The sequence below is a fragment of the Triticum aestivum genome, chromosome 4D (genome assembly GCF_018294505.1).
Source record: "Triticum aestivum cultivar Chinese Spring chromosome 4D, IWGSC CS RefSeq v2.1, whole genome shotgun sequence".
NCBI classification, from domain to species: Eukaryota; Viridiplantae; Streptophyta; class Magnoliopsida; order Poales; family Poaceae; genus Triticum; species Triticum aestivum.
Window position 1 is genome coordinate 62915015 of NC_057805.1, and position 72089 is coordinate 62987103.

Sequence of the window (72089 nt, forward strand, 5' to 3'; positions counted from 1 at the left end):
GTGGTGAGCAACCCTCTCACTCGGGGGCTTAGCTGTAGTCCAGTACTCGCCTAAGTTTGAAAAATCCTACCGAGTGGTGAGCAAGCCTCTCACTCGGGGGCTTAGCTGCAGTCCAGCACTCGCCTAAGTTTGAAAAATCCTACCGAGTAGTGAGCAACCCTCTCACTCGGGGGCTTAGCTGTAGTCCAGTACTCGCCTAAGTTTGAAAAATCCTACCGAGTGGTGAGCAACCCTCTCACTCGGGGGCTTAGTTGTAGTCCAGTACTCACCTAAGTTTGAAAAATCCTACCGAGTGGTGAGCAACCCTCTCACTCGGGGGCTTAGCTGCAGTCCAGTACTCGCCTAAGTTTGAAAAATCCTACCGAGTGGTGAGCAACCCTCTCACTCGGAGGCTTAGCTGCAGTCCAGTACTCGCCTATGTTTGAAAAATCCTACCGAGTGGTGAGCAACCCTCTCACTCGGGGGCTTAGCTGCAGTCCGGTACTCACCTAAGTTTGAAAAATCCTACCGAGTGGTGAGCAACCCTCTCACTCGGAGGCTTAGCTGCAGTCCAGTACTCGCCAAAGTTTGAAAAATCCTACCGAGTGGTGAGCAACCCTCTCACTCGGGGGCTTAGCTGCAGTCCAGTACTCGCCTAAGTTTGAAAAATCCTACCGAGTGGTGAGCAACCCTCTCACTCGGAGGCTTAGCTGCAGTCCAGTACTCGCCTAAGTTTGAAAAATCCTACCGAGTGGTGAGCAACCCTCTCACTCGGAGGCTTAGCTGCAGCCCAGTACTCGCCTAAGTTTGAAAAATCCTACCGAGTGGTGAGCAACCCTCTCACTCAGGGGCTTAGCTGCAGTCCAGTACTCGCCTAAGTTTAAAAATCCTACTGAGTGGTGAGCAACCCTCTCACTCGGAGGCTTAGCTGCAGTCTAGTACTCGCCTAAGTTTCGAGTGGTGAGCAACCCTCTCACTCGGGGGCTTAGTTGCAGTCCAGTACTCGCCTAAGTTTAGAAAATCCTACCGAGTGGTGAGCAACCCTCTCACTCGGAGGCTTAGCTGCAGTCCAGTACTCGCCTAAGTTTAAAAAATCCTACCGAGTGGTGAGCAACCCTCTCACTCGGAGGCTTAGCTGCAGTCCAGTACTCGCCTAAGTTTAAAAAATCCTACTGAGTGGTGAGCAACCCTCTCACTCGGGGGCTTAACTGCAGTCCAGCACTCGCCTAAGTTTGAAAAAATCCTACCGAGTGGTGAGCAACCCTCTCACTCGGAGGCTTAGCTGCAGTCCAGTACTTGCCTAAGTTTAAAAAATCCTACCGAGTGGCGAGCAACACTCTCACTTGGGGGCTCTAGTACTCTCTTAAGTATAAAACACGTTCCGAGTGAGAACCAGTCTTCTCGCTCGGGGACTTGGCCACACGCTCCATCCTGATCAGCAAGGACGACGAGGTGCAGGTCGACTGCGACCTTCTCCTCAGGGCTGCGCCATAAATACAATGTACACTCCATCCCGATCCGCAAGGACGACGAGATGCAGGTCGATTGCGACCTTCTCCTTAGAGCTGCGCCATAAGTACAATGTGTACTCCATCCCGATCCACGAGGGCAACGAAGTGCAGGTCGACTGATTACCTTCTCCTCAGAGCTGCATCGCAAGTACAAAGACTATTCCGAGTGAAGAAACAAATTCGACTCGAAGGCAAACACAAACATATTCAGAGATAAACCAAGTTCAGATAAATCCTAAGGTTCCAGACCACGGATTAAAGTACTCGGGCATCAGGCCCGAAGGAGTTTAACGGTTACAAAATCACTCGGCATTCTGAGGCAAATTTAAGGCGAGGCATAAAGTTTGTTCACTCCACAGGAGGAGGGCTAGCAGGCTCGACGAACTCGTCCAGATCAATTCCGTCAGCAATCCGAGTGGCAGCAACAATGAAGGTTTCCATGAAGGATTGGAAGTCATGCCTTTTGGTATTGGCAACCTTGATCGCCGCCAGCTTCTCTTCTCAGGCTTCCTTGCAGTGGACACGAACCAGCGACAGAGCCACGTCAGCACCATATCCGGCAGAAGACTTCTTCCATTCCTGCACTCGACCAGGGACCTCATTGAGTCGAGCCATCAGACTCGAGGTCATTTTGAAGCGTTGCCCCTGGCCAGAGTGCTGTGTCGATGCGCGACACTGCAACTTTCAGCCGAGCGAGGTAGTCGACAACACCAGCGACACGGGATTCCAGTCGGAGCACGTTCATGGTAGCTTCGTCCTTAACAGGAGAGAGGATGGGGTCCAAACTTGTCTCGACTCGCCCAGTCTCTTCCTCAAAGTTCTGGCAAAATTCTGCACACACAATACAACGATGAGCCAAAGGCTATATATCGAGTCGACAGCAACAGTTCAGTCGGGCAAAGGAAAGCACCTTCAAGCATGACGAACAACTTCTTGGCAAGTCCTCCCAGATAATTCTCCAGGTCATCTCTCTTGCGGGCGATGCCTTCCACTTTGTTGGTCAGGACTCCCTTGTCCTTCTTCAAACGAGTCGCTTCCTTATTGGCTTCGTCAAGGGCAGTTTTCAGCTTGGCGTTCTCTTCCTCCAGTTTGCCGACTGAAGCCGGCTTCTGGTCGGTGAGTGCAGTTTTCTCCTCAGCTGCTTTCTGCATGGCTGCAAGGTCCAGATCCTTCTTTGCCAGAGCCTGGTTCATTGTTTCTGAAAGAAATAACGCTAGGATCAGAAAAAGCAAATAACACCTGGTTCAGGAACAAATCAGTCGGCAAAGTTTTTCGTACCAGCGGCTTCATCCTTGGCCTTCTGCAAGTTTGTCTTGGCTAGCTCCAGATTGAGATTGAGCTGAATCTGCTTCTGCTCCAGGTCAGCAAAACGAGCTCCAAGTTCACAAGATTTCTGTAATCAAACGACGGCCAGTCGACAGATGAAAAGATTGGTTACTTCAGAGCAATAGAGTGACAAATTCAACAAGTTCTAAGACTGCTGCCGAATCAAACACCCAACAGTAGTTTCGGGGACTACACCCAGTGGGTGCACTTAGCGTGCCCCCACTGGTTCAGTTTCCACTCGACAAAGTCTGTCTAGGCCGAGTGTAAAAAAAAGAGAGAAGAGGAAAGTTGTTCTCAGACCACACTCGACTGCCAGCAGTCGACTACGGTCTCGGGGACTACACCCAGTGGGTGCACTCAGCGTGCCCCCACTAGTTCAAGTTCCACTCGACATGATCTGTTCAGACCGAGTGAGAAAGTTCTGATTCTCAGACCATAGCCGACTGCCCGCAGCCAACTATGGTCTCGGGGACTACACCCAGTGGGTGCACTCAGCGTGCCCCCATTGGTTCAAAAACTCAGTCGACACAACCTAGTCGACCCAAGAAACAAAACTATTTAGCAATAAGTTATAACACCCAGTGGGTGTACAAATGCAAAATGCAGACTGATGAAAATATGCTCAAGGAAAGTATTCAGGTAGCATATCCTAACAGAACAAGCGATAAGTTAAGGGATCAGTCGGCAATCAACCAATCTGGACGTTGCTCCGGAGAGCTGAGCTGGCGTCGTAAGCAGCTTGACTGGCCTCTCGAACCACCTTCATCTGCTCCATGATGATGCTTGCCTGGCGTATAGCCTCCTTGGCAGCACCCACTTGGTCCTCTGGGACGTGATGCGCAGCGAAAAGTGAAGATGGATCGACTAGAATCTGTGCAGTCGACGCTGAAGGCTGGGCACTCGACAATGGTACGGCGAAAGTCACAGAAGCCTGGTTGGCATCGCCGTCCTCCTGGATCACTGGCTCCGTCACTGACGTCGACTGAGGCACCTTGCCAGTTGATGTCTTCCTGCTTCTTCTTCCCATGGGCCTCAGCGGCACATCCTCATCGTCGTCTGGTAGATCAATGACATTGGGAGGAGCTGCAAAAAGAATCAATCGCCAGAATTCAGTCGACCAGCAAAACAGCTGAGAGACTAAAGACAAGATTACAAGAGTCGTACCCGGATTAGAAGTGACTGCATCCTCCATTTTCTCATCTTCATCCCTGTAAACAGAAGTCCCAGAGGTAGCAGCACTGCAAATCTCAAGATTCAGTCGGTCAGACCTTCCGAAATGAGTCGACCAAAGTTCAATTCATGCCAAACCAAGAAATCAAGTCCAACTATTACCCGGAAGCAATGGGAACGACCACTTTGATCTTGGGCAAGGCCTTCCGCGGTTTTGACAGCGTAGCTTTAGATTGCTTCGGGGCCTTCTCAGTCGGCGCCGGAGAAGACGTCCGAGGGCGCTTTGAGGTCTGTCCAGTCTGCGCAGTCGCTTTGCCACAGATATTTGCTGAGTCGTGGGTTTGCTTGGATCGCCTTTCGGTACGAGGGGGTGAGTCGACTTCTTCGCCGTTGCCAGAGTCGTCGCTTTCGTCGTCTTCTCCCCCATCAGAGTGCGACTCGCCGCTCTCGCCTCCGCTCGCCTCCCCTTCCGGATCCTGCTCCTGCTCTCCGTTGGGCATCGAGTACATCTTAGTGAGGGCCTGAAAGACAACAAGTGGAACAAATGTCAGTCGGTTGGCAAAAAGCAATTACACGATAGATCAAGAAAACACTCGGAAATTTAGAGTTGGACCTTATCTGGTTCATACAAGTTGTCGAGTGGAGGTATCCTCCTGGACCCTCTGGGGTTATCCTTGTTACCGGTGATGCCCCTCAGCCACTGCGCCACCGTATCCTCGTTGACATCCTCTGGGTGGATCCGAGAGGTATCATCAATGCCTGAATACATCCACATCGGATGGTCACGAGCTTGAAGCAGCTGAATGAGTCGTCTGAGGAAGACCTCCAGCAGATCCATGCCAGTCACGCTGTCACGAACAAGCTCGGCCACTTGCTCGACCAACACCTTCACCTCTACTTTCTCTGCCGGAGTCACTTTCAAGGTAGAGGGCTTCTCGACTCGAGCCATGGAAAAGTGGGGAAGTCCAGTCGACTGGCCTGGAGTCGGCTGGTCTTTGCAGTAGAACCAGGTCGACTGCCACCCTCTGACTGACTCGTGAAGAATCATGGCTGGGAAAGTACTCTTGCCCCTCATTTGGATCCCAAGACCCCCACACATCTGGATCACGTGCGTCCTCTCATCACTCGGGTTGGCCTTTTTGACCGACTGAGAATGACAGGTGAAAATGTGTTTGAAGAGACCCCAGTGCGGTCGACAACCCAGAAAATTCTCGCACATGGACACGAACGCGGCGAGGTACGTGATGGTGTTGGGGGAGAAGTGATGAAGTTGTGCTCCAAAGAAGTTCAAGAAGCCTCGGAAGAAAGGATGGGGAGGCAAAGAAAAACCACGGTCAACATGAGTGGCGAGGAGGACGCACTCACCCTCCTGTGGCTGCGGCTCGGTCTCGCCCTCCGGGAGCCGCCAAGATCCGTGGGGAATCAGTCCCCCCTCAACCAAATCATCCATGTCATCCTCCTGGATCGTCGACCGAATCGAATCGCCCTGGATCCAGCCGGGCGGCAAACCAGATCTCGACGAGGACCCTCCCCGGCTCGTCTTCTTCCCTTTCGCCATCGTTGTCGCCTTCTTCCCTTTCGCCTTCGTTGTCGCCTTCTTCGCACGCTCCAGAGCCACCTTCTTCTCCTTCCCCATTGCAGAAGGTGGAGTTTAGGCAGAGCGGCGGCACCGAGGGAGGGGGTGGATGCGATGGAAAACAGAGGAGGAAGAGAGGAAATGGGGTGCACTGTGCAGAAAACCCCAGCCGCGACGCCTTATATAAGGTCTTCTCCCGAGTGGCTGACTTGTGGGCCCAAGCAATCCCGTCAAATCCCGCAACAGTCATGCACGCAGTACGTGGCGAAAAAGGTGGCGTAGAGATCGAGGCGTCCTTGCCTAATCAGTCCCGATTACTGCGGCCTCCTCCGTCCCGCGCGCTTCCCAAAATTTTCGAATCCCGCAAGATCCGGGAGCATCAGAGCAGTCCGTCAGACTGAAGATATTTTCTATACTAACACTTGAAGCTTTTCAGTAAAAGTTCACTCAACAAACTAAGAATGGATCAAGGCGACTGAAAAAGAAGTTGAAGTCATATTGTTGTTCATTGATCCCGGCAAGACGCTTCCGAAGCGCAAAAATTGAGTCGGAAGTATTTTCAACTCCTTCTCCACTCGAACCCTGAACCATTCGGGGGCTAATGATGAAGCTATGTACCTAGGGTAGGGTCATAGGCCTGACCTAGACACCCTCCCCTAGGACATCACCCTAAAGTCAGAAGCATTCAAGGGATACCATCATCCACTCGACCAGAAGCATTCCACTCGGAAGATTCAAGTTCATTCGACCAAGAGATAGTACTCACTCGACCGTAACAGGAATCACTCGACAACCAGAAGGTCTAAAGCCGCTCTGAACAGCAACGGTCGGGCATTTACTTTGTAGACTTAATGGTCATTCATGTATCTTTATTGTTGGCGTTACCAGTAACGCCCCCTCTTTATTGTTGGGGAACGTAGCAATAATTCAAAATTTTCCTACGTGTCACCAAGATCAATCTAGGAGATGCTAGCAACGAGAGAGAGGGAGTGCATCTTCATACCCTTGAAGATCGCTAAGCGGAAGCGTTCAAGAGAACGGGGTTGATCGAGTCGTACTCGTCGTGATCCAAATCACCGATGATCCTAGCGCCGAACGGACGGCACCTCCGCGTTCAACACACGTATGGAGCGGGGACGTCTCCTCCTTCTTGATCCAGCAAGGGGGGAGGAGAAGTTGATGGAGATCCAGCAGCACGACGGCGTGGTGGTGGAAGTAGCGGGATCCCGGCAGGGCTTCGCCAAGCGCAAGCGGGGAGGAAGAGGTGTCACGGGAGGGAGGGAGGCGCCAGGGCTTGGGGTTGATGCTCCCATGCGCCTCCCCACTATATATAGGGGTGGAGGGGGCTGGTTTCTTGCCCTCCAAGTCCATTGGGGCGTTGGCAAAGGTGGGGGAAAGAAATCCCATCATTTCCCTTCCCCACCGATTGTTATCCCCCTTTTTTAGGGATCTTGATCTTATCCCTTCGGGATATGATCTTATTCCTTCTAAGGTGGGATCTTGGTGCACCTTGACCAGGGGTGTGGGGCCTTGCCCCCACTACCCACGTTCATGTGGGTCCCCCCATGCAGGTGGGCCCCACTTCGGAACCTTCTAGAACCTTCCCGGTACAATACCGAAAAATCCCGAACATTTTCCGGTGGCCAAAATAGGACTTCCCATATATAAATCTTTACCTCCGGACCATTCCGGAACTCCTCGTGACGTCCCGGATCTCATCCGGGACTCCGAACAACTTTCGGTTAACCGCATACTAATATCTCTACAACCCTAGCGTCACCGAACCTTAAGTGTGTAGACCCTACGGGTTCGGGAGACATGCAGACATGACCGAGACGACTCTCCGGTCAATAACCAACAGAGGGATCTGGATACCCATGTTGGCTCCCACATGTTCCACGATGATCTCATTGGATGAACCACGATGTCGAGGATTCAATCAATCCCGTATACAATTCCCTTTGTCAATCAGTACGTTACTTGCCCGAGATTCGATCGTCGGTATCCCAATACCTTGTTCAATCTCGTTACCGGCAAGTCACTTTACTCGTACCGTAATGCATGATCCCGTGGCTAACTCCTTAGTCACATTGAGCTCATTATGATGATGCATTACCGAGTGGGCCCAGAGATACCTCTCCGTCATACGGAGTGACAAATCCCAGTCTCGATTCGTGCCATCCCAACAGACACTTTCGGAGATACATGTAGTGCACCTTTATAGCCACCCAGTTACGTTGTGACGTTTGGTACACCCAAAGCATTCCTACGGTATCCGGGAGTTGCACAATCTCATGGTCTAAGGAAATGATACTTGACATTAGAAAAGCTCTTAAACGAACTACACGAACTTGTGCTATGCTTAGGATTGGGTCTTGTCCATCACATCATTCTCCTAATGATGTGATCCCATTATCAATGACATCCAATGTCCATGGTCAGGAAACCATAACCATCTATTGATCAACGAGCTAGTCAACTAGAGGCTTACTAGGGACATGTTGTGGTCTATGTATTCACACATGTATTACGGTTTCCAGTTAATACAATTATAGCATGAACAATAGACAATTATCATGAACAAGGAAATATAATAATAACCATTTTATTATTGCCTCTAGGGCATATTTCCAACAGTCTCCCACTTGTACTAGAGTCAATAATCTAGTTCACATCACCATGTGATTAACACTCAAAGTTCACATCGCCATGTGACTAATACCCAAGAGTTTACTAGAGTCAATAATCTAGTCCACATCACCATGTGATTAACACTCAATGAGTTCTAGGGTTTGATCATGTTATGCTTACGAGAGAGGTTTGAGTCAACGGGTCTGCAACATTCAGATCCGTGTGTGCTTTACAAATCTCTATGTCATCTTGTAGATGTAGCTACCACGCGCCACTTGGAACTATTCCAAATAACTGCTCTACTATACGAATCCGGTTTACTACTCAGAGTCATCCGGATTAGTGTCAAAGTTTGCATCGACTTAACCCCTTACGACGAACTCTTTTACCACCTCCATAATCGAGAAAATTTCTTAGTCCACTAGATACTAAGGATAAGTTCGACCGCTGTCATGTGATCCATTCCTGGATCACTCTTGTACCCCTTGACTGACTCATGGCAAGGTACACTTCAGGTGCGGTACACCGCATAGCATACTGTAGAGCCTACGTCTAAAGCATAGGGGACGACCTTCGTCCTTTCTCTCTCTTCTGCCGTGGTCAGGTCTTGAGTCTTACTCAATACTCACACCTTGTAACACAGCCAAGAACTCCTTCTTTGCTGATCTATTTTGAACTCGTTCAAAATCCTGTCACGGTATGCATTCATTTGAAAGTACTATTAAGCGTTTTGATCTATCCTTATAGATCTTGATGCTCAATGTTCAAGTAGCTTAATCCAGGTTTTCCATTGAAAAACACTTTTCAAATAACCCTGGATGCTTTCCAGAAGTTCTACATCATTTCCGATCAACAATATGTCAACAACATATACTCATCAGAAATTCTATAGTGCTCCCACTCACTTCTTTGGAAATACAAGTTTCTCGTAAACTTTGTAAAAACCCAAAATCTTTGATCATCTCATCAAAGCGTACATTCCAACTCTGAGATGCTTACTCCAATCCTTAGAAGGATTGCTGGAGCTTTGCATACTTGTTAGCATCTTTCAGGATTGACAAAACCTTCTGGTTGTATCACATACAACCTTTCCTCAAGAAAATCGTCGAGGAAACAATGTTTTGACATCCTATCTGCAAGATTTCATAAATAATGCAGTAACTGCTAAATATAATTCCAACAGACTCTTAGCATCGCTACGAGTGAGAAAGTCTCATCGCAGTCAACTCCTTGAACTTGCCGGAAAACATCTTAACGACAAGTCGAGCTTTCTTAATGGTGACACTTACCATCATTGTCTGTCTTCCTTTTAAAATCCATCTGCACCCAACAGCCTTACGACCATCAAGTAGTTCTTCCAAAGTCTACACTTTGTTTTTATACATGGATCCTCTCTTGGATTTTATGGCCTCGAGCCATTCGTCGGAATCCGGGCCCACCATCGCTTCTCCACAGCTCATAGGTTCATCGTTGTCCAACAACATGACTTCCAAGACAGGATTACGTACCACTCTGAAGTAGTACGCATCCTTGTCGTCCTATGAGGTTTGGTAGTGACTTGATCTGAAGTTTCATGATCACTATCATAAGCTTCCACTTCAATTGGTGTAGGTGCCACAGGAACAACTTCCTGTGCCCTGCTACACATTAGTTGAAGTGACGGTTCAATGACCTCATCAAGTCTCCACCATCCTCCCACTCAATTCTTTCGAGAGAAACTTTTCCTCGAGAAAGGACCCGTTTCTAGAAACAATCACTTTTGCTTCCAGATCTGAAATAGGAGGTATACCCAACTGTTTTGGTTATTCTAAGAAGATGCATTTATCCGCTTTGGGTTCGAGCTTATTAGCCTGAAACTTTTCCACATAAGTGTCGCAGCCCCAAACTTTTAAGAAACGACAGCTTAGGTTTCTCTAAACCATAGTTCATACGGTGTCGTCTCAACGGAATTGCGTGGTGCCCTATTTAAAGTGAATGCGGTTGTCTCTAATGCCTAGCCCATAAATGATAGCGGTAATTCGATAAGAGACATCATGGTATGCACCATATCCAATAGGGTGCAGTTATGATGTTCGGACACACCATCACACTATGGTGTTCCAGGCGGTATTAGTCGTGAAACAATTTCCACAATTTCTTAATTGTGTGCCAAACTCATAACTCAAATATTCATCTCTATGATCATATCATAGACATTTTATCCTCTTGTCACGACGATCTTCAACTTCACTCTGAAATTACTTGAACCTTTCAATAATTCAGACTTGTGTTTCATCAAGTAAATATACTCAGCATCTACTCAAATCATCTGTGAAGCAAGAACATAACGATATCCACTGCATGCCTCAGCACTCATTGGACTGCACACATCAAAATGTATTACTTCCAACAAGTTGCTTTCTTGTTCCATTTTACTGAAAACGAGGCCTTTCAGTCATCTTGCCCATGTGTTATGATTTGCATGTCTCAAGTGATTCTAAATCAAGTGAGTCCAAACGATCCATCTGTATGGAGTTTCTTCATGCATATCTACCAATAGACATGGTTCGCATGTCTCAATCTTTTCAAAAACGAGTGAGTCCAAAGATCCGTCAACATGGAGCTTCTTCATGCGTTTTATACCAATATGACTCAAATGGCAGTGCCACAAGTATGTGGTACTATCATTACTATTTTATATCTTTTGGCATGAACATGTGTACCACTACGATCGAGATTCAATGAACCATTCATTTTAGGTGCAAGACCATTGAAGGTATTATTCAAATAGACAGAGTAACCATTATTCTCCTTAAATGAATAACCGTATTGCGATAAACATAATCCAATCATGTCTATGCTCAACGCAAACACCAAATAACAATTATTTAGGTTTAACACCAATCTCGATGGTAGAGGGAGCATGCGATGCTTGATCACATCAACCTTGGAAACACTTCCAACACATATCGTCATCTCACCTTTAGCTAGTCTCCGTTTATTTCGTAGCCTTTTATTTCGAGTTACCAACACTTAGCAACCGAACCGGTATCTAATACCCTGCTGCTACTAGGAGTACTAGTAAAGTACACATTAATATAATGTATATCCAATATACTTCTGTCGACCTTGCCTACCTTCTCATCTACCAAGTATCTAGGGTAGTTCTGCTTCAGTGACCGTTCCCCTCATTACAGAAGCATTTAGTCTCGGGTTTGGGTTCAACCTTGGGTTTCTTCACTAGAGCAGCAACTGATTTGCCGTTTCATGAAGTATCCCTTCTTTCCCTTGCCCTTCTTGAAACTAGTGGTTTTACTAACCATCAACAATTGACGCTCCTACTTGATTTCTACTTTCGTGGTGTCAAATATCGCGAATAGCTCAAGGATCATCATATCTATCCCTGATTTGTTATAGTTCATCACGAAGCTCTAGTAGCTTGGTGGCAGTGACTTTGGAGAACCATCACTATCTCATCTGGAAGATTAACTCCCACTCGATTCAAGCGATTGTAGTACTCAGACAATCTGAGCACATGCTCAACGGTTGAGTTTTTCTCCCTTAGTTTGCAGGCTTAAGAAACTTGTCAGAGGTCTCATACCTCTTGACGTGGGCACTAGGCTGAAATCCCAATTTCAGTCTTTGGAACATCTCAGATGTTCTGCGACGTTTCAAAAACGTCTTCGGTGCCTCAATTCTATACCGTTTTAACATTACGCACTGAACTATCACGTAGTCATCAAAACGTGTATGTCAGATGTTCGCAACATCCACAAACGACGCTCGAGGTTCAGCACACCGAGCGGTGCATTAAGGACATAAGCCTTCTGTGCAGCAATGAGGACAATCCTCAGTTTACGGACCCAGTCCGCATAATTGCTACTATCAACTTTCAACTAAATTTTCTCTAGGAACATATCTTAAACAGTAGAACTAAAGCGTAAGCTACGACATAATTTGCAAAGACCTTCTGACTATGTTCATGATAATTAAGTTCATCTAATCAAATTATTTAATGAACTCCCACTCAGATAGACATCCCTCTAGTCATCTAAGTGATACATGATCCGAGTCAACTAGGCCGTGTCCGATCATCACGTGAGATGGACTAGTCATCATCGGTGAACATCTCCATGTTGATCGTATCTACTATACGACTCATGTTCGACCTTTCGGCCTCTTGTGTTCCGAGGCCATGTCTGTACATGCTAGGCTTGTCAAGTCAACCTAAGTGTTTAGCATGTGTAAATCTGGCTTACACCCGTTGTATGCGAACGTTAGAATCTATCACACCCAATCATCACGTGGTGCTTCGAAACAACGAACCTTCGCAACGGTGCACAGTTAGGGGGAACACATCTCTTGAAATTTTAGTGAGGGATCATCTTATTTATGCTACCGTCGTTCTAAGCAAATAAGATGTAAACATGACAAACATCACATGCAAATCATAAAGTGACATGATATGGCCAATATCATCTTGCGCCTTTTGATCTCCATCTTCGAGGCACGGCATGATCACCTTCATCACCGGCATGACACCATGATCTCCATCATCATGATCTCCATCATCGTGTCTTCATGAAGTTGTCTCTCCAACTATTACTTCTACTACTATGGCTAACGGTTAGCAATAAAGTAAAGTAATTACATGGCGTTTTTCATTGACACGCAGGTCATACAATAAATCAAGACAACTCCTATGGCTCCTGCCGGTTGTCATACTCATCGACATACAAGTCGTGATTCCTATTACAAGAACATGATCAATCTCATACATCACATATATATAATTCATCACATCCTTTTGGCCATATCACATCACATAGCATACCCTGCAAAAACAAGTTAGACGTCCTCTAATTGTTGTTGCATGTTTTACGTGGCTGCTATGGGTTTCTAGCAAGAACGTTTCTTACCTACGCAAAAGCCACAACGGTGATATGCCAATTGCTATTTACCCTTCATAAGGACCCTCTTCATCGAATCCGATCCGACTAAAGTGGGAGAGACAGACACCCGCTAGCCACCTTATGCATCAAGTGCATGTCAGTCGGTGGAACATGTCTCACGTAAGAGTACGTGTAAGGTCGGTCCGGGCCGCTTCATCCCACAATGACGCCGAATCAAGATAAGACTAGTAACAGCAATCAAATTGAACAAATCATCGCCCACAACTACTTTGTGTTCTACTCGTGCATAGAATCTACGCATAGACCTGGCTCATGATGCCACTGTTGGGGAACGTAGCAATAATTCAAAATTTTCCTACGTGTCACCAAGATCAATCTAGGAGATGCTAGCAACAAGAGAGAGGGAGTGCATCTTCATACCCTTGAAGATCGCTAAGCGGAAGCGTTCAAGAGAACGGGGTTGATCGAGTCGTACTCGTCGTGATCCAAATCACCGATGATCCTAGCGCCGAACGGACGGCACCTCCGCGTTCAACACACGTACGGAGCGGGGACGTCTCCTCCTTCTTGATCCAGCAAGGGGGGAGGAGAAGTTGATGGAGATCCAGCAGCACGACGGCGTGGTGGTGGAAGTAGCGGGATCCCGGCAGGGCTTCGCCAAGCGCAAGCGGGGAGGAAGAGGTGTCACGGGAGGGAGGGAGGCGCCAGGGCTTGGGGTTGATGCTCCCATGCGCCTCCCCACTATATATAGGGGTGGAGGGGGCTGGTTTCTTTCCCTCCAAGTCCATTGGGGCGTTGGCAAAGGTGGGGGAAAGAAATCCCATCATTTCCCTTCCCCACCGATTGTTATCCCCCTTTTTTAGGGATCTTGATCTTATCCCTTCGGGATATGATCTTATTCCTTCTAAGGTGGGATCTTGGTGCACCTTGACCAGGGGTGTGGGGCCTTGCCCCCACTACCCACGTTCATGTGGGTCCCCCCATGCAGGTGGGCCCCACTTCGGAACCTTCTAGAACCTTCCCGGTACAATACCGAAAAATCCCGAACATTTTCCGGTGGCCAAAATAGGACTTCCCATATATAAATCTTTACCTCTGGACCATTCCGGAACTCCTCGTGATGTCCGGGATCTCATCCGGGACTCCGAACAACTTTCGGTTAACCGCATACTAATATCTCTACAACCCTAGCGTCACCGAACCTTAAGTGTGTAGACCCTACGGGTTCGGGAGACATGCAGACATGACCGAGACGACTCTCCGGTCAATAACCAACAGCGGGATCTGGATACCCATGTTGGCTCCCACATGTTCCACGATGATCTCATCAGATGAACCACGATGTCGAGGATTCAATCAATCCCGTATACAATTCCCTTTGTCAATCGGTACGTTACTTGCCCGAGATTCGATCGTCGGTATCCCAATACCTTGTTCAATCTCGTTACCGGCAAGTCACTTTACTCGTACCGTAATGCATGATCCCGTGGCTAACTCCTTAGTCACATTGAGCTCATTATGATGATGCATTACCGAGTGGGCCCAGAGATACCTCTGCGTCATACGGAGTGACAAATCCCAGTCTCGATTCGTGCCAACCCAACAGACACTTTCGGAGATACCTGTAGTGCACCTTTATAGCCACCCAGTTACGTTGTGACGTTTGGTACACCCAAAGCATTCCTACGGTATCCGGGAGTTGCACAATCTCATGGTCTAAGGAAATGATACTTGACATTAGAAAAGCTCTTAGCAAACGAACTACACGATCTTATGCTATGCTTAGGATTGGGTCTTGTCCATCACATCATTCTCCTAATGATGTGATCCCGTTATCAATGACATCCAATGTCCATGGTCAGGAAACCATAACCATCTATTGATCAACGAGCTAGTCAACTAGAGGCTTACTAGGGACATGTTGTGGTCTATGTATTCACACATGTATTACGGTTTCCAGTTAATACAATTATAGCATGAACAATAGACAATTATCATGAACAAGGAAATATAATAATAACCATTTTATTATTGCCTCTAGGGCATATTTCCAACATTTATGTACCTTAAATCCTGTGTAACTGAGGGCCGGAGGGGTCTGGCGAACTCTATATAAGCCACCCCCCTCCTCAGGGACAAGGGTTCGCACCCCCTGTAACTCCACCCGCATATAATCCAGTCGACCGCCTCCGGGCACCGAGACGTAGGGCTATTACTTCCACCGTGAAGGGCCTGAACTCGTAAACCTTGTGTGTACAACTTCACCATAGCTGGGATCTTGCCTCCTCATACCTACCCCCCATTCTACTGTCAGTCTTAGAACCACGACATGGCACACTGAACTATCGAGTAGTCATCAGCTTTGCTCTGCCAGATGTTCATAACATCTGGCGTTGCTCCTGCAGCGGGTTTGGCACCTAGCGGTGCTTCCAGGACGTAATTCTTCTGTGCAGCAATGAGGATAATCCTCAAGTTACGGACCTAGTCCATGTAGTTTCTACCATCATCTTTCAACTTAGCTTTCTCTAGGAACCATTAAAATTCAATGGAACAACAGCACGGGCCATCTATCTACAACAACATAGACATGCAAAATACTATCAGGTACTAAGTTCATGATAAATTAAAGTTCAATTATTCAAATTACTTAAGAACTCCCACTTAGATAGACATCCCTATAATCATCTAAGTGATCACGTGATCCATATCAACTAAACCATGTCCGATCATCACGTGAGATCGAGTAGTTTTCAATGGTGAACATCACTATGTTGATCATATCTACTATACGATTCACGCTCGACCTTTCGGTCTCAGTGTTCCGAGGCCATATCTGCATATGCTAGGCTCGTCAAGTTTAACCCGAGTATTCTGCATGTGCAAAACTGGCTTGCACCCGTTGTATGTGAACGTAGAGCTTATCACACCCGATCATCGCGTGGTGTCTCGGCATGACGAACTTTCGCAACGGTGCATACTCAGGGAGAACACTTGTACCTTGAAATTTAGTGAGATATCATCTTATAATGCTACCGCCGAATTAAGCAAAATAAGATGCATAAAAGGATAAACATCACATGCAATCAATATAAGTGATATGATATGGCCATCATCATCTTGTGCCTTTGATCTCCATCTCCAAAGCACCGTCATGATCACCATCGTCACCGGCGCGACACCTTGATCTCCATCGTAGCATCGTTGTCGTCTCACCAACTATTGCTTCTACGACTATCGCTACCGCTTAGTGATAAAGTAAAGCAATTACATGGCGATTGCGTTTCATACAATAAAGTGACAACCATATGGCTCCTGCCAGTTACCGGTAACTCCGTTACAAAACATGATCATCTCATACAATAAAATTTAGCATCATGTCTTAACCATATCACATCACAACATGCCCTACAAAAACAAGTTGGACGTCCTCTACTTTATTGTTGCAAGTTTTACGTGGCTGCTACGGCTGAGCAAGAACCATTCTTACCTACGCATCAAAACCACAACGATTTTTCGTCAAGTATGTGTTGTTTTAACCTTCAACAAGGACTGGGCGTAGCCACACTCGATTCAACTAAAGTTGGAGAAACTGACACTCGCCAGCCACCTGTGTGCGAAGCACGTCGGTAGAACCAGTCTCGCGTAAGTGTACGCATAATGTCGGTCCAGGCCGCTTCATCCAACAATACCGCCGAACCAGAGTATGACATGCTGGTAAGAAGTATGACTATTATCGCCCACAACTCACTTGTGTTCTACTCGTGCATATAACATCTACGCATAAACCTGGCTCTGATGCCACTGTTGGGGAACGTAGTAATTTCAAAAAAATTCCTACGCACACGCAAGATCATGGTGATGCATAGCAATGAGAGGGGAGAGTGTTGTCTATATACCCTCGTAGACCGTAAGCGGAAGCGTTATGACAACGCGGTTGATGTAGTCGTACGTCTTCACGATCGAGCGATCCTAGCACCGAAGGTACGGCACCTCCGTGATCTGCACACGTTCGGCTCGGTGACGTCCCACGAACTCACGATTCAGCAGAGTGTCAAGGGAGAGCTTCGTCAGCACGAGGCGTGATGACGGTGATGATGAAACTACCGGCGCAGGGCTTTGCCTAAGCACTACGACGATATGACCGAGGTGGATTATGGTGGAGGGGGGCATCGCACTCTGCTAAGAGATCAAGGATCAACTTGTGTGTCTATGGGGTGCCCCCCTCCCCCGTATATAAAGGAGTGGAGGAGGGGGAGGTCCGGCCCTCCTATGGCGCGCCCTATGGGGAGTCCTACTCCCACTGGGAATAGGATTCCCCCTTCCCTAGTTGGACTAGGAGTGGAAGGAAGGGGGAGGAAGGAGGAAGGAGGAAGGAAAGGGGGGCCGACCCCCTTCCCAATTTGGATTGGGCTTGGGGGGGCGCCCCCTCCTTTGCTCCCTTCTCCTCTCTCCCACTATGGCCCAATAAGGCCCATATACCTCCCGGGGGGTTCCGGTAACCTCCCGATGCTCCGGTATATGCCCGAACTCACTCGGAACCATTCCGATGTCCAAATATAGTCGTCCAATATATCAATCTTTATGTCTTGACCATTTCGAGACTCCTCGTCATGTCCGTGATCATATCCGGGACTCCGAACTATCTTCGGTACATCAAAACACATAAACTCATAATACCGATCGTCACCGAACGTTAAGCGTGTGGATCCTACAGGTTCAAGAACTATGTAGACATGATCGAGACTCATCTCCGGTCAATAACCAATAGCGGAACCTGGATGCTCATATTGGTTCCTACATATTCTACGAAGATCTTTATCGGTCAAACCGCATAACAACATACGTTGTTCCCTTTGTCATCAGTATGTTACTTGCCCGATATTCGATCGTCGGTATCTCAATACCTAGTTTAATCTCGTTACCGGCAAGTCTCTTTACTCGTTCCGTAATGCATCATCCCGCAACCAACTCATTAGTTACATTGCTTGCAAGGCTTATAGTGATGTGCATTACCGACAGGGCCCAGAGATACCTCTCCGAAAATCGGAGTGACAAATCCTAATCTCGATCTATGCCAACTCAACAAGTACTATCGGAGACACCTGTAGAGCACCTTTATAATCACCCAGTTACATTGTGACGTTTGGTAGCACACAAAGTGTTCCTCCGGTATTGGGAGTTGCATAATCTCATAGTCATAGAAACATGTATAAGTCATGAAGAAAGCAATAGCAATATACTAAATGATCAAGTGCTAAGCTAATGGAATGGGTCAATTCAATCACATCATTCACTAATGATGTGATCCCGTTAATCAAATGACAACTCATGTCTATGGCTAGGAAACTTAACCATCTTTGATTCAACGAGCTAGTCAAGTAGAGGCATACTAGTGACACTCTGTTTGTCTATGCATTCACACATGTACTAAGTTTCCGGTTAATACAATTCTAGCATGAATAATAAACATTTATCATGATATAAGGAAATATAAATAACAACTTTATTATTGCCTCTAGGGCATATTTCCTTCACGTCTCTCCTCCCATCTTCGAAAGCCAGCACCGGACCTCTCAGAAGCACATCTATGGAGAGGATGTAGCAGCGAATCGGGCAGATCGCCGGCGGCGACCAGGAGAAGTTAGCCAGGTAGAAGGAGATCCTTACTTGGTTTGAAAATGAGTGGGAGATTTTGAGGACAGTGAGGGCCATGTGGCAATGTATGAGAAGAGCGAGACGACGGCGATGAGGCTGGCGATGTACTCCCCGGCAGCAGTCATGCCGCAGTCCTTCGAGTTCATCGAGTATCTCCTCTGGGCGATGGAGCAGACAGGTTCACCTGAGGCAAAAGTCAGGCGGAGGTGGTGGGCGTACAGGTCCAAGGTCAAGCATCCAGAGGATAACGAATTGATCGAGTACGGTGTGTCGTTCGTGAGGGTGCAGTGCCAGCCGGAGCCACGGGAGTATTCGTTCTCCCACCGCAAGAGGATATCGGATGGCGCGACGTCGCTTCCCCGCCGTTCTCCATGATTCCCTCGCCACTCGCCTCGTTTTAACGGCGACGGTATGATTTAAGGTAAGCTTCGCACTAACCTAATCTTCCATCTGCTCATGCTTACAATCAATGTGACGGCTAATGAAAATCATACGGGTAAGTACTGGGCAGTACTCCGAGTCTCCGAGTACTACGGCAATCACCCTAAAATAGCTCTGGACCTAAAACAAAGTTGTGACAATGTGTACAAATAAAGAAAAATTGATTGGTGCTTCTTTCAGAAAAGAGTACTCCCGAGAAAAGTGCTAATATAAGCTACTCCTATTTGATTAGAGGATTTGCTGCAACACTGAAACAAGTAAAGTGTCCCCTAAAAAAACATGTAAAGTGCAAGCCAAACATCGGCAGATTAAAATATTCTGCAGCGGGTCGGCAAGAACTTGAGGAACCATCCGAGCATATATACGTTTCCAAGCCACGTTTATGTTAGATATTGGCACCTCGCACTCTGCATATATGTTGGTTTCATCCGTACATTTGTGCAGTTCCACCCAAATGTAGCTGAATAACCCTGTTTGCACAGATAATGAAAAAGCGTGATTACATGATAGTGGCACTAGTTGATGAAACATACACTAATAAATAGAAGAAACTTCATTTTCTTAATGGGAAAAGATCGCGATAGAATAGATTTAATAAAAAAATACAACAGTACTATCACAGTATGCCATGCTACGAGGGCGAGATGGCCCGTGCGATGCCTCATACGGTAGGCCTCGTACTGGAAATCGACCCAATTCTCCCCGATACACCTTCTGCCAGTTATGAACATCAATGTACATCGGTAGTACAAGGAGGGGCTTTGAGACATTCCAATCTCTATTTTTGTGCAGTTCAACAAAAACACTTAAACAATAACGATGGGACTAGTTGATGAAACATATACTAACAAAGAGAAGCACTTCCTTTATCTACATTGGAAATGAAATGATAGAGAGGACAATATCTCTATTTTAACTGTACTAGCTAATTGCTCGTGCGTTGTAGCGGGACATACACATTAGATATTCTTGTGGTTCAACAGCAATCGTCACATAAATCCCCCTGTCTATATATAATTATATGTGTGTGTGTGTGGGTCCCTCTTTCCCCTCCTCTTCTCTCTCTCTCCATCCCAACATGGATGCCGAGCATGTCCAACATCGGATGGATAGAGCTCAGGAGGGTATGTGTCGGGTGGGGGGAGGGGGTCATCAGAGGAATCAGGGCCAGGAGAGCAAGTCCAACATCACCCCTAAATCTCTAGGGACTCCCCTATAAAGATTCTTCCGTAAATTTGTTTAACTCCAGCGTCTCCTACATTTTATTAATTTGATGAAACTACCAAATTCATATGTTCAACAATATAATACCCTACATTCTCATCGTTATAATTAGTGCTCATGCAAGTTATCTCACACACAAATAATAGGTGAGTCAGTATGGCAAATAATAGGCATGTATGGCCAGTATCTGGTGTGTGTCTGGGCATTTTTTCGATAAAGGTGTATCTGGGCATTGTCTGACTAGCGTATGGCTGTGTGTGTGAGTTAGTTCGCAGCAGTAGCGGGGTGATCGGTGGCGTTCGGTTGGAGCTCGCCTGCGTGGAGCGCGTCAGGGTGCGTCCTGGGCGTGGGCCGGAGTGTGCTGATCATGCACGAGTGGAGGCGTGGATGCGCAGCGTGGTGTGCGCGTGTATATACAGGCCCCCATGTACTGTTGTTCCAAGCTCGGGCAGCGTGACAATGACGAAGATTGCGTCCACGACATGATGGAGCTGGCTGCTCTGTTGTCTAAATGAATGCCTACTTGCACTGTTATGGTTAAGTTTCTGCTATGGTTTGTTCAGTTTGCTGTGAACTGAAGTGAAGTTGGCATTCTAGTTTCAGCAATGGTGTTTGTAGTGGACTGAAGTGATGTATGGGTGCCATCGGCGGCGCTCACAGCGAAGACGATAATCAGGACTCAATCCGCTCATAGTGATGTATGGTGTTTGTAGTGGACTGAAGTAATTTTACGGGTACAAGGATGGTTTTGTTACAAGCCAACAAGTATAGGGATGAAACATGCAGTCTACTCCCGCATGTGGCATGCCGACTGAGCATCGCTCTCAGAGGAACTGTTCAGGAAAAACTAAAGATGATGCCATATGGTCACACCAACGGCCAGACCTTCTGTCCCTTGGTGATGCGTATAACTCATAACAGTGAGACTTTTGCGCGTTTTTCAAACACTCAAGTCTATTCTTTATTCTTTTCCGGGCTTACCTTCAAGCCGCTTGATGGTTGGAAAACGACTATGAGATCGAACACAACCAATTGTGCATAAGCTTAAAGGCTTAAAGTTGAACAGAGAAAAGTCATCTGAAATTCGTTCAATCTAATTTAGTTTAGCAGCTTTCTCAGAATGTTTTTTCAGACACGGTATAGACAGAGACGCTCATGCATACGCACGTACAATCTTCCTATGAACGTACACATATACGCCATATTCTTGCGAGCATCTTTAGGAGACTGGGTTATCATATCATCTTAAGATTGACGAAGTCACTACTAAACGCATATCTTCGAAAAACCTGACTTAAATTCTGAAAAATACGACCTCCAATGACAAGTTTACAACTTAAATCTTGATGCATCAGAGATGCGGAACTTTCTCGAAATGTTCTGTAAGAGGCCATGCACACCTACAAAGGTAGCTTCAGCAGCAAACTCTTAGTGACTCAGCAGCAGCTGCTAGACACGTTGTCTCGTGGCACTAACAAACAATTTACTGTACTTTTTCCCCTCAAAATAAAAATAAACAAACATTGCCTTAGCTGCAGGGCATCAGATTTGTGTGATGATCAATCTCCGTCCGGGAGCAAGCAACCCCTGCCTGCGAGATGTCCCTTTCCGCAAAATCGTGGGTTTTTCTCCAGTCTCCGGTAAACTGAAGCCACAAGTGAAGAAGCCACGTCGGTGCGTGGTGGTTACGATTACTCCCGGGCCGGCATCGTCTTCTCTTCCATCTCACGCGCTCCCGACTTCCGACTAGTCTCTGGGGCGGGCGGGCGGAGCTCAGATCCCCGGCGGGCGGATTCCAGATCGAGAAAGGTCAGATTCTTCCTCCCCATTGCCGCTCGAATCGGTTCAGCGTTCCTCTCCCGATTTCTAGGAGGGGATCCTTTTCGCGCCCCGGCAGGCTGGTGCTTCTCGGGGGTGTTCTTGCGGGGATCATCCTTACCCATTTTCTTCCCCCACTCCTCCGGTAGGATTGCCAGTGTTGTTTTTTCTCTGCGATTTATCAAGGGCGGTGTTCGCAGCATGCAGTTGGATAGAATGATAAAACTGTTTTTCATCTAGTAATCAATGCGTGCGTTGAGAATTTGGCGTGGTCTGTTGTTCTGTTCTGAAAAATCCAGTTCTCCCTGATACTATATGAGATGCCGTGGTCCGTTGTTTGTCTGTGTTTGCAATTAAGTAAAAGCAAGGAATCCTTTTTATTACTATATTATTATTGAAGTTTGATGAGTCAGCACAGCAGTGTCGTCAGCTTCAGTTTACCGTGGTTTTGCCAACTCTGTTTACATCTGCCTTATCTGTACTTGTCTAAGACACACTGTTATACTGATGAAGGCCGATAAAAACCAACCATGTCAAGCTTTACATCGCACCAAATACCATATTTATTTTACACATGCAACTCCTTGGATGCTAGATATTCTGTATCTTCGTGGCTAACAGCGTTCCTATCTCGAGTTGAACTGACATTTTTGTTCCATCCTATATGCTTTTTCTAATGAACATATTCAGATAGTTAGGAACTACAAGGCACTACACTTGTTACACATTCAGATTTCAATCTGTTTGCAGGCCCAGCTCAAAGGAAGAAAGAATGGTGAAGGATGTCCATGAGCCATCGAACGGCGTGTCTCTGAACAGTTCGCCTTCGCAAAGTATTGCTAATTCAGTGAGTTATTTCTTCCGAGATTCATTTGTAAGCTGCCACTAGATTTGTTCCCTACCATGATGACTTTGTGAATTCTACTGACAATCGAAATGTTTTATACCTTTTGTTCCTTTTCGAACCTTTTTATACCTTTTGTTCTGACAAAACGCAAACGGTTTTGTGTCTTGATGTATTACAAGGAAAAATCTACTGTTATTCACCTTCCCTGTCAATAACAGTTGTTTGTTCTCTGTTGACAAGCAAATCCTTGTAGCATGCAGTCCAAAATACTTAATAGTGTACATACAGAAAGATGACCACTGTGCACATCATCCATAGTTAACTCTTCTAACCGCCAATTTGAATGTGTGAATCAAGTACAAAAGAAAAGGAAAAAAAGGGAAATAGACAAATAGTTACGACTATCATTCATCCTTTTTTTTCTTCTTATTTGTATGTGTTGCTTTTTTTCTTGTCAGGAAAAGATTAATCCTGGACAAATTCCAGAGTTGACATGGGAACACAAGCTAAGCCATGTTAGATATGATTTGCCGTCATTTGGACTTACATGGAGGGAGATACGGCAGATGGTATGTCTTCTCCTTTATGGAATTCTTAATCTTATGGTCTGCTGAGATTTATCTGAGCATAATTGTTTTAGTAGTCCAGCTGTTGTTTATAAGAATAACAATGATTATTGGCAACCTTAACTAGAATTCGTATGTGTTGCTTTTTTTCTGACATTTTTTGGGTGCTTACTAGGATTGTTGTTGTCTGTACTTCCTTTGTTCTTCACATTCTTTTTAGTGTTTTCTCCTTGCCTTACATTCATTTCATTGTTGCAGGCTGGTCTTGGTTTACGTCTTGGTCGACACATCCTTGAGGAAACTTCAAAAGGACGAGTACGCTTTCACATGTTTGCTTGTACCACTCATTGTTGTGTGGAGTTTCCCCAATTACAGATGCTCTTTCTTATCGTTGTTAGTTTTTTACAGACTGCTATTATTGATCCCATGAAGAAGCGCACTGCAAAATCTGGTCAGGGTGTTCCACTTGGAGGCATTGGGTATACCTACTTTACTTCACTCAGTGTAACATGTATTCCTTATCAATGTTGAGTGTAGCATCTCATAGTTTTTAAATTATCACTAGAAAACTTGCTTTACTACTTTTAATCTTTAATACATTGCTTAACTGCGTGCAATACAAGTGAGCTTAGTTGATTCTGAATGTCTTTCCATCCAGTGCTAGTTTATCATGTACCTGTTACATTTATTACCTTTATCTAACTTGTTCCAATAACTCCGATGACAAATGGGTTTGATATATTTGTTCATTCTATTTTTTTTCTGAGTCTTTTGTTCATCCTATTTATTCATCCATTTTCAATGATCTGAACTTTTACTATGGGAAAACCATATATATTTAAAGCCTATTTATTGACCAGTATGCTAATAAATCATGTTTGCACTTGTAGTCTCCTGCATATAATTAATTGTGCTAACTAGGGATAAAATTGATTCCGAGGCAAGTATCACACTGATACATGGACGAGTGTGTTCTGCACTTGCACTTTTTCTCTACATATGTATAAAAATATTGTAGCCCCTCATAGAATTAATTTTTAGTTTCTCCTAGTAATTTTTAGTAGTGCATGCTTCAAAACTCTTCTTTTGTGCAATGGAACTTTTAGTACACTATCCTCTAATTGTTGGAAAACTGTAGTGCAGGAAGTATTGGAAGAAGCTGCAAAGGCGAGTTTCAACGCTGGCAATTGTTCCCCGGAGCCTGTGAAGATAAGGCAGTAATGGCAAATCAATTTTCTGTAAGTCTTAGCTATTCTACTTCGTCCCACTTAGGCACATATATGTGCTCTTTCTGTATCTGATCCTGTTGTAGTTGAAATCAATGCGCAATGTTCCACTTAGCCATCTGCCGCATAGAAGCCGCTATAAAGGTAGTGGTTTAGTCTACTGAAACAATATATGCATAAAAGTATAAGTCACTGGTTAAGCAGGGGTCACAATAAGTTAAGTGGGTTACTAAAGCGGCTTTTATTGTGGCCCAAAGAAGCCCAAAGAAGATGTGATGTTCTTATGCCGCTGTGCCATCCTGGACTGAACTCCTAACAATTTGGTCTTAAACTGACTGAACTCCTAACAATTTGTTCTTAACCCTCTGAGAACAAAATAGAGGAAGAAGAGACAAAATCGCCAGAAGTGGCAAAAATACGAAGGCACCATTCTTTGAAGGGACCAAATCTTTTGTTTTAATGAGTATGATAGTGAAACCTTTAGAGCATTCTCTAGGTTGTCATATACTCAATTACACATTCATATGTTTTTACCAGTTAGATTTTATTTGAAATGAGCAGAACAATAGTTTCATAAGTAAATGGTCTATTTAGATGCTCTCTCTAACTCTTATCCGCACGTTACAGCCATGCATTAGTTGCCAAGTGAGATCTATGACTACCCTGTTATGATAGTTCCTATCAGTTAGCAAATAAACAGAAATATATATATATATATATATATATATATATATATATATATATATATATTTAATATTGGCAATTTAGAATGATATTTAAATACATTTTGTTTTAGGCCTTCATTTCCCGCAAAGACGGTGCAAAATATTCGACAGTGTTGCATCCTGGGAAACCGGATTTGCCAAAGTAAGTATATCAGTGTTTTCTTAGTTTATAGTTCATGCATCGAGTTAGCCTACATAATAGATTAATAGGGTAGCATTTTGATGTATAAATCATTTACACGGAAAAATATCCTTAGATCTTTTTTAATTGCAGAGGAACTAACGTTTCAGGAATTGGATCCTGGGATTGGAATCTGAATGGGCAGAAATCTACTTATCATGCACTTTACCCTAGGGCCTGGACTGTTTATGATGGTATTGCAAGAACTATAGAACTCTTTTCTGAGTAACTATTTTGTTTTTGTAAGTTTGTGTTATTGTTACTAGGAGAACCTGACCCGGATCTCAAGATAATGTGCCGTCAGATTTCTCCAATTATTCCACACAATTATCAACAGAGCAGTTATCCTGTTGCAGTATTCACTTTCACAGTAATATGCTCCTTCCCTGGATTTCCATAAATGCACTTATTAAATGGTTGGTTTTAACATAATGATACATCAGTACATCTTAATCTGATTTTCTAATTAAAAAAACAGGTAACTAATTCAGGAACCACAGCTGCTGATGTGACTTTGCTTTTTACATGGGCTGTAAGTTCTTATTTGATACCCTGCATTTTTATTCTACTTCTGGGCCTTTCAACTTCAGATAAGTTTATATATCTGCAGAACTCTGTTGGTGGAAAATCTGAACTCACAGGATACCATTCTAATTCTAGTATGACGTAAGACACTGATGAATGATTGTTTTTGGCTTATTTTTCACCTTTTATTGAATAAATAGTTGATTCATATTTCATAAATCTAATGACAACAGAGAAAAGGATGGCGTGCATGGTGTACTGTTACACCACAGGTAACTTCCTAGTTCAAATTTCTGTATAATACATGATCTCTTATTACTAATGATATTGATCATGTAAACTTTAAACTCAGCCACTTACGATTTTCTTAATTGAGAGCAGAACAGCTGATGGACTGCCACCAGTAACTTTCGCCATAGCTGCACAAGAGAAAGAGGGTGTTCATATCTCTGAATGCCCTTACTTTATGATGTCCGGTAACTCTGATGAATTCACAGCAAAAGATATGTGGAACTCAGTGAAAGAGGTTTGTTAGAAACTTATTTTCGAAGCAGAAACTTTAAAGTTTAAACTCACTGTGTCGTAGTTATATTTTGCATACGCAGTAAATGACCCCCGCCGCTGCATTAGATTTACATTCTTGGTGCATTCTTCAATCATCTGTAGTGCACCTCCTTGAGTTGATTTTGAAGAAGTTTCACACATCCGTATGTACTTTGCATGTTAAATCTTTCTTTGGCTTCTTCTGTGATGGATGGAAGATAATGGATGTTATCTCAGGCAGCTCTCCTGTGTCTAGTTTGTATAAGTTTTTAGTTATTTTAACATCTAAATTTATGCTGTGTGTTCCACACTTAATTTCTAGACTGTCTAATTGTTGGACATGTATTTTGTTTTTGAAAGAAAACTGTAGGCGGAGTCCCAACAGTATAGATGGGAACCCAAATTCGCATCCATGAGGACTTGAACTGATGTTGTGGTGTTGTACATCCACTCCCCCAATCAAGTGGGCTAGGCTCATTTCTTGTGGGCACGCAGCACGCGTTGTAGTGACATCACTATTGGGACTGGACAGATAGTCGAGTTGGTATGTGCCTGTAGTTATAATTACAAACATGTCAGAAGAAGTCCCTGTCGATCCAGAGAAGTCGTCCAGTCTAGATGTCCGGAAAATATTAGGGAAATCAGGAAAGAAGTGTTGAAATCACTGTCACGTCCAAATCCTTAATAAAGGCTATTTAAGGCAGTCAGGAGTGTAGGTTTTGTTTCAATAAATAAGAAATCTCATTTCTAGGCTAAAGCTGGCAATGCAGCAGGCTGGGGTGATCAAATTATCTTTCAATGAACTGGTTACTCTTTGGTGCTAGTGCACTTGTATTCTGAGCAATAGGAAGATATTTGATTAGGTGCCTCTTTGCAAGAGACTTTGGAGACAGACGGTACTATCAGAGTTAGAGGTCCAAAAGGACAGTTTCTTACAATGTCCGGGACACTTTGTGCTCTTTGCTTAACTGATAGAGTTAGTTACTAAATATTTGCTGTTCTGTATTATTACTGTGGGCCGCCCTCTATGTATGTATGTGTATCTCTTGTCTTGTTCCCATCTTGAGATCCCTCATTTTTTCGCACTTCTGTTACATTACGCTCAGTAGGGCTCTCCTGTAATATATGAACACAATGCTTTGAACATTTTAGAATAATTCAATCTGCTAGAAAGTACTCCCTCCGTCCGAAAATACTTGTCATCAAAATGGATAAAAAAAGATGTATCTAGACGTATTTTAGTTCTAGATACATCCCTTTTCATCCATTTTGATGACAAGTATTTTCGGACGGAGGGAGTAGGATATTGGTACGGAAATTGAAATTTGATATTTTATGTTGTATCAGCCATTTCAGTTTGGAAAACTGAATATCGCATTACTTAATGTTCGCAAGGCACTTAAGTTTGGAACTCTGAACTGGACATTTTTGCAACAGAACTTAATTTTGACATGCAAAAATGGTTCACCTGACAGTACTGAGGTTCTATATGCACTTTGCTGTATATTATTCGCAACTCCTAGATGAAATTATTTCTTATGAATTGTGGGTTAGGCATGTATAGTCCACAGGCTATCTACCATTCACATCAAGATGTTCTGATGCAGAGATATCTGTTTTCCAATATAGAAAACCTAATTTGTGTTCTGAGTTCATGCTTACATATATTCTTATTAAAAGTTTTACAAACCAGAATAAACCTTATTTTCTTCAGTTTGATATTTAAGGATTTAAATATTCTGTGTAGGGCAATAGGACAGTTCAGTAAATAAATTTATACTAATAACAAGCTGGCACAATTTCCTTTCCATTTTGGCAGCATGGATCTTTTGATCTGCTTGATCCTGTCAATTCATCAACGTCCTCCAAACCAGGAACATCAATAGGAGCAGCTATTGCAGCTTCAGTTAAGCTTGCTCCTCAGGCAACCCAGAATGTTTCATTTTCACTTGCATGGGCTTCCCCTGAAGTAAAGTTCTGCAGTGGAAAAACCTACCATAGGTTAGAATGGAAGCCAAGAAAATTACTTGCCAGAAAAGGATAAAATAGTAAAAAGAAAAACTGAAACTGACTTCTCTCCTGGGTTTGCAGGCGTTATACAAAATTCTATGGCACAGATGTTGATGCAGCTGCAAGCCTTGCCCGTGATGCCATTCTTAGTATGGTCCATTTCCTCCCCGAAGATTCTATGGAATAATTTTTGTTCTTGAGTGTGCACTGCATATTAAAGGAACCTCATAGCTTTGGAAATGTATTATTTCGAAAGAAAAGAAAGAACATAATGGTTCCATGTTTCCGATTTGCATTGTGAACTGACCAAAACTGGCTAGTTCTTTGGTTTTGGCTGGTTTACCTCGTTAACTGGTCAACTCTTTTTTACTTAATGAAGAGGCAGCGCTCCTGCCAGTTGCTCGAAAAAAGAACTCGTTAGTTATCTGCTAGTCTCACCCAAACTGCTAGTTGAGATCCCTATCAATATACTTCCTCATACCAGAGTAATGAGTATTCACAACAAATAACGTTTACCATGCACCAAGCTTTTGCATTTGAAGCACTGGTTGTGGGAACAGTTCTTCCTTGTTTTGCTGCACACCAATTCATAATGTAAAATCTGTTGTGAAATTGGTCATTGAACAGATTAATTTGTTCTTGATGTCATCTTAGATAATGTTGCAGAGGAAGCTGCAGACCTGCATTTTTACCTTATTACTATGGTAATTAGATTTCCTGTTTATATTTGTTACTGAATTTTATCGTTTACTCTGGACAACTATTAGATCATAGTTCCTGGGAAATGCAAATTGAGGATTGGCAGCATCCTATTTTGCAAGACAAGAGGTTTCCTGAATGGTATGTTTGAAATTTCATAAACCAACAATTCCGGGAGTACTAAACACTGATGCATAGCATAAATTTTCTTCAACAGGTATCCAGTCACACTATTCAATGAACTTTATTATCTTAATGCCGGAGGAACTATATGGACAGGTATTTTTCTGAAGTTGTTTCCTTTAATTATTAACTGAAGACGACTACATTTCATAAGTATTAACATAGATGCATCTCCACAGATGGATTGCCACCAATTCAAAGTTTAACAGCAATTGGAGGAAAAAAGTTCTCCCTTGACATGTCAAATGGAGAAACAGATGATGACAATGAGATGAACCCACAGACTAATACTGCCACTGACATTCTTCATCAAATGGCATCAGTACTTGAGAGAATTCATGCATCTCTTGCATCAAATTCTGCTATAGGAACAACTTTGCTTCAGGGTGAAGAGAACATTGGCCAATTTCTCTACCTTGAGGGAATTGAATACTATATGTGGAACACATATGATGTTCATTTCTATTCATCTTTTTCACTTATCATGCTATTTCCAAAACTTCAACTCAGCGTTCAGAGAGACTTCGCTGCCGCTGTCATGATGCACGACCCTGAAAAACTCAAGCTCTTACATGATGGAAAATTGGCGGCAAGAAAAGTTCTTGGAGCTGTTCCTCACGATCTTGGTCTATATGACCCTTGGTTCAAAGTGAACGCATACACACTCCATAACACAGACCGTTGGAAGGACTTGAACCCAAAGTTTGTATTGCAAGTTTACAGAGATGTTGTGGCCACAGGCGATAAATCCTTCGCTCGAGCTGTTTGGCCATCTGTTTATATGGCGATGGCGTATATGGAACAATTTGATAAAGATAAAGATGGAATGATTGAAAATGAGGATTTCCCAGATCAAACTTATGATGTTTGGTCCATGGCTGGTGTAAGTGCATACTGTGGTGGTCTTTGGGTGGCTGCTCTTCAGGCTGCGTCGGCCTTGGCACACGAAGTTGGTGACAAAGCTTCTGAAAAGCTTTTCTGGAACAAGTATGAGAAGGCTAAATCTGTTTATGACAAGAAGCTGTGGAATGGTTCTTACTTCAATTATGATGATGCTGGCACTAAAGCTAGTACCTCCATTCACGCTGATCAGTTGGCTGGACAATGGTATATCACTTAATCTGTTGACTGTAATGTTTCCTATCTTTGTTCTGGTTTCCAAATCTTCACCAGTCTAACCAATTTTATTGCCTAATGAGAGCAATAGAAACAAGTTAGCCACATAACACATTTTTACTGGCTTCCCTTGTCCAAGCATTTACTGAACACTATGTTTTTTAGCTTCTAGTATTATCATGAATTATGTCCATGCTGATTTCTACTAGCTTCTTTTACCTGATTTTGGAAAACTAATAAATTTATGAAAAATACATATTTATACTTTATTCATCCTGCTTTACGAATAGCTGAAAATTTGGTCAAAACAATATGATACAGTTTTTATCATTGTTTATGTGCAACCTGAAGAATTATGCTAGTTTTATCATTGTTTATGTGCAGCCTGAAGAATTATGCTGGTGAAAATGTTGCCATCTCTCATGCCCCAAATTTCATACATATTTCTTGTTGTCCTGCATATATGAGTAGGAAAGCTTGCAGACTTGCAGTGACACAATACTGGTGACAAATCATAGTACCAGGGTGTACTCTAGTTCCAGTGTATACATAAACACATGTGCATCACAATCTATTTCTGTTCAAAAGTTGTTTCTGTCACATGTCTAACACGTCACTGACTAATGTACTTTAAGTCGATTATCTTATTCATGAATGAACTCGTCAAACGATGTGACTTTCTTTCAGGTATGCCAAAGCCTGCGGCCTCTCCTCAATTGTTGACAAGGACAAATCACAAAGTGCACTTGAAAAGATATATACTTTTAACGTAATGAAGTTCAAGGATGGTAACAGGGGAGCAATCAATGGGATGTGGCCAGATGGTACACTGGACATGTCCACAATGCAATCTAGGGAGATATGGCCAGGCGTGACATACGCGCTTGCTGCATCTATGATTCAAGAAGGCATGGTTGAGGAGGGTTTCAAAACAGCTGAAGGAGTCTATCATGCTGCCTGGTCTTCAGAAGGACTTGGGTGAGTGTTTTGCATAATTACGGGGCTTCCCCCACGCTAATATCGGACTTGAGGCACATAAACTGAATCTGTTTTATGATAATCTTCGCGAGTCTAGATCATCGGAGTATTTGACAAAAAACTACCACATTAGGGGTTACCGTCCCACAGAACTACCACTTTCAAAAAAGTGACTGATAACTACCAAAAATTTCTAATTTCGTGACTAAAAACTACCATTTTTGAAAAATGGTCAGTTTAGACGATTTAAACGTGTTTATGACACACGGGGTCCACTCGTCAGGGCTGACGTGGCGACAAAGTCAACTCCGTTTGTTTTGACCGTCAAGTTCACCGTTATGACAAGTGGGGCCCACACGTCATCATCAATCTTCCTCCTCCTCCCGTCTCTCTCAGGCATTTCAACAAGCACCTTCTGTGCATCTAAGGGAAGGAGGCGAGGTCGCGTTGGAGCCAAGGCTGCGTCCTGGCTCTTGTCCTTGACCGTCGCAACGGCAGCGGCAGCGGCAGCGGCAGCTTTCTGCTCCGGCGGTTCGGGAGGTCCCGTCGTGGACGGCTTGGGCGGCTCGGGCAGGAGCAGCACGTCCTCCGGGTCGACGCGGGAGCGGCAGAGCGGGGCACATGGAGTGCGCATCCGGCCCCGTATCCACGCACTCGACGTGGAACCCATGCCGACATTTGGGCAGCAGCCGCAGCGCCTCTGTGGGCTCGGATCGAAGCGCCCGAGGCAGACGGCGCACTCGAGCCCGGCCTTCTGCCCGCGCAGCGCCCCAAAGCAGAACACTGGGAGCTACTCCACCACCGCGCGTTCCACGCCGGAGTTCCTCCGCTCGCCCGCCGCCCCGCCTCCGGAGCCACCGCTGCTCCCGTACGGGCCGGACGACTCAGGGGCGCCATGGTTGCATGAGCTCGCGTCGCGTGCGAGCAAGGGAGAGGACGGGCGGCTCGGGCGCTGCGGCGGCGCGTGGTTCGGTCTTGGGGTCAGGGCCGGCAGCTGGATGAGCACGCTCGAGACCGTCGTTGGCCGGAGTTCACCTGCTTTCCTCAATGCACATAAGATGTTTGTTGAAATACCAAAGAGAGAGGAGGAGGAGGAAGAAGGTTGATGTGGGCCCCACTTGTCATAACGGTCAACACTAATGGTCAAAACAAACTTGCTGCCACGTCAGCCCTGACAAGTGGGTCCCGCGTGTCATAAAGATGTTTAAATCGTCTAAACTTGCCATTTTTCAAAAGTGGTAGTTTTTAGTCACGAAATTAGAAATTTTGGTAGTTATTAGTCACTTTTTTGAAAGTGGTAGTTCCGTGGGACGGTAACCCCTAATGTGGTAGTTTTCTGTCAAATACTCAGATCATCGCGCAGTTGATGATGCATTATTTTATCCAAATTCTTCTGGCTTCCATTCCATTGTCCAAAAATGCTGACAAATTGAGTTTTCAGATACGCATTCCAAACTCCTGAATCTTGGAACAATGACGATGAGTACCGGTCCTTGTGCTACATGCGCCCACTCGCCATATGGGCGATACAGTGGGCACTCTCAAACCCAAAGCTCCACAAGGAGCCTCAGACAGACATAACACAAGATTCTTTTCCGAAGAACCAGTTCTCATATGCACGAATAGCGAAGCTCCTGCAGTTACCTGAAGATGAATCGTCCAAGAGCGTCCCTCGGGTTATCTATGAGATAGTTCGGAACAGGTTTACTTCATGATATATGGGCCGCGACATGCCTGAATGTTGAATGCACTATTGGAGCAACATTGTTCAATTTGGTTGTTGATTGCGGAAACATGTTATTGGTCAGCACACATTAGTATGGAGTTAATGGTAATAAAAGATGAGATCCATGTATGTAGCCCAGTAGAAAATAGTATGTCACGTTGTTCTTCGGAGTGATCTTGTACGGCTGTGCTATAATCTTGAGTACAACAAAAGGGGGAAATCATTTCTTAAGAGCTGAGAAATATTCACAATGGTTTCCTGTCCAGTAGTTTGCAGGCTCACTTTCCTTAATAGTCTTCAATCAAAGTTATAGATAATTTAAGGGAACGTTAGCATTTGCCAGCTTGGTTCGTACAAAGCACTAAAATGTTAAAACGAGACCCTAGTCCAGTAAATAAATAATCATAATCCACTGTACTACCAAACAATCCTCAGTACTTTTATACTCAAAATAGTTTTTTTTGTGCGAAGTTGTTCTTAAGTAGTTGTGCTCAGTGTTTTAATCAAATAAATAGGTGCCTGTCACTCGACATGTTCAAGATTCTGGCTGATAATGTCACCTACTCTGAACTTATTCCTCTCCATCTCAGCCCAATTACACCTACTGATCACTACAAAAATACTCAATCTAGCAAAAATACTCTGTCTATAGCTTGTCATCATGTATATGTATACAAAGTAGCAGGAAAAAACAATTAACTCCAGAACAGAGAATTCGATCAGTAGAACAGGTCTCAGTGAGACGTAGCACCCCACAATAACTAAAGGGACACCGGATTTTGCAAACTTCCAAAGCCTAGACAAACCATAAGACAAAAGGCTTATATTGTCATCTTTTCCGTTCAGATAGTAGTGAAATATCTTCCGAATTACAGCATCACGATGCGGGCAAGGTCAGGGCAGAACGATGGTGGAACAAACATTTTCTCTTTGAGAAAACACAAAGAACTTAAAGTCTCGATGCATTGATAAGAAATATAGTTACGTATAAGGGCTACACCCGAATTGGAATGCGACTCTTAAAAAAGAGTTTGTATGAACTAAGGATATCTTAGATGGTTATGTTTTTTTGTGGTTAAACGAATCAACCCTGGTTCAAGTTCTAGACTTAGCGCGGGTGCTTGCATATTTCCTGTATTTTCAGGTTCTTCGGTGATATTCTTTGAGCGGTATGGCGTGTTCGTCAATTACGTGGCGTATGTGAGGATTTCGTCAATCTCAAGATATGTCGGGTCAGTCTCTCGAAGATGCTTTATGGGGATAGGTAATGTGTGAGTTCATAAGAGTTAGTGTGCATACTTGTATGTGAGTATCTGCATTTCTGTTGTGTTTCTTAAAAAAATGTATATCATCAGAAGGAAGGCAGCAAGACCTACCGCTCTCACTCCCACACACAGCTTGCTTTAAATTATTTTCTTGTAACTATATTATTCTTGGGTGATACATGGAAAATGGAAAGGTAAACTATGGTATTGCCAGTTTACTTACGCCACTTACTCCTTTTTTGGGTTTATAGGTCTTGCTTGTATCTCTAGGTCTCTAATTTTAATAATGTACACAAATTATATGTCATAAAGATTATACCATTAGAAAATAGAACACTTAAAGTTTCCAGTGTGTAGTTTTATAATATATAACTAGTAGTATATAAAGTTATATGGATCTTTGTGAAATTTCACCTGAATTATGACACCGCGCTGTGGGCAAGGTCGGGAAGAGGGACCATGGAACCACGCCCTTTTCTTCTTGAGAAAACGCCAAAACTTTGATAAAAAAGAAGAGCTATGTACAAACCCTAACGGGCCACATCTGAATTTACAATGCCATGCCCAAAGTGGTAAGAGCTATCTCCAGCCGTTGGCCCCTCAGGAGGCGCTAAAAATCGCCCCCTGAAGACGCACCAGCGCAAACCGTGTGCTAGGGACGTGATGCCCCCCAGTCGCGGCGCCCACATTTTTTTTAATATTTAAAATACAGCACAAACACGGCGCAAATTCAACTAAACTTCGGCGAGTTCATACATATTTAAAATATTTTACAAAAAAGGAAAAAAAACGCTACTAGGCCTCCGTCTCCCTCGCCGCTCCTCACCGCCCGCCGCCCTTTGCAGTTCTACATGCCGAGGAGGCTGTAGAACCGCGTGTAGTCGTCGCCGCCGCCGTCGTCGTCATCGTCGCCGTCGCCTCCTCCGCGGCCGCCGTCCCTGCTGCAACCCTCCCCCGGTTGGCGTGGCGGGTTGGACGGTCCGGGGGCGTCCTCGTCGTCGTCGTTGTCGAGGATCACGACGCCGTGCTCGTCCTCGCGCCCATGTTTGCGGGCGGCTATCTCCTCCAGGGCCCGGCGCTGTCGGACCATCTCGTCGCGGAGGTAGTCGTCCCGCGCCCACTGTAGGGCGTCCTCGTCGGAGAAGCCGCGCCGGGCTATCTCCTCGTACTCCGCGGGGAGGCCGGGCTCCGGCTTGGGCTTGATGAGGACGAGGCGGCTAGAGGCGGGGGTGGAGTCGCCGATGCGGACGCCGGAGTTGCGGGTGCGCCGGCTGACCGGCGTGTCCTGGGGCTCCGGCTTGACGGGGCGGAGGCAGGGAGAGCCGGACGAGCGGCCGGACGAGGAGGAGGACGCCCCGGGGTCCATGCGCCTCGGCGTCCACGAGCTCCCACATCGGCGAGAGAAGGACGGGGGAGCGGGGTACTCCAGCCTCAGCGTGTTGCCGCCCTCGATGTACTCGAGGACGGCCTCCAGCGTGCGGCCGGGCATGCCCCACCATCGGCGCCGCCCTTCGGAGTTGAGCCTTCTGGAGGGCACGACGCCGTTGGTGGCCTCGAGCTACTCGGCGTGGCGGCGGCGGAAGTAGGGCTCCCAGAGCGGACTGTCGGGGACGTACCGTGGACCTTCCCTCGCCGCCCGCGACAGGGAGGCGCGGATACGCGTGATCTCCGGAAGCCGCGCCGCCCCGGTGGGCGGCGGTGGCACCGGGACCCCGGCGGCGCTGATTCTCCACGCCCCGGGCACCCGCATGTCCGGCGGGACCGGGTACTCGGTCTCGAAGAGGAGCCGAGCCTCGTCCTCGTGAAGGTGGCGGCGGCCGAAGCCGTTCGCCGCCGTGCCGTCGCCTGGGAAGCGCTCGGCCATGCTTTCAACTGGAGACGGCGAGAGGAGAGGGAGGAAAGGAGGAGAAATGACGCGTCGGCGGTGGAGACTCTGTGCGTGTCACCGGCGCGCTGGGGTCGGCTTATATAGGCGGAGGCGCCGCGCGTACGCGTGGCCGCCGCGTGCACGCGTGGCGGGCGAGGGGACGCGTGTCGTCCGGTCTTCACTGCGCCGCCCGTGAGGCATCAATGGAGGAGGCTGACCGGTGCGGCAGCTTTGGCATTGATTCGCCGCGGGAAACGAGGCGATGAGGACGACGAAGCGGCGAGAAGAGAGACGAGTCGCTGGCAAGGAGGGCCCGCGGCTCTTTCGCGCCAAAAACGATTCGCCCGGCGCCCCCAAGCGTCCCCCAGCGCGCCGGGTTCGGGTTGGGTCCGCCGACGCCAATTTCGGCTCGAGCCGGCGAAAATGGGCCCTTGGGGGCGCGACTGGGCCAATTTTTCGACGCCGGCGGCCGAAAAATCGCCTGGGGGCCTTGTTGGGGGCACGGCTGGAGATGCTCTAAGCACTCCCGAAAAAAGCAGTCCGTGGGTGAGACATGGAATGATGATGTGAAGGTGGTAATACTATATGGCATACTAAACCTTAGCGTTTGCCGGTTCGGTTTGTACAAAGCGCTAAAATGTTAAAACGGGACTCTAGTCTGGTAAACAAATAATCATAATGCACTGTACTACCAAACAACCCTCAGTACTTTTAGACTTAGATATATTTTTTGCACGAAGGTACACTTAGGTAGTTGTGCTCAGTGATTTAATTAAATAAATACGTGCCTGTTGCTTGACATGTTCAAGATTCTGGCTGAAAATGTCACCTACTCTGAACTCATTCCTCCCCATCTCACCCGAATAACCTACCAATCACTATACAAATACTCAGTCTATAGCTTGTCATCTTGTAGATGTATAGTACAAAGTAACAGGAAAAAACAATTAGCTATAGAACAGAGATTTCGATCAGTGTCAGTAGAACAAGTCTCAGTGAGTCGTAGCACGACTTAATAATCAGTTCACACCCACTGGGACAACGGATTTTGCGAGCTTCCAAAGCCTAGACAAACCATAGGCCAAAAGGCTTATAGTGTCATCCTTTCCGTTCAGACTGCCGTGAAATTTCACCCGAATTATGGCATCACTCTGTGAGCAAGGTCGTGGTGGAACCAACATTTTCTCTTTGGGAAAACATAATAAACTTAAAGTCTCCCCTCACCAAAAAAAATGAAACTTAAAGTCTCGACGCATTGATAGAAAATATAGTCACGTACAAAGAAATACATCTGAAATTAGAACACGATACCCTTAAAAAGCAGGTTAGCCTTGGGTACCTGCTCTCGCTCTCGCTCTCACCCACAACCTGCTTTAAATTATCTTCTTGCAACTATATTTTTTGAGCCAGGTCTTGCAACTATATTAGCCTTGGGTACACTGATACATGGGAGATTGGAAATGTTAGCATTTGTCGATTTGGTTCGTACCAAGCGCTAGATTGTTGGAACGAGATTCTACTAAATAGCTAAACTATTTGTGCTTTCATGCTTAAAAAATTTGCGCTCAACAATGTAATTAAATAAAGAGAATACGTGCCTCTTACTTGACATGTTCAAGATTCTGATTGAAGCTGTCAGCTACTCCGAACTCATTCCTCTCCATCTCAGCCGAATAACCTACCGATCACTACAAAAACATACCGGGTCCATAGCTTGTCATGTGCAGATACACACAAACTAGCAGGAGAGAAAAATTAACTATACAACAAAGAGCTCGATCAGTATGAGCAGAACAAGTCTCAGTGAGACGTAGCACGCCTTAATAATATAGAGAGTTAATATAAATAAGATAGATAAATCAGATAACGCCTACGGGAACAAAGACATGTCACCTTGGCTCGCAACAGTTAATGCGGTAGATGACAAGGCTAGACACTTACCCCTGACTTCATCAAGATCTCCATTAAACAAATTGACAAGCAAGCAGACAAATACTATAAGAAAGTCGCTGCGCTTTACCCTTTCGTTATCATGCATGACGTCGCCGTCGGTTTATTCTATTTTAATAAAATATACTTGCACCTGAAAGTTTCTTGGGTGGAGGCACGCAGAGCACGTCGCATCACGTGCGGACGGCGTCGTACGAAAGCAGCAGTAGAGGAGAGGAGAGGGGAGGGGAGGCGCGACCGCGTCAGCCCGCTTCCCTCGCCGGCCTGCCGAGACTACCCAACCTAGACGAGTTCCGTATGCCGTCCGGTTTAATGCTTTCGTAGCGTCAAGTGGTCGGCTGGTTCTGATTCGTTAGCTTAATTAGCTTGTGCGTGCTCTGCCTAGCCTGCAGCTTGCCGTGGTGGGTTTCTAGAACATCTGAACAGAGAATGTGTTGATTCTAGCATCTTGCATGATTCCAGCATCGTGCTCTACCAAATGTGAAACGAGAGATCGCACATATAGAACTGCTCATACCGAATTTCAAACCAGGGCCATGTGCATCGTGGAAACCATTCTATAATGCAGAGACCAGGGTTTAACCTCCTTTTCAAAGCACAATCATGTATTTCAAACCAAACTTTCCTTGTAGTTGGAGTTGATATGGATACGGCCGGTTTTCAAACATGAATAATAATGTCGGAAATTCATTGGGGCACACTAACCATACATACAATTATGTAAGAAATTGACTAAACCTACATACACACATACATATGTTGATATGTATCCTGCTGGTCATATAGCCATTTATAGATGCAAAACTAACTGGAAACGACTACAACCGTGTTATAGCTAGACTGAAGACAATTCTAAACATAACCTCCTCGGTGCAAGATGAGCAAGCCAATAGCCACATGGATGATAAGTGGTCCTTGTGGGAGGCAAACAAATATGGTGGGTTTGTATCTATGGACCTACAAAGTGAGATGCCTTGGATAGCTTTGGTTCGATTTCCGGATATTGAACCACAAATCCCGGTATAGCTTGATTGTTCTTCTCTGATGAGCAAGGCAAGAGCTCTGCCGATCCCATTAAAAGAGGAAATAAATACATAGTTGACGATTTATAAGGGAAACTAGACCGAAAACCATTGAACAATAGGAAACAAGAGAAAACAAAATTGTCTAAGCCACCCTAAACAAACCACCACCACCTAACATGACCTCATCCCGAAGCGATTGCAAGCAAGACCTTCGGAGACGCCTTCAAGAAGGTAACAACGCCTAAGACGCCACCGTCCCCGGCATCGGCCCCTGTCGATGAAAAGGCTTTCACCCAGACCCATGCACGATCGCACCATTGAAACCCGGGATTGGTCCGGCCAAGCCAACAACCTCCCAAACGCTATTTCCCTTCCGCCCGCCATGACCCAATGGGAGGAAGTACTTTTCGACAATGCCCTCCAAGGAACATCACCGGCAACGACCCCCATCGAAGAATAAGGCTTTTGCCCAGAGCCTTATGCCTTGACACGTCTAAAGCAGGGTAGGAGCCAGTCTGTCGCGAACCTTGCGAGACCGAGCCATGGCTCCGCTCGAATTCCGCAGGGGCGAACTAGACCAGAAGAAATGGAAGGATGCCATAGTCACCTCATCACCAATGTGAACTGCATGTGTTGACGTCGGCACCACCGCAACCATTGCAATGAGGACTCCGAAAGCCAGAATGCTGCACCACTCGCTACCACTTTGCCGCCCGCACGACCAGAGCAGCCAGCGCCAGACCGCCGCAACACATCAACGGCCTGCGCCCAACGGATCCGGGCTCAAGGCCCCGATCCGCCGTCACCCAGCACAACACAACACCTCCGGTGCGAGGAGAAGAGGGAAGACGGTGTTGCCGCTTCCAGGGGCCGGTGCCCTAGCGCACCACGCCATCCAGATCAGTGTCGCCATGCCGTAAGCTCAGACCGGGCCCACTTGCAGCCCCATTGTGACCCACAGCGACGCCGCCCGCCCGCCTCCGTGCTACGCCACATAGCTCGATTGCGGATGATATGAATCATATGTATTATAATAATTAAGTATCCACAAGTTGCAGTTGGAATCAAATGCGGATGATGTTTGTAAACATATTCGATCTGGAATCATTCATTGCTTCCAGAATAACACATGGCACATCTCCAACACCACACCGGGTCAACTCACTTCCCGTGAATCCATCCTGCAGCTATAAGGACGGCACAATCTACTTAATCTATTTGGTTGACTTCATACAAAGTCAGACTTTCTTGTAAAGTTGAAATTAACTATTCTACGCAGCAGCTGGTGTTGAGTAGGTAAGGTTCCAAGCACGTATACAAGGTCTCCTGCAGGCCGATCGAAGCGAGCAGCAGCGGCCCCTTTCCAACGCCGTCCGTCGCCCAGCTGCATGCATTAATTGCGTACCACTTCTCCCGTCTAAGGTGGTGTTTGGTTCTCTGGTCCTATGACTTTTTCTAGTCACTGAGACTTTTTAAAAAAGACTTTAAAGGAGGTGCTTCTAAGGACTTTTAGCAAAAAGTCCTAAAAAAGTCCCACCCTGTTTGGTTTGCTAGGGACTTTTTCTAGTCCCAACACAAAAAAGTCTCTGGAACCAAACACCCCCTAAGTTGGACTGTGACTGCCTATCCTTGCCCCTTTTGGCAACTATGTTTAGTTACCATTTACTTTCTCAACGCCGCCTGCACATCTTTTTTCTTCTAGACTCCGTGCATCAGCCTGCGTCTTCATATCTAAAAGATTCGCCATATAATTAGGAAGACCTTTCAAATACCACACAAGAGTCACGGGACATGCGAGTTTGATGTATCCCATTTGATATCTTCGATTCATATCTGAGCATCCACAAATTCTACCCCGCATTTTTGGCAAAATCTTTCGTCTTCGTTTTCAGCTCCGCTCCCTCGAGAATTGCGTGGAACGTAGATGTATTTGTTTTGATTTTGGTACTTATTATAGGATAATCTCCCCGTTCGCAAATATAAAATGTTTTAACATTTTTTAATCGGATTTATATAGATAGGTTTTAGCGTTTTTGTTCACTCATTTTGCTTTGTATGTAATTTATATTAAAATATCCAAAACATTTTATTATATTTATGAATAAAGGAAGTACGTTTTTGTATACATGAACAAATACATACTAAAAATATGCGCATAACACTAGGTGCTGTGTTAGGGCGTAAATCCCTACTCCTAGTTTGGATCAGAAAGAAAAAAAAAGGTTATCCAGCGTTGTTCACTACTTCTATCCTAACATATCCGGATAGGCATGCAAACGGACATCGTCCATGTCTGTCTGCAAGAGCAAAATTAAAGAACGCGTGGAAACTAAAGCAACATGGTTAGTACGTTTCCGGCCGTCGTGGACACTGTCTGCCTGCATCCCTATGCCAGGACGACCGAATTTCCTCATTTCGGCCCCAAATCTACGAAGTAGGGGAGTCCGGACATGTTCAGGACACCGCTAACTTAGCATAGGACCACTCCGACCACACCACAAACCAACTTCTTTTCTCTCTTCCCCTTCTGTCTCCTCTCTCCGTTGCACAAACGGCAGAACAATTGAGTGATACCGTTGAATTATCCGGACAAATTGTGGGTTTCCGCGACATCCAGACGCATCCATGGACAAATAGGAAAGTCCATGCGATGTTTTGCGTTGGAGATGCCCTTACAAATATTTTTGTTCATTTGAATGTTAGAAGAGTGAGTTTGTACCGAAATAACTAATCGCTTCATCGCACAGATACAGAAAAATAAAGTTCTTTTAAGGGTGTGGCTAGGTCTTAGTCGACTGAGACTTAACGAAGTCTCAGTCAAATGATATAATATATAAAAAGAAAAAGAAAAAACTGAAAATAATTTTCTTGCATGAATCTCCATGTAAAATCAAAAGAAGATATTATCGACTGAGACATAACGAAGTTTAAGTCGACTGAGACTTAGCAAAACAGCAACATCCCTTTTGTTGAAGAAGCGGCTACGGCGGAAGCACGAGGCTTAAGAGATGGACTTCTCCTCGCAAGTGAAACTGGTTGCAACAAGATATGCGTAGAAGGTGATTGCATGGAAGTCATTGAAATCATGCAAAACGGAGGAAATTCGCTTGGACCGGCAGCAGCAATTTATGAAGAATGCTCTTTCTTACTCCCTCCGTCCGAGTTTATTAGGCCTAAAGACAACTTCTCTTAGATCAAGACACATAGTAATTTGGTCATATTAATTCTTCAATTTCACTCCCAATGCACTCTTTCACATGCATGCAGCCAATGAAAAAGCACGCATGAAGTGTATTAATTTTCCTGCTATGGCACCAACAACAATGGCTTTCAATGCAACCAATGAAATGGCTGCATGCATGCACCTTTCCAAAGCGGGGCCTTATAAAAGAGGACATGCTTGTGATGCCGAGAGGCCTAATAAACCCGGGCGGAGGGAGTAACTCGTAATTTTATTTCCATATTTTTTTCTCATTGTCCTAGGGAAGCTAATATGGCGGCAGATTTGTTGGCTAGGAATTCGGAGGTCTCTCAAACTATTGTGTGGAAATCAAAGCCTCCGGATTTTCTGCTTGATGTATTGACAAACGATGTATCGCTGTTTTCACATGAAATATATAACGCCATGATAGCTTTTCCCTCAAAAAGAGGTTCAAGTGGATTAATTTTTTCTTAAATAGTATAATACAAAGGAGATATGTTGAAAAGTTCCAATAGGACCGAATCTTACTAATCAAGCAACCTAGATATAAAAATATTTTTTCTGGGATGATATAAAAATATTATTACTCCTAAAAAAATCCTGTCTCTAAATTTTTTTTGTAGTCTTCTGAATCAAAAAGGCCCTAGCTATAAACAAAGCTATAAAAAAGTATCACTTCAAGTTTAGAACGTAGAAGTACGTAAATTTAGGTAAGCTTTAGGCTTATAAGATCATCCTTGTAAATGATGCCACTGTTTTGCTAAGTGAATAAAGGAGGAGAAGTTTGCTAGAAAAAATAGATCATCCTTGTAAATTAAGCGAGCAATTGCCAGAGCTGTCAAATCTCTGGGGGCTCGATCGGCTCCTCACTAGTCAACAACTGGATGCGCCATTGGGATCACGTAAAACCAGGCCGGAATTGTATTAAACCACATGTGGCAGGCCAGCCAGCCTAGCCAAGGTGATTTGGTCACTCCATTGACCGGTCAGCATCAAGGACCCCTTCTCTTTGCCCCTCCTCCTCGTCACCCTCTCTCTCCCATGTATATATAAAAACCTAACTCCGGCCAGCTAGTGGCAGCCTCTCGTCGATCTCCTCCCAGAATTAGCCATTGCTAGCTGGTCCGTCCAACTGCCTCTGCCGCCTCCATCCATCTCCCACCCCGCCGGCGATGCTGTTGTACACCGTCCAGTTCCTCTGCTCCGTGGTCGCTGCCTTCGCCCGCCTCGTCCGCGCCCTCCGCAAGGCCATGGCATCCGTCCTCTGCTCCCCGCCGGTCTCCCTGCCCGCCACGACCTCCCCTGCGTCCGCGCCGCTCTCCATGCGGAGGAAGGCGCACCCGGCTCTCAGCGTCACCGTGGGGGATGCGCTGCGTGAGCGTGACCAGAGGGAGGCCAGGGAGCAGCTGCTGATTGCGCCGGCGGTGGATGCTTTTGCGGCGTGCAACGGCGGTGGTGGCGCCGCGCAGCAGGTCGAATCCGCGAAGAAGACGGCGCGGGGTGCGAGGAAGAGGCCGTCGATGCTGGTCATACCCGTCGCCCCTGAGGCCGTCGAGGTGGCGGCTGGCTGGGGGACCGTTGTGGCCGACAAGGAGGCCGAGGTGGAGGTGGAGGGGGAAGGGTTTTGCTTGGCGAGCAGGAGAGGGGCGAGGCATGCAATGGAGGATGCATATGGCGTGATCGCTCAGAAAGTTGGAGGAGATTCCCAGCTGGTAAACTTCTTTTCTCATTGATCGATATCTTCTCTTCAGACTTCGGGTGGATCATCATCTTGCCTACATTTTTTCCTTACATCATAGTAAAGGCGGTGCACTTTAACTTGAGTTCAGTTTTGAAAGGACAAAATCGCTTCTGAAAGTTTATGAAAATCCGAGAAAATCATACATGCTAGCTATGGCCTCAATTATATGGATATACTAAATTTTTGTTTTAAGAAAATATGACCATTTATGACAAGTGTACAAAGATTAACAGCTTTTCTATTTCTCCGGCGACGAGAAATAACTATTTTGTAAGTCACCTATGCATGAGAACCATCATACTTTAGGACACTTACATGTAAAAGAAAGATTAGATAACCTTGATCTGATGGTTGTCATCGGTTAACTGACAACTAAGTATTTCTACGAATGAGCCATGGGTCACCCCAAACTTAACAGATCATCATTCACGACTAGCGAAAAAAGTAGCCCATTTGATGTTTCATTTTCATAGATCATGCATGGTTAGTAGCAACATACTATATGCATGAATGTTTCTCCAGAACTTCAAAATCAAATACACAATTTTTCCTTCGTAAAAATGGTCTAAAGGGGTAAGGTTCCCCAAAATATGAACTTTTTCTATCAGAAATTAATCTATCATTTTTACTGGTAAGTACAAACTCCCTCCATTTTTGTATACATGCCCACTTCATTTTTTGCGTCAAACTTTGGCTTATAATTTTGGTTAAAAAAATTTGATCGAGTTATATGTCATAAAAAAATATAGCATTGAAACGTTATATGAACTGTGCATCCAGTGACATACTTTTTGTGTCATACAGCTTACATTTTATTGGTAAAATTAATGACCTTGTATACAAAAATTGAGGGAGTTGTACATTTGTGCAAACAGTATAGGGAGACGTTGACTTCTGTGCTGAACGTGCCACTAGTTAGTATGATTTGGAATAAGTACCCTTATCTTGTTGAACTGACTCAGTCAGAGTACACATGACATGCATAGGCAATAAAGATGTACGCGCGCCGCCCAACAAGGGAATAACAAAATGCTTTCGTCTTTGCAGGCATTCTACGGTGTGTACGACGGACACGGCGGCCGCGCAGCGGTGGACTTCGTCTCCGACCACCTCGGCAAGAACGTGGTCGCTGCTGTGCTGGCCACGACGACGGAGGAGGCGCTGGAAGCAGAGCCGTCGTCGTGGTCGACGACGGATGCTGTCTCGGCGGCCATCAGAGCCGCCTACTTGGCCACCGACAGCGAGCTCGTCAAGCAGGTGCGTACTTTTGTTTTTACCAGGTCTCTTCCGGCCGAGTTGAACGCGTCAACACATGCAGACTCCTCCTGTTGTGCGATGCGTGTTGCATGCCGACAATGCGATGTCCACTACTACTCCGTTAGGGTTTGTTCGTTGCTATGATTGCGACAGAGAAAGATGGTGGCTTAGATTGTACTACGAGTGCTCCCTTCGCCGTGTCCCAGGTGCCCAGGTGTCGCCTCTGGTGACTGGCGATTGCTACGTTTGACAGCTATGTCAGCATGCGCCCACGCGCACCATTGTTTTCAATTCAGACTTCAAATCCGTGTGATGCTGAAAGTAAGGGTCAAACTGCCTGAATTTGGAGTTAAAATGGAACCTGTAACTAGGAACAACTGAGAGCACAAAAACGTATCTTCTTTTTTCTAGTAGAAATGTTAATGATACGTTGCAGGAATTTAATTCTTTGTTTGTCCCTCGTGAACGCAGGGCCTCAGAGGTGGCTCATGTGCCGCAACGGCGCTGGTCAAGGACGGCGACATCTACGTGGCGAACCTCGGCGACTGCCGCGCCGTCATGTGCCGCGACGGCGTGGCGACTGCCGTGACCTCCGACCACACCGCCGCGAGGGAGGACGAGAGGTCCCGCATCGAGAGCTCGGTACGCAAATGTGCACATATATATTCATGCATGCACGCAACGTGACACCAATCGTCGAGAAAAGGCAGCTGACTGACAGCCGAAATTCGTGCAGGGTGGCTACGTGAGCTGCGGCAGCAACGGCGTGTGGAGGGTGCAGGACTGCCTGGCCGTGTCGCGGGCGTTCGGCGACGCCGACCTCAAGCGGTGGGTGATCTCCGAGCCAGAGATCCGGAGGCTTCCCCTCACCGCCGGCTGCGAGTTCCTCGTCCTCGCCTCCGACGGCCTCTGGAACAAGGTGTCCAACCAGGAGGCCGTGGACGCCGTCTCGAGGAGCAGCGCCGGTCGTGACTCCACAGGGTGCTGCAAGGAGCTTGTGGACATGGCGCGGTGTAGAGGGAGCAGGGATGACATCACCGTCATGGTGGTCGACCTCAAGAGGTTCATGATATAGCACTATAGCACGACGAATGAACCAGACGGAGACAGCAGATACTCGCAACATTTTTGGGAACAAGGGCAGAGCTCTGCAAATCGTCGAGGAAGAACGTGGGCACCCGTCGGATAATTAGCATTTTTAGGAACCGAATCCTGGTGAGCGAGGACAATAATCCTGCTGACCGGCCTCGGATCTTCGGGGCAGAGTACGCAGAGAAGGGTGTCACGGAAAAGGTTGGACTAACAAATCAAAGCTGACGAGGGAGAGATGAAGACGGGGATGGTGAACTGTAGAGAGCTCCTAAATTTATCACCTGTACATATGCACATGTTTGGTTTTTCGTTCAGGGGCAATTTTATATCTCCAATGTCTTTTTGTCCCTGTATATGTACGTGTATCACCTGCATGCTTGTGCTAAAACGAAATCCATGGTGTGGACACACTGCAACTGCAGAAGAATTCGAGTTACTTTTTTTTTCTTTGAGTTGGGAAGATCTCGAGTAAACTAATCGCCAGCATGCTCCGTCCAACTGGACACTATTTGTGAGGCATTCAGAATCTATCTATCTATTATATAATTAAAATAGAAGTCAAACAAGCCATCACATTCATCCACATATATTAAATTATATCAACCATTAATTTTGAAGATTAATGGCTAAGATTTAAAGATGTAACGTCACATACAAATATATGTGTATATGCGAACCAACTTGTGGTCGGATGGTTAGAGGGACAGTGGTATCCACAGCCCACCAGGATTCAAGTCCTGGTGCTCGCATTATTTCTGGATTTATTTCAGGATTTCTGGCGATGCGCTTTCAGTAGGAGAAGACGTTTTCGTCGACGACGAGGCGCCTACGGTGACTTCGTAAATCTCAAGATGATATGTCAGCTCAGTCTCTCGGATGTGCTCATAGGGGTAGGGTGTGCGTGTGTGCGTTCGTAGGAATGAGTGTGTGCACGTATGTATGAACGCTTGCGTATGTACTGTGTTCAAAAAATAAAAAATTATATATGTGTGTGTATATGCCTTTTTGGAACATAGAAAAGTTGCCACGTACATGTTTTTTTTATGAAAACTCACATACGTGTATTATGATGGAAAGGTGCAAAGCAGTACAATGACGTGTAGGGCAAAGAGACATATAAGAGAGAAGGAGACCTACAAGGAGGCGTGTAATAGGAGAAGCGATGCAAAAAGAAACGGAAACACTAACGCTCACACGTGTAGGCGTTACCCAACTCGCCCACACCCATCGATCGTCGTTCACTGTTTTTTGCATGAATCTTGGAACGAAAAGGTGGATTTACTGTGCCACGTAGGACAAGTCCCGTGTGTGGCGTGTAGGCAGTTCGTCCGAACGCCCGTTTTTCCTCCGAGGTCAGCGGTTGCGAGTCGGGGCGTGCGGTGGAACTGCCGTCGCGCCCGCACGCCACGCCCCACTGCGGTTGCCGTCTCCCATGTCTTGCCACTTCGCTCTCCCCTCGCGGTTCATTTATTCCCCTCCCCATTCATTACTTGCCAACGTTGCATTCGATTGAGGAGAAACCGAGAGGAGAAGGCGACGGCAGCGGCGGAAGAGTCGACCGCATTCGCGGCCGTTGGTAGGGCTCGCCGGACCGGAGCGTTGTCGCCGGAGCAGCCGCAGATTGAAGGTGAGGCTCCCTCCCATGTCAACAATGTCACATATTTAGGTTGGGAGTCAACAATGTCAACACACACTATGTTTTGGGTAGCAATTCCAATTATAGGGACATAGTCAAGTCAAATAGATATTCACCACCAATCGGACCATATCTGATGATAGAGATAGGTATTTATATTGGTCCACTAAAATATAATATTTGTCACATATATTATCTAAGATGGTACTCCCTCCGTCCCATAATATAAGAACGTTTTTACATTAGTGTAGTGTAAAAAACGTTCTTATATTTTGGGACAGAGGGAGTATAATATAAATCTAGCCGCGTAAATGCGCGGGTCACTCCGCTAGTTTGAAAATACTACAGAAATATTACTATTTAGCACGGCCATAGGGGATTATTTGCATGTCATGTGCTTGTGGGGTAAGTTTCGCTTTTCAAATTGTTCAAAAAAAATTCGCTTTTCAAATTTTTCTTCATTACACGTAAAAAAAACTGTTCTTCTTTTACTGTAACCATGGTGGACCTTAGGCCAACCTGAACATTTCATATCAAAAGTTCAAAAGTATTGTAGAAAGTTTCATGGGAGTCTACTTTCTATTTTTTTATGAGGCCCATTAATAGTACCTTGCGTTGGGGAGAAAAATCAATATAAATGTCTCAAACTATTTTTTATCATGAGGCATCTGTATCCATATGCCATCATTGTACATACCCTTGTGTGGGTGGGGGTGGGGGGGGGGGGGGGGATCGCAAAAGGAAATGTACGGTCACTCGAAAGTGTTCCCGAAGATGAGAGATATAGACTGAGCATGTCCCTTATTACACCGGAGAAACATTTGTGTCACAGCGTTCCTGAAGGCGGAGAGATGCAGACCGACAAGCAAAAGGAGAAGCAGGAATCCAAAAGAAAGACTCGGACTCTTCGGCCTGCTGCAATGGGCCAGGTCCAAGACAAGCCCCATCAGGGCGATGAGTGAGAGTAGGTACCACATGCGGCAAAATTTCGTGTTTTAACCCTTAACGCATACAAATTCAGGATCTAATCCCGGTTGGGATTTTTTTTTTAAGATTTGACCCTTTTTCTTACCGCAGGGGCGCTGGCGGTAGGGTTAGACAGCCTACCGCCAGGGTCCCTGGTGATAGGGTACTAATCCACGTCAGCACGCGGAGACGACAACCGTTCCCCTCCGTCGCACCCTACCGCCAGGGACTCTGGCCGTAGGCTGTCTAACCCTACCGTCAGCGCCCCTGGCGGTAAGGTCCGAGCAGTTATTTCGCCCGAGACCCCGCGCCCCTGCCCATCTCCCCACCCCTCCCCTCCCCCCGTCGGTAGTTCTTTCTTCTCCCCCACTCGCCCCTCTCTCCCTCTCTCATCTCCTCCACTCTCCCCCTCGGATCTTCACCGTTTCTTCATCGTTTTTGCGGATCGAGATGGCCCCGAAGAGAGAAACATAAGCTCCTCCGATCCCTCCAATTAGTTTTTGCAAACCTGCTTCCGATTCGACGCATTATTTGCTTGAAATCCCTCATATTTTTGAACTTAGATTGGAATTTTTTTTCACCTAGGATTGTTTTAGCTTGATTCTAGTTCTAGTTCTTAGTTTTTTAGTAACTAGTGGTATTGAGTATGAACTCTAATCAATAGTTCATATGTTAGTGTGAAGATGAACCCTAGTTCATAATTTTTTTGTTAAAAAAATTATGATGTAATGCATGTGGGAGGACTTGATTGTAGTTTTATGATGCATGTTGATATGATGATATGAAGATGTTGTTTGGAGAAAATACATTCAAGATGAACTCTATTTTAAAAAAATGTTTAAAAAAATGATGATATGATGCATGTTGGAGGATTTTATTTTGATATGATGCATGTTGATATGATTTGATCCATCATGTGTAGTAGATGTTGTTGGAGGAATATGCTTAAGATGAACCATAGTTCATGTAACCAAGGAAATTCATTTTTTTATGTATGCTTATGCTTATGATGCTTTTGTTTATGAAATTTTATTAAGGCAGGCACCTCTTGCGGACAACATTGGCCCACGGTACTCCATGCTTGACTACGCATTCGACAAGGGTCATCGTGCCCGTTTAATAGAGAACGGAGAGGTGAGTAATATGAAGGAAATATTGATCAAAGTTTTCGGATTTATGAAAATAATTTCCTAACTTTTGGCGTCCACTTTTTGACAGATGCTCTAGCCACTGCGCATGAGGGGTCATGGGGTTCATGGGAATATGGACTACGACGAGCGCTACGCGCCGTACTTCAAGAGAGCCCGACTGTTGGGTTTCGTGTTGCAGTTCAAGCGTCAGCCGCCGACGCTTGTCCATGCAGCTCTGACAGCTTTGACTGACCGGTGGCGACCGGAGACCCATTCTTTCCATCTGCCATGCGGGGAGATGACAGTGATCCTCGAGGATTGGTCGATGATTACTGCCATGCCGATCAGGGTCATGCACTCACCGGGCGAGTGGAGAGGACCAACTGGCAGCAGAGGGTTACCACCCTCATCGGCGACTGCCCCGGTGCTAAGGGTAACCGTACATCCGGTGTATCGTTGCCCTGGCTCTCGAAGCACCGGAAGACATGCCCCGAAGACGCCGATGAGGCGACTGTGGAGTGGTACGCGAGGGCCTACCTGTGGTATCTTCTCACGGAGGTCGTGTTTCCAGACAGCTCCGGGAACTCTGCCAACTGGTCGTATCTGTTCTTCCTAGCGGACTGGGATGCAGGGTACAGTTGGGGGACCGCATCTCTCGCCTACCTATACCGTTCGGTAAGAGAGTATCTAATTGCCTACCTACGAAAGTATGCCCATGACATTTTGTTATATCTGATCCTCATTTGATGTTTTGCAGCTTGACGACGCAACGCAGAGGACGAGAGACAAGTCCAATATGGGTGGCTTTGTCTGGGCCTTCTCCATTTGGATGTGGGAGCGGCTGCCGGTGGGGCGTCCGGAGAAGATGCCAAGACGCCCATGGGGTGCCTATAGCGAAGACGGCGACGAGACTCGACACCCCACCGTAGCTTACGAGTGGGACGTTGTCAAACTCTACACGGGCCTAAACAAGACTTCGTACAAGACCTACACCAATGAGTTGGACGCTTTGACGCATTCGCAGGTATATGAACTCGCTCACCACCTTTCTCTTTGATTCCACTTTTGACCGAGAGTGGGAACTTACCAATGTATATGTAATAGGTAAACTGGTGGTCGTATCATGACCGAGAGTGGGACTTCGATCTGAACATGATGTGCGATGCAGACAGTGGTATTTGGCGGTGCATCGTGCCCATGATCTGTGTGTACGCCGTTGAGTGGCACTTGCCACACCGCGTGGCCACGCAGTTTGGGATGTATCAGCATACCCCACCGGGCTCGCCGACCGATACCCGCGGCCACGTGCTCCACATGTGAGTGCGCTTGTTCTTCGTGCCCATGGTTTCATTGCGTGGTGACTTTATTATGATGTTTCTTTTGGCCTATGCCTTGCAGGATGAGCCGGCAGAAGAATCAGTCGATCACAGACTGGGGAGAGGAGCATAAAAATCATGTGACGGAGCGGAACAGACGGAGGTACCGTAAAGACGTGGAGAGGAAAGTGACTAACTGGGATGCTTACCTGGGCCGACACATGAGGTGGTACGATGATGGCCAGAAGCACCATCTTCGTCTCAGGCCTCGGTGGACGGCAGAAGACATTGCGGAGCTGGAGAGGGATGACCCCAAGGAAGAGGCCTACCAGACCGGCATCAGAGATATGCACATTGGATTTAGGGAGTTTGCACCCCTCGTCAACAGAGTGCTAAGTTTGAACCGACGGTTGTATTTAAATTATTTTATTCGTCATCGTGACTGACTTATGCCGTTACAGTCTGGTGAGCTGAACAGATGCATCTTTGAAGCCTCAGATGCACTAGGTGATGCCCCCGGGAGCGTACAATCTGAGAACAGAGTGAGGGGGACGATGAAGGTACAATTTCAGCCTCCTCGGAACAGATGCATCTTGTTCACTTGCAATCATAAAATATGATACTTATTGTGCCCTTGTTTCATTATGAGTGCAGAAGTTCGTGAAGCGTTGTCGCAAGCTGGTAGGGCTGCTTGGGTGTGCTGGAGCTGGGTCGGTTGAAGCTTATCAGCATGTAGCCACACAAGGTCACATCGGCTCATCAAGCCATGTTCCCTCGTCGTCTAGGTTGGTTGAGGAGGAGGAGGAGGAGGTGGAGGATGGGGAGGAGGAGGACGAGGCCACACATGAAGAAGGGGAGGAGGATGATGAGGAGGATGAGAGCAACGGGGAGGAGGAGTACGATGAAGATTATGGACCTCCACCAACTCAATCATCTCAACCACCTCAGCTGCCGAAGAGGAATCCGAAGAAGAAGGATTTGCTGAGTCCGGACCCTTTCCAGAGACCGGTTACTCGACGGGCCAAGAAGAGGACTGAAGAGGCTCGTTCAAAGAGTAACGAGGACCGTACCTCCAAGAGGGGAAAGAGCAACTAATTCTGCTCTTGGATACTTGGCTCCTGTAGTTGGGTTGTCTATGTGTTTGCTATTTGGTTGAACTTGTCTAGTGGTTGTGAAACTACGTGGAACTATGTGTTTGCTATTTGTGGATCTATGTGTTTACTATTTGTGAAACTATGTGGAACTCCGTTTACTAATTAGTTGAACATCGTTTGACATGTTCTATGTGATGTGATGCCCAAGTTTAATTGTTTAAGATCTGTGATATTGCTGTCATATTGAATTTGAAAAGAAGCAAGCAATTGAACTTGGAAAATAAAACACAGGACCCTACCGCCACGGACCCTGGCGGTAGGGTCACACAGCCTACCGCCAACCCCCCTGGCGGTAGGGTGAACCTACCGCTAGGGCACTTTGATATTTCGTCACAGAAAATTTGCGAGGCAAAACCCAGCCACACCCTACCGCCAGGGGTATTGGCGGTAGGGTTAGACAGCCTACCGCCAGGGGCCCTGGCGGTAGGGTACTTATCCACATTAGCTCGGGCAAACGGCCGCCTCCCCCTCCGTCGCACCCTACCACCAGGGCCCCTAGCGGTAGCCAGTCTAACCCTACCGCCAGTACCCCTGGCGGTAGCGAAAGGGTCAAATCCCGAATTTTTTCCCAACCGGGGTCAGATCCTGAATTTGTATGCCAAAAGGGTCAAAACACGAAATTTTTCCACCACATGCTTTGTCATATATAGTTGTTGTGATTGTAGTGTGTGGCATGTGTACGACAGCTGAGGCCGATCCTCTCCTTCTACCTACTCTCTTCCTTCTTCAAGGACTCCCTTCTAAGTTGTGTACTTGTGTATGTGTGCATGACATTAGAACTCTAGAAACCCTGTATCGCTTGTGAAATAAATACGAGGGATAGTAGAAGTGTAAATATTGTTACTCCGAGCCATCGTTCCCCTACTTCCTCTAGCCACAATTTTTTTCCTGTTGTTTGGTGTTCTCCGGTGGCGTGCGGCGATGCAGTTCCATTCAGGTGCAGATCGACGTCATTGAGCAGTTGGCTGCAGGTCTTCTGTGACTTGTAAAATTCTGGCTCAACGGGTGGACTCTGGTTCATCAAGTGAAATGCCATGGAGAAGATGCAAGTGCACCCGACCAACATGATGATGACGAGCGTGCTTGTGGCGGCATCCATCAAGTCCATGCCAGAGACCATCCATGTCATGGCAAGTTGGATGCCGCATGTGCACACATCCATCAACACGCTTCCGGCCTCCATTACGGATGTCAGAGTGAGCGTGGGGCGATGGAAGCCGACAACGGTGCTCCACCAACAGAGAAAACGCCTCAACCAGAAGGTCACACCAACGAATCTAATCACCAGGGTGTCGCGGCTAGGGCCATCATTGCCGCACACATGCCCTGGCCAGGGGTAAGCGCGCTTTTTCTCAAACACATGTGCTATTCAATTTGGGAGAACATGATTATTCACAATCAGCTGGGTATCAATTTGGTCACAGGGGGTAGGGTTGCATGCCTAAAAGAGATTTTCCAAAAAATGATGGGGAGAAATCCGGCTTGGTGGAAGTCATGGAAGAAAAACATTTCAATATGTATGTTGTTCCTATAATAACTTGGGCTAGCTTTCCTACAATTCATTTTAGGGGTAATGCTGCCTTGTGGTTGCAAACATACGACGTAATGCACAATGTTGATAAGGGGGATGATTAGTGGTAGTTGTGAGCCAAAAAATTTGGGCAAGATAAATATCATAGTCAGTTAGGGGCTCTTAAGTGTATTACCTACACTGCATTCACAGATGATTATCACCACAAGTTTGAGGGACTAATGCATAAAGTATTATTGTATAACAAAAACTATGATGAGGCATTCTTTGTGACAAAATTTATATAAGGGTTCAACTAGAAGATTCAAAATGCTATACGTTTACATAAACCTCGAACGGTTGATACAACATTATCACTTGCTCAAACGCGGAAGAATCTCCTTGAGGAAGCACACCACAATTCAAGTGGTAGATTCAAGTCTAAATACAAAGTCTCCTCGAGACATGACTTCAAGACAATAGTGCAGGCAAACATAATTTTGGGGGCTGCTGTGGAAGACAAACCAATGATTGATGATAAGAACAAACCTGAGCAAAAATTGGAAGCACTTAAAGCCATGAGTAGGACTAAGGGTTTGTGCTTTAAATGTGGAGAAAAGTGAAGGAAATTTGGCCCAGAGCCAATAATATTCATAATTAATTTAATATTTCAATATTATAACTATGATGATCCTTAAAGTGTGTAAACATAAACACCAAGAAGTTTCCTAGTCTCGCCTCTAAGACTAGTTCATGTGTTGCATGATGATCCTGTTTTTCTGATCATAGGGCATTGTTAAAGTAACAAGGATACCGACAACAATGGGAGCACATTGTTGGTGGAACAATAGTGCTGGACAGACCCAACCAAATGGTACACTAGGAGAGCACATGATAACATTGTTATTAGTATAATCATACAAGTGTTAATATATACTCGATTCCTTAGACTATGGGAGTAGCGAGTACCTTCATGCCAGACAGTGTACTTTGGTGTTCGTCAAATGTTTCCCGTAATAGGTTCATTATAATGACAACTTTCACGGTACATTGGAAAAGTATGTCAAGGGACTTGATAGCTCAAGATTGAAATTTGCTCCTCCAACGATGGAGAGATATTCTCCGTACCCTATCGGTATATCGGTATCCATTATCATCTGGCAAGACAAAGAGTGATACGATCATAGGGATAATGGAATATGAAAATGAGAAAAAGAGCAAAACCAGTAACGAGGATAACTTGGTATTGTGATCAAGTTGTTGCTTCACATGGATACCATAAGTCTCTCCTCGAGTTTTGTTATGTATTGCAAAGCAAAGAGGATTGTGTACGTGAACAAAACGTTCGCTCAATAATTTATTTGTGTATGTGTAGGAGTCAATATGGATGCCTAGATCTCGCTACTGATTTTGATGGAAGGTGTTCTGGGTCATGTCTGCACATTACTGAACCTGCGGGGTTCATTGATTTGTTGAGTACTAGAAGTGTTAGGAGCATGAGATAAATCTAGCGGAAATATTTCAAGAAGATTAAACATGTTTCAGAGAGAAAACCAGAAGACTTTCAGAAAACTGAGAAAGTCCAAGAAGACCCAAAAGGCCAACGAAAGGTCCGGGAAGTTTCCAGAATATTCTAGAAGGCTCCATGGGTTGTCCACTTGGCTTGTTCCAAGTGGGGGTAGCTGCATGGGCCTTAATGGCCCCTTGTGGTGCAGCGGGCCCTACGAGGGAGGGATCCCCTCCTCCAGGTCGGCGTCCTCCCCTCCACCTATATATATAGATATACATACATACATACATACATACATACATACATACATACATACATACATACATACATACATACATACATACATACATTTATATGGAGGGCAGCCCCTCCAAACACAACTTTGTGTTGAAGGCTGAGCATCCACTCTCTCTCTCTCTCTCTCTCTCTATCTATCTATCTCACGGAAAAAGTTTCCTCCACCGCCGTTAGGCTACTCCACCTCCACATCTAGTGCTCCGCTAGTTCTTCATTCTAGATCGGTGATCTCGTATGCGTGGATACCAATAGAGGGATCGTTACTTCAATCCTAGACCAAGAGGAGAAAATTGTCATGGTTGGGGATTTAATCCTATATGCGGGAATGTGCATCAACTATCTTCACCAACCTCTAACCTCTGTTATGTTCATTCAGAAATATTAGATTAGACCTATTTGCATTTTCATAGACATCATTGGTTTGTGTGTAGGACATATTTTATTAAGTTTTCCACTATTGTTCTTAATAAAAAGTATCACACGGGCCATAAGTGTGCTCCTTCTGCTTAGTTTCCACTCATTGAAGATTTGTTGTTGATGCTGGATATCAAAATTGGAAACAAATACTGAACCTAAAAACAATAGCTCTAACCGTGACTCTGAAGGATTAATGCATATGTCTGAATGTGCTACAGCCGGGGCAACCACTACGAAGACCATCATGTTGCATGCTATGCTGAATGGATATCAGGTTCTCATCCTGGTGGATCGTGAAGCTCCAGCAATTTCATCATGAAGACATGGTTCCTAGAGTTCAGGTTCCAACCATTCTTGTTGCCACATCTAGTGTAACAATTGTTGATGGGTGGACACATGGCTGAAGGAAATATGCCCTAGAGGCAATAATAAAGTTGTTATTTTATTTTTCCTTATATCATAATAAATGTTTATTATTCATGCCAGAATTGTATTAACCGGAAACTTGATACATGTGTGGATACATAGACAAAACACCGTGTCCCTAGTAAGCCTCTACTAGAGTAGCTCGTTTATCAAAGATGGTTAAGTTTCCTAACCATAGACATGTGTTGTCATTTGATGAACGGGATCACATCATTAGGAGAATGATGTGATGGACAAGACCCATCCGTTAGCTTAGCATTATGATCATTCAGTTTTATTGCTATTGCTTTCTTCATGTCAAATACATATTCCTTCGACTATGAGATTATGCAACTCCCGGATACCGGAGGAATACCTTGTGTGCTATCAAACGTCACAACATAACTGGGTGATTATAAAGATGCTCTACAGGTATCTCCGAAGGTGTTTGTTGGGTTGGCATAGATCGAGATTAGGATTTGTCACTCCGAGTATCGGAGAGGTATCTCTGGGCCCTCTCGGTAATGCACATCATAATAAGACTTGCAAGCAATGTGACTAATGAGTTAGTTTCGGGATGATGTATTACGGAACGAGTAAAGAGACTTGCCGGTAACGAGATTGAACTAGGTATGAAGATACCGACGATCGAATCTCGGGCAAGTAACATACCGATGACAAAGGGAATAACGTATGTTGTCATAACGGTTCGACTGATAAAGATCTTTGTAGAATATGTGGGAGCCAATATGAGCATCCAGGTTCCGCTATTGGTTGTTGACCGGAGAGGTGTCTCCGTCATGTCTACATAGTTCTCGAACCCGTAGGGTCTGCACGCTTAACGTTCGATGACGATTTGTATTATATGAGTTATGTGATTTGGTGACTAAATGTTGTTCGGAGTCCCGGATGAGATCACGGACATGACGAGGAGTCTCAAAATGGTCGAGAGGTAAAGATTCATATATAGGACGATAGTATTCGGACAACGGAAAGTATCCCGGGGGTATCGGGTATGTATTGGGTCACCGGAAGGGGTTTCGGGCACACCCCCCCGGCAAAGATATGGGCCTTATTGGGCCAAGGCCGGGACAGACCAGCCCCTAGTGGGCTGGTGCGCCCCCATATAGGCCAAATAGGAGGAGATGGCAGGAGGGAAGGGAGAAAGTAAAGGGGAGGATTCGGCCTCCCCCTTCCCTTCTCCCCCTCCTCTCTTTCCTTCCCCCTCCGACACTTACGGAAGGGGGAGAGGCCGACTTGTGGGAGGCGCTCAAGTAGGATTACTCCTACTTGGGGCGCCCCTTGCTGCCCCTCTCCCTCTCCCACCTATATATATGTGGGGGGGGGGCACCACTAGAACACACAACATTGATTCCTAGCCATGTGCGGCGCCCCCCTCCACAGTTTACGCCTCCGGTCATATCTTCGTAGTGCTTAGGCGAAGCCCTGCGTGGATCACTTCACCATCACTGTCACCACGCCATCGTGCTAACGGAACTCTCCCTTCACACTTTGCTGGATCAAGAGTACGAGGGACGTCATCGAGCTGAACGTGTGCAGAACTCGGAGGTGCCGTACGTTCAGTGCTTGATCGGTCGGAACGAGAAGAAGTTCGACTACATCAACCGTGTTGTTAAATGCTTCCGCTTTCGGTCTACGAGGGTACATGAACACACTCTTCCCCACTCGTTGCTATCACTACAAAAAAAAGACACATCCGTGACATTTTGGGCCGAACGAATTTTTTTCTGTCATACATATGACACTTCTATGACGATAATTGTGACAAAACCCGGTATCATCATAGATGTGGTGGGCTCCTACTTCTATGACAAAAAATCATGATAGAAAATGGGCTTTTCGTCCTGGGCGGGCCGGAGACGCAGCTGCATGACATTCTTTGGGCCGTCCATGATGGAAAAAACCGTGGTAGAAGCGAGGGGGAGGAAAATTTCGGGGAGTTCCCGGTTACGGTGGGAGGTCGGGGGCCGAGCGATGCGCGTTTCTCTCGTACACGTACGCGCGTGTGTGCGAGGCGTTGGCTCTAACTGAACCCAAGCAAGGCGTTGGGCTCTAACTGAACCCGAGCGATCGATCGATGGCTGTTAACTGAACCCGATCGAGCGATTCCTTCACTACTGCTGCTAACTGAAGCCGATCGATTGGATGAACAGTGAGCGTTGCGCGGGGGGGGGGGGGGGGGTTGGATGAACAGTGAGCGGTGGCGTTGCCTCTGGATGAACAGGACCCCATGGTGTGGAGGGCTAGATGAACAGTAGACGGTGGAGGGGTGCCCGTGGAGGGGTGGTTGAACAGGACCCCGTGGTGTGGAGGGCTGGATGAACAGTAGACGGTGGAGGGGTGCCCGTGGAGGGGTGGTTGAACAGTAGTCGGTGGAGTAGCGCGCGGTGGAGGCTGGATGAACAGGAGCCCGTGGAGGCTGGAGGAGGTCGACGGTGGAGATGAACAGTATCCCGTGGAGTCCCGTTTTGCGGTACGCCACACCCCTCCCGATGAACAGGACCCCCGTTTCGACCGTAGGAGGTCCGTTTCGTCCGTTTTGCGGTACGCCACACCCCTCCCGATGAACAGGACCCCCGTTTCGACCGTAGGAGGTCCGTTTCGTCCGTTGTGCGGTACGCCACACCCCTCCCGATCAACAGGACCCCCGTTTCGACCGTACGAGGTCCGTTTCCTCCGTTTTGCGGTACGCCACACCCCTCCCGATCAACAGGACCCCCGTTTCGACCGTAGGAGGTCCGTTTCCTCCGTTTTGTGGTACGCCACACCCCTCCCGATCAACAGGACCCCGTTCCGAAAGTAGGAGGTCCGTTTCCTCCGTTTTGCGGTACGCCAGGCCTCGTTTCCATCGCCTGTTCCGTCCAAGCCCTCCCGATGAACACGACCACGCATTCCGTTCCGACCCAGCCGGTTGGCTCCCACGCGTTCCGTTGCCTCCCGATGAACACGACGCATTCCGTTGCCTCCCCATGAACATGACGCATTCCGTTGCCTCCCCATGAATACGACGCATTCCGTTGCCTCCCCATGAACACGACGACGGCGCTATTTCTTCGTTCCGACCCAGCCATGTACACGAGCCCTGGCCGTACGTATGCGTGAGTAGGCGTTCAAGACCCCGCCCGTACGTACACATACGTGGCTGTATTTTCTTTCTTGCACCCTGGCTGCTGTACATACGTGTACATGCTACATGCACGCCTCTACTACGACACGTACGCGCCTCTACTACGACACGTGCGCGCCTCTACATCCACCAGTATATATGTACGTACACGTTCGCGACCAGAATGACAACGCTATGTACGCTTCGACCAGGTGGGTCCCGACTGTCAGGCACTTCCTTGCCTGCGAAGATGTAGCTGGTGGGTCCCAGCAGTCAGGGGGGTGAATCGTTTTTTTGCCCGGACGCACTTCCTTGCGTGCGAAGATGTAGCTGGTGGGTCCCAGCAGTCAGGGGGGCGGATCGTTTTTTTGCCCGGACGCACTTCCTTGCGTGCGAAGATGTAGCTGGTGGGTCCCAGCAGTCAGGGGGAAATGTTTTTTTCATGAAATACGGTGGCCCATCCGATGGGTCCCCGCTGTCAGGTGGAGGAATCATTATTTTGCGCGTAATAAGGAGGCACTTCCTTGCTGCGGCCGTGGACCCAGCTGTCAGCCTCTCCACGTACAGTCCACGTCCGATGGAAGTCGTTCCTTGACCATGTTGACCACGCCGCGCCGAGAGCACCACGGCGGTGGACGACGGCGAGGACTAGGAAGGGGATGACTCGGAGTCGGGGAAGACGCAACAGTGGATGCCCACGCAAAGAGGAGTACGAGGGTTCACTGGTTCGGCTGCGGTGTGAGGCTGCTGTCGCCGCAGAATAACAGGGGTGTGGGTGAGTAGAGAGATGGCCTGGCCAGCGGTGGGAGTAGTAGGGGGCGGTGAGGCCTCCGCGGCATCACAGCCGGCCATGGGAGGCAGGAGCACGCGGCACGACCGGTGCTGGTTTGGGCGGCTGGAGCAAGAAGACCAGAGGTTGAAGAAGCACTACGGCCGTTGGATGAACATCGTACGGTAACAGGAGCTAGAATCGTTCATATTGAATAAGTTGACAAAGCCCTCCATCCCCGTCAACTTGGTAGGCCCACAAGTCAGCCTCCCACTATGCTGGGTTCTAGCTGGCAGGGGGAGTATTCCTTTTTTTGTGCGTAATAAGGAGGCACTTCCTTGCGTGCGAGGATAGCTGATGGGTCCGACATGTCAGCGGGGGGCACGTTATTTTCGCGAAATACAGAGGCCCTTCCGGTGGGTCCCAGATGTCAGGTGGAGGAATCTTTATTTTGCGCGTAATAAGGCGGCATTTCCTTGTGTGCGGCCGCGGACCCAGCTGTCAGCCTCTCCACGCACAGTCTACTTCCGATGGTGTCGTTCGTTGACCATGTTGACCACGCCGTGCCGAGCGCATCCAAGGTGGTGGACGACGGCGAGGCCCCGGACAGCAACGAGCCGGAGATGGGAAGACGCGGGAGTAGAGTCGCAGACGGAGAGGTGTACGAGGGTTAACTGGTTCTAGTGCGATGTGGTTCGGCAGTCGGTGGAGAAGAACAGGAGGTGTGGAGGGGTGGAGGGATGGCCTGGCCAACGGTGGAGTAGCGCTTCATAGCGAAGCATGCTAAGCAGAGCTGCTAGCAGCAGGAGGCGGGTGGTGGTCTCGGCGGCGCTGGAGGAAGAAGATGAGAGATTGAAGATGGATGCCGGTCGTTGGATGTAAATCCAACGGCTAACATGTCAGAATCATTTGTTGACAAAATTGACAACGACTTGCGTTGGCTTCGACCTATTGGCCCACATTTCAGCCTCCAAAAATGTGGCACGTATTCAACCCATTTTTTCAGAATTTACAGTCTTTTTTTTGCGCGGTAGAATTGACAGTCAATTTGATCTTTTTTGGAATTACAACCATTAGCTGGGCTGGGTGAACAAATAATGTAGCGTCCATGCGGCCCATTTATTTTATTTCCTAAAAATTACAGGCCATTTGCACTTTCTTGAAATACACGATTTTGCTGGGCTGATTCTAATTATAATGTTGGGTTGGGCCAGCAATGTTATCAAAAAATAAAAAGGGGCTGGGCATTTTGTTATAAATATATTCAAATAATAAGTGATATTATTACATTCGTCCTTAAATCTTACCAAGCTTTTGTACACAATCACTAGGATTTTCGTGCCAAAACAATCCAGGATTTTATTTGTTAAGAAATTATTTTTATAAGTTAATAAGATGTGGGATATTGTTTTCTTACATATGTAAGTATCTGTTAAATATATGATGACAATAAAAATAATATATAATAACATATAAAATAATTTAAATATATATAATATAGTTAGAAGGGAAACATAAGTTGGACCTGGCGTTCCTATTCTTATATAGAAAAATAGAACAGACCGCTGCGTTTTCTTCAAAAAAATACATAAATTGGGCTGCCAAAAATAAAACCTTGGATGGGAGGTCCATAGGCCGGTCGATACATGACGGCCCTAAGAAAATACAAACAGGCCTATGGACCTCCCATCCGAGGTCGTGGGCTGCGCATGTTAAAAATGAAAGCCTAGACGGGGGAGCCCAAAACCACGTCCAACACTTGCCAAAACTTCGTCCCTCGTTTTCTCTGTGTTTCACACTCTCGACATTGTGTGGGCATTTTGACTGTGCATCATATGAAGATGTGCTATGCATGAATGTTGATCAGCATGATGTTAACTGGCTGGCAGTTCCATTTTCGACCATGAATAAAACTTCCAACATGATGTTAACCCTGTTTGAAAAGGCTGTGTTAATATAAATGCTCTGCCTCTGAAAGTTGCAGTTTCTTATCTGAAACTGAACTTGCAGTTTCTTATGTGAAACTGAAATTTGCAGTTTCTTCTCTGAGAATCACATTGTCAGCACTTTTATACTCCCATGAAACTACATTTTTTAAGTGCTAAAAATAGATCTCTAGAATTCATAAAATACTTCATATGCTCAATACTGCAAATCTGAAATTCGAAAGGCATTCATATCTGAAAGTACTCTCAAAATACACAACACAAAACACAATTCACAACCTGCAAATACTGACAACCGTAAGCTACTCCTGACAATTCACAACCTGCCCGACTCTTGGGCTGGGGGGGGGCAGCCCCCTCCTATTCCTCGGCGGCAGACAGCCGCCCCGTGAGACGATATGAACAGCGAGGGAGACGATGGCGGGGAAGCGTCGTCAGGCCAACTGCTTTTCTCCTCTTGCAGTTGGGTTCGGTCGACGAAGACTCCACCGGCTCGCTCTGGCAGGACACCCTCACAAACGGCACCCTGTAGATGCTCGATCCTTCAATCTCTGGTGGATGCTCCATCTGGGATCGATACTCCCACCACCGCTCCCTCATGATCGGATTCGGTGAATCTGTTTGCTCCATGGCCCAGAGGAGTAGCTCTATGTACTCCGGCGTGACTCCCTCCGGGAGTATCGCCGCCTTTTCGCTCTGTTGCAGATATTTGGCCATGGATGTCGCCGTCGCCGCTAGTTGGTCCTTGTTGTCAAACCAAGACTGTATCTCCAACATCCTAGCTAGCTTCACAGGGTCACCGTCTGCGATCCTCACGTATCGGTTGTACTCCTCCATCGATCTACTTCTCCACAGCACCTTCACTCGCCGGCGGTGGTTTTTGAATGGAAGAGGAGAGGAGCAACGCTGGTTTTGGATTAGAACGGGAGAGGAGCGACACTGGTTTTGGACTGGAACAGGAGAGGAGGGGCGGTGGTTTTGAAATGGAAGAGGAGAGGAGCGGCGCTGCATTTAGATTGGAACAGGAGAGGAGCGGCGGTGGTTTAAGAGGAGAAGAGCGGTAGAGCGGCGCTGGTCTTGGAAGTATTTTTTGTTGTTTTGCGTATTTTGGGTCAAAGTTTGACCATGTACTGTATTTGACAAGCAAAATGTGAATGCATGTCACCAAAAATTGTATCGTTTGGTTCGTATCTGAATGTACTTTCAAATTATATTATTTTTGCAACGTATAACATATATTTTATGTACGAAAATCATGGTTAATTATGACCCAGAATAAAAGGGAGACTAGTTAATGTGGGGTCGCTTTCTTAATTGAAGGGTAAATTGATTTTGATTTTGATTTTGATCCAGTCACAGCGCGCCGGCCTTCTCGTCCAATCCTAAATCGCTGCCGCACGCTCCTCTCCCTCTTCTCCATTGCAAAACCACCTCCTCTCCTCTCCATCATCTCCATGCCAAAACCACCATCTCGCCTCTCCCTCTTCTGATCTTCTCCATTGCAAAACCACCTCCTCTCCTCTCCATCATCTCCATTCCAAAACCACCGTCTCGCCTCTCCCTCTTCTGATCTTCTCCATTGCAAAACCACCTCCTCTCCTCTCCATCATCTCCATTCCAAAACCACCGTCTCGCCTCTCCCTCTTCTCTATTGCAAGACCACCTTCTCTCCTCCCATCTTCCAAAGCTAGCACCGGACCACTCAGAAGGACATCTATGGAGAGGATGCAGCAGCGAACCAGGCAGATCGCCGGCGGCGACCAGGAAATGTTAGCCAGGTTGAAGGAGATCCTTAGTTGGTTTGACAATGAGTGGGAGATTTCGAGGACGGTGCGGGCCATGTGGCAATGTATGCGAAAGAGCGAGACGGCGGCGATGAGGGCGGCGATGTACATGTACTCCTCGGCGGCAGTCACACCGTAGTCCTCCGAGTTCATCGAGTATCTCCTCTGGGCGATGGAGCAGACAGATTCGCCCGAGGCGACAGTCAGGCGGAGGTGGTGGGCGTACAGGTCGAAGGTCGAGCACCCAGAGGATAACGAATCGATCGAGTATGGTGTGCCGTTCGTGAGGGTGCAGAGCCAGCCGGAGCCACAGGAGTATTCGTTCTCCCACCGCAAGAGGAGGCCGGATGGCGCGGCGTCACTTCCCCGCCGTTCTCCACGGTTCCCTCGACGCTCGCCTCGTTTCAACGGCGGCGGTAGGGTTTAAGGTAAGCTTCGCACTAACCTAATCTTCCACCTGCTCATGCTTACAATCAGTGTGACAACTAATGAAAATCATGCTTACAATCAGTCTCCGAGTACTACGCCAATCACCCTAAAATAGCTCTGGACCTTTGGGTCAAAGTTGTGACACAGTGTACAAATAAAGAAAAATAGATTGGTGCTTCTTTCAGAAAAGAGTATTCCCTAGAAAACTGCCAATATAAGCTACTAGTATTTGGTTAGATGATTTGCTGCCGAGAATGATTCGTCCACAGAGAGCGCCACACATCCCACTGGTGGTGGTGGATGCCAATGCGTGCATGCAGCATGGTTGGTGTCGGTAATTTTTACTTGGCACACCTCGCACTCTGCATATATGCCGGTTCCATACGTACATTTGTGCAGTTCCACCAAAATGCAGCTGAATAACCCTGTTTGCACAGATAATGAAAAAGCATGATTACATTATAGTGGCACTAGTTGATGAAACACACAAAATAAATAGAAGAAAATATTGCGATAGTATCATAGTATGCCATGCTGCGAGGGCGAGATGGGCCCTGCGACGCCTCATACGGTACGCCTCATACTGGACATCATCCCAAGTCTCCCAGATACACCTTCTGCCAGTGATGAACATCAGTGTACAGTGGTAGTACAAGGAGGCGCCTTGAGACATTTAAATCTCTATTTTTGTACATATCAACTAAAATTAAGCACCCCAGTTTGCAGAAACGCTTAAACATTAACAATGGGACTAGTTGATGAAACATACATTAACAAAGAGAAGCACTTTCTTTATCTACATTGGAAATGAAATGATAGAGATGACACTCACTCTATTTTAACTGTATTATTACTTCATTTTATCAGTGACACTAGGGTCGAGCAGGTGGCAAACGAGGTGTGCCGTGCGTCGCAAGGATGGAGGCCGGGGGTGCTTAGACTGGGATGCTGAAGCTGGCTCTTTCAGTCACCAACATGGATGATTCAATTCATGGGACCTTTTGGTGCAGTTCACCTAAAATGAAGCAATGTCCCGTGAGCTAGCAGCTTCTTCTTCAATTTTTTTAAGAAAAGGGCTCCAGCCCTGGTTCCATTTCCATCAGAAAACGAAACCCACAGAGCTTCTTCTTCATTAGTTGCAATAAAATTGAGCAACATCAAGGTTGGTTGTGAAGCTCCTGGAATGCTCAACTATAATTTGGATATCATTTGTGCAGTTCAACTAAGATCGAGCGTGAAATGTATATCTCTGTTTGCACAAAAAAGGTGGAAAGGAGGGTGACTAACAAGTGATGAAACATGCATCAAATGAAAAGAAGCATGTTCCTTATCTGAATGGCAATCCTACAAGGACAGTAGCAATTTCTAAAGGACTGGCATTGCTAGATATTAGTGTGGGCATTAGGATTAACTATGACAACCGTTAAATACGACATTACTTTGGGCACGGGAGAGTAGGCAGACCAGGACAGTTGCATTTCTAACGAAAAGAACCAACTTATCTTAATGGGAAATTTTAGCAGGACATGTAAAGAAGTGCCATTGATCCATATTACTGGAGGCATTACATTGAAAACAACATTGGTTTAACGTGTCCTTACTTTTAACAGTGCGACTGCTACATTTTACCAGTGGCATTACATAAGAGTGGCTCGGGGCAACAAACATCAGAACAGGATATCTGGGTTGGTCCCATTTTTGTTCGGTATAGCCACCTTATACTGTGTGAGGCTAGCAAATCTAGTGCTGGACTTACTCTGTTGACTTGTCCCCTAGTCCCCACTTTCTTTCCCTTTTCAACCAATAGATCGGGTTTATATTGAGTTTGTACTGCGTTTCCCTTTATTTCCCTATTAGACCTAGAGACCAGTTGGATAGCCAGTCTCTGCTACTTTTCGCCCCCATTATTTCCTCTTTCGACCAAGTCCTAGATTCAGGTAACAAATCCTCCCCCACCCCCACCCCCTTTCTTCCTTGTTTGAACCAAGTAGTACTAGATTCGAGTGCATGAACTAGTTTTACCTCTTAAACGTAAAAAAATTAGGTGGTTTTCAAACAGCCGATCGATCCTATCTACGAGGGGGCCTGAGAAATAGTAAAAGATACAAATGCAGCGACGTCAGGAGCTCGGGAAGTAGAGCAAGGCCGGTTTCGAAGGAAGTTATACCTGATGGTCGCCGAGATGTCGCTAGGTGGGCGGTGGGAGGCCGGATCTGCCCACACTACGGCAGCGAGGAAGAAGGGGTCGGAGGCCCTCCCTCGCCAGTGGTGCTTGGGAGAGAACGGCAAGGCAGGCTGATCGGGACGCGCCCAGCAGTGGGTAAGAGCCGTCGCCGAGGACGACCGCGTGAACGTTGCACCTTCTCACCTTCCCCGGCGGAGAGGAGCCGGCTGGATCTATGACCAGCGGTGAGCAGAGAGAGAGAGAGTGTGGCCACCGCTGTCGTGTTTAGATCTGGAGAGGTTGATAGAATGTGAAGAGAGCAACACTAGCAAGCAAGCGCGGAGGCTCCTGCCTATATAATGGAGTAGTACTAGTTTTCTTTTGTCTACCGGAGCCGGCTTGACCTCGTCAATGACTGTTGAGAAGTCTTCATGCACGTGGCCCGGAGGCGCAGTTGTCGTCATTTTGATCTGAAGCGCCGGATTATAACATATAACAAGAAAAAATGCCACATGACAAGAAATCATAACCTCACTGCCCAAAGGAGACAACATGAATCCCGATGGACAAACTAGACGAGGAACAAAGCTCAAATTAAAGATAAACTCGTAGAAAAGGGGTCCGTCGATAGATGTCCTAATTAACATAGCCAGCTTGACCTAGATGGCAGCCGAGTAGTCACTATTCATGCATGTGCCCCCAATGACTAGCCCAACTTAGTTGTCGCTGTTTAAACCTCGCAGTGATCCGAAGCACATGACACCTAATTTTGCGAGATGAAAAGAAACCTTTTTTTAGATTTCTCACCACAACTACAGCCATGTACAACACAGCCTGCATGATATGTAGACGATAGCCAATCCAGGCGTATCTGCTGGAGTCTGGTCACATGCATGGACGAACTGATCTTCCGTGTCTTGCAGGGATCGTCCAGGCACCAACGTAGTACAACACTTCTCTAGTACTATCGCTCGTCTCCCTCTTCTATTAAGTCACCCGACTTGCGGGGCCGGGGAGTGTGCCTATGGTCAGTTCTCAATTGCCATCCCACATGTGTGTGCAAACGCAATATGATGCGCGTTCCATTCGGAGAGCAGCGTGCCAGACCGACCGACCGTCTGGGGTGCGACGCGAACGCGACGGGCGTGCTGTATACTCCGTACATGTGTACCGCCGTTTTCTAGACGCTTTGCTCCATGTCGCGGGCGCAATCCATGGATACAAAATTAGTATACTGTATACTATTTAAAAGTCGAGGGCGGGGCTTTTCCTGCGCGGTAGGCGGCGGGGCAGTTCCGCCTAGTCGGTTCGACAGAGACGCGAGAAGACGAGGGAGTAGGCTGCTGCAAACGTAGGGCTGTGTGATTTGACAGCGAGTTACCGCTGGACAGGTGGGGCCCCGTGATTTGACTTGCCATTATCATTTTAACTGCGGCGCTACGACCGGCGTGAGTCTCCCGATTCCTGACCACCTCCATACAGGTGCCTCTCCCAATGCTCCACCATGTAGTAGAGGCTGGCTCTTGCATGAGAGCCCACTTCTCCACTTTTTCCTTGCCTCTCTTTCCTCCACATATGCAAAAATGCCATGTAAAGCGCACTATTGTACTTACTTTTACTTGCTCCTACAGGTGCTTAAGCTTGCCACATAGGCATAAAGTCTGATGTGGCAAGTTAATCAAGAAGAGAGAGACTAGTTTGGTGACCCAAGGAAGAAACGGTGCTAAGCGCGTGTACCTAGGTGAAAAGACAATTTTGAGTCTATACCTAATTAAATGAAGCAAACTTAGCAACACCATTTCATTGGAAGAGGTCACTCCTTGGCAAATGCAATAAATACTAGTACTCCCTGTGTCCCATAATATAAGAATGTTTTTGGCACTACACTAGTGTCAAAAACATTCTTATATTATGGGACGGAGGGAGTACGAAGAAAGAGATAGAGAGGAGTAAAAAAACACTTATAGCCAACCTTATAGCCAACCTTGTTGTAGTATGAGTGACTAAGTGATGACTATGCATGACATGCCAACATCAGATAGCCTAACGCACCGTGTTAAATCTCCAAGGGCGCGACCGAGCGAGCGACGCGACGGTCGTGGTAGGCGCGACCATGATACGGGCTACTGGCAGCCCTTGGATCTGAGATCAAACGGTCGCATGCTAAGTTGCTGAAAATTTGCAGAATAACCTTCCAGGATAGGATATTCACCCATAGGTCTAGAATCACGCCATGCAACCGTTCGATCTCAGATCCAAGGGCTCTCGGAAGCCCGTATCATGGGAGAATGGAAAGCCACTACCCTGCCGTTCGCACGCTGGCAGTTCGCTCCTACTCGTCCCCGCACGTCCTTCAATACTACGGCGGTTCGCTCCTAGTCGTCCCGTCCATTCACATTACGGCAGTTCCACTAATCCTAACCCTCCTCCCAAATCCATGGCGTCCCAAATCTCCATGATCGGCGGTGAGTACAAGGTTAGAACCATCACCGGTGATGAGTTCGACGTCATCTACACCCGTTCTTCCACGACGGTGAAAGGATGCCTTTCTCGCTTCAGACGCATGTTCGAAGACTCAGATGATGAGTGGGTCGCTGGGCTAGATGTTGAGTACACCACAGTCCTGGGACGAGAGAAGGATCTAAAGGACGAAGAGAGCAAGAAGCCCGCCGTGATCCAGGTTTGCGTGCATGACTTATGCTTGGTCTACCACATATGCCATGCCGACGTTGAGTGCTAGGATTTTAAGGACTTCCTCGAGAGCAACCTAGTCAAATTCGTTACTGTAGACTTTGGTAACGACAAAGAAGTCCTGCGTCGGATAGGCCTCGTTGTAGGAAACACCTTCGACCTCCAGAAGAATCGGCTGGTGTCCTCTCGTCAGCCTTCAATGCTGACCCTGGCAGGAGCCATGGTTCATCCTTCGTACGGTAAACTGGAGAAACCTCCATACACGTTTCATCTTCATGCATGGCAGCGGAATGTACTAGATATAGACCACATCCACTAGGCTGCAATGGATGGCTACCTTTGCTTCAATATCTACAAGGGTTGGATGAAGAGCAACAGCCAAGTGTGCGGTTCAAGCAAAGAAGTATCGGCCAAGAGGAAGAGGGACAAGGACGAAGTCGAGGATGTGGACAAGGACTCCGAGTAAGGTGGCAGTGTCGTTGCTCATGGTGGTTCTAATGCAGTGTCTACTGGAATAGTTGCAAAGTTTAATTTCAGGTGTGCTTAATTTAATTTGAGGGGTGTGTTGTGCCGAGCCCCCAGCAGAACTATGTTATGTTTCTTCTCGTTACTTTAACTCTTCAGTACGTACATACTAGTATTTCTTACATTTCATCTTTTAGTTGGTATAGTACTACCACTCGTTTCTTCACATTATATACGTACAATATATATGGCCAACATCATATAGCCAGCAGTTTAGTTGTCAAAGAATTTCAGGGTGCTTAGTTTTGTCAAAGAATTCCAGGATGCTTAGAGGGTGCTTGGATCCAAGGGACTTATTTTAGTTTGACTAAAAATAGTCTCTTTAAGAGGCTAAAGTTCCAAGCACCCCTGACTAAAGAGGGGCTAAAACTAGTCTTGAGACTAATTTTTTTTAGTCAGGGGTACCCCTACTAAAATGTGGATAATTCCTCTCTCTACTCATTTAACTCCTCTCCTTTAACACAGGCGAGTTCTGGATTGGAGAGTTTGGACGATAATAAATGCTCATTAACTTGATTTTAGCCTTTTTAGTATTTGGATCCAAGCATGGGTGAGGCTAGCATGTTTTAGTCCCACTATTTTTAGTCATGGGACTAAAACGTATCCAAGCACCCTCTAAGTTTTATTTGAGGGGTGGGTTGTGCTGGACACCATTATTGTGACTAGCCTTTTTAATAGTACTATATGCATAATTTGGCGATGAGCGCTCTCTATATGTACCACCTTTTTTTTAATTTCAAGTTTTGCTCCATGGCGCAATCCATCGATACTACTGCTGTACAAAAGTATACATTTTTTAAAAGGCTAGAGGGCGGGGCAGTCTAGCTTGGTCGGTTTCACGAGAGGCGAGGGCCTTTGTGATTTGACGGCTCATTACTGCTGGAAGGCGGGGCCTTGTGATTTGACTGCTCGTATAAATGCGCCGACGACCTGATCGAGGAGGAGCAAAGAACCATGCGGTATACTCAAGTTTTCCACTGGAGTAGTACTGCGACGGAGGAGCACGAAACACGGCAGCCCAGTGCCATATGGCGATAAAAAATGATCTAATTTGCTAGTCATCTCATTGTTAGCATTGTTCTATTCATTCCATAAAAAAACCATTGTTCTATTCATGCCTCGCAGAGAATGTGACACGTGCGGTGAAACACCCGAAGCAAAAGATAAAACACAGGAGCAAAAGAAGAAGGAAGATTATCACCCCAAATGATCTAATTCGCCGCGGAGTCGTAACTCCTTCTTCATCGCCTCCACGACCTCCATCTCTTTGTGCGTCTCCTCCGCCATCTTCTTCATTCTGTCCATGACGCGGGATTTCTCGAATTGAGCCTTCATCATCTGTTCCACGGCCGCATTACGTACCTTG

At 46.3% G+C, this 72089-nt stretch overlaps 2 protein-coding genes and 1 pseudogene across 12 annotated transcripts; all 3 read left to right on the forward strand.

The window, feature by feature from the left end:
- Window positions 1–21957: 21957 nt before the first annotated feature.
- On the forward strand, window positions 21958–33779 carry LOC123096219 (non-lysosomal glucosylceramidase). 11 transcript variants are annotated; one of them, XM_044517880.1, is made up of 20 exons: window positions 21958–22214; window positions 22974–23070; window positions 23529–23639; window positions 23895–23951; window positions 24045–24115; window positions 24775–24874; window positions 25659–25729; window positions 25862–25962; window positions 26035–26138; window positions 26247–26300; window positions 26379–26434; window positions 26527–26565; window positions 26675–26819; window positions 28656–28837; window positions 28928–28995; window positions 29614–29686; window positions 29763–29824; window positions 29908–30835; window positions 31532–31822; window positions 33264–33779. In XM_044517880.1, exons 2-20 carry the CDS (start codon window positions 22996–22998, stop codon window positions 33535–33537), a joined length of 2862 nt encoding a protein of 953 aa, XP_044373815.1. In that variant the 5' UTR covers window positions 21958–22214; window positions 22974–22995; the 3' UTR covers window positions 33538–33779. The 11 variants fall into 11 exon arrangements, with proteins under 11 accessions (XP_044373815.1, XP_044373816.1, XP_044373813.1 ...); XM_044517881.1 differs by having other exon boundaries at window positions 26038–26138; XM_044517878.1 differs by having other exon boundaries at window positions 26247–26434.
- A 10170-nt stretch (window positions 33780–43949) lies between these two features.
- LOC123099618 (probable protein phosphatase 2C 74) lies at window positions 43950–47383 on the forward strand. The gene is made up of 4 exons (XM_044521739.1): window positions 43950–44569; window positions 45646–45855; window positions 46327–46497; window positions 46592–47383. The coding sequence occupies exons 1-4, from the start codon at window positions 44030–44032 to the stop codon at window positions 46928–46930; spliced, it is 1260 nt and encodes a 419-aa protein (XP_044377674.1). The 5' UTR covers window positions 43950–44029; the 3' UTR covers window positions 46931–47383.
- Window positions 47384–49999: 2616 nt separating this feature from the next.
- LOC123096677 (serine/threonine-protein phosphatase 7 long form homolog) lies at window positions 50000–54131 on the forward strand (annotated as a pseudogene).
- Window positions 54132–72089: the final 17958 nt, after the last annotated feature.

Excerpts from the sequence above, each read along its gene's own strand:
- LOC123096219 (XM_044517878.1), top strand. The coding sequence starts at position 22,996 with ATGGTGAAGGATGTCCATGAGCCATCGAACGGCGTGTCTCTGAACAGT. Across the intron at positions 29,825-29,907 it reads CGGAGGAACTATATGGACAG|ATGGATTGCCACCAATTCAA; the intron begins GTATTTTTCTGA and ends GCATCTCCACAG. Across the intron at positions 31,823-33,263 it reads TGGTCTTCAGAAGGACTTGG|ATACGCATTCCAAACTCCTG; the intron begins GTGAGTGTTTTG and ends TTGAGTTTTCAG.
- LOC123099618 (XM_044521739.1), top strand. The coding sequence starts at position 44,030 with ATGCTGTTGTACACCGTCCAGTTCCTCTGCTCCGTGGTCGCTGCCTTC. Across the intron at positions 44,570-45,645 it reads TTGGAGGAGATTCCCAGCTG|GCATTCTACGGTGTGTACGA; the intron begins GTAAACTTCTTT and ends TCGTCTTTGCAG. Across the intron at positions 45,856-46,326 it reads ACAGCGAGCTCGTCAAGCAG|GGCCTCAGAGGTGGCTCATG; the intron begins GTGCGTACTTTT and ends TCGTGAACGCAG.